Below are 72,089 nucleotides of genomic sequence, written 5' to 3'. Positions count from 1 at the left end.
TAAATCAGAATCTCTAGGAGGGGGTGCCAGGCACCCTTACTTTAAAGTTTCCCCAGGAGATTCTAATATGCAGCCAAGGTTGAGAACAGCTGTTTTAGAGCAGGAGACTTCGTTGAAAAGGAGGTGCCAATTCAGTATGCCCAGGGAGTGACCTGTAATGCTGCGTTTCTATCAAGATCTCCAGGTGATTCATATGCACATTAAACTTTGAGAAGCACTGTTCTTGAATAACTCCTTCATTTAGTGGATTTTAAAAGTGAAATCCAGAGAGAGAATATGACTTGCTTGAGAACACCTAGTACTAGAACTCAAGTCTTCCAAGTCTCAGGCTGGAGGCTGAGATGACCCTGATAGATGGCAATGCAGAGTCAGAAAAATAACACCAGCTAAAGCCTGGTATTCTACTAAGGACTTTCCACAGTATCTATACATGCAACCTCTGGATACATGAGACCCAAGGAAAAAGAAGCTTTCTGAGGCCTCAGAGTAGCAGGTGCAGAGAGTAGCTGCAGGAGAGCTTTCTTTTGGGAGCATTTGTGGAGGGCGGGAGACCAGACAAGATGGTGTCAGCTCTTCCAGAGACCATGTCCCTGAGTCCTGGAGTGAGAAGTTCTGCAACACTTGGGTCATTAAAAATGTGCTCACTCTTTTTTACATCATTGGAACCAATCTCTGGGCAGGTTTTTTCCTCCTAATTTACAAATTTCCACAGACTTTTGGTTTCCTGTTAAACATTTAGAACCTCTAAGCAGATATTTCCTATGGTAAATTGTTTGCAAGAATGGCCAGCATAATTCTCATACCTTTATTTATGCTCTTGGGTAATGAAGGGAAGAAAAAATATTTTTCTTTCTTCCTTTCTAGGTTCTCGGTTGGGGCTCTGTAACAAAAGACAGATTAACAACAACAACAAAACAAAACAGAAGTTTACTAACATGAATATGTCATATACACATGGGAGCAAGTCAGGGATGAATAACTCGCTAGAACATAGGCTTATAGAGCATGTTAACAAGAAAAAATTATTTTCAGGCCTGGCCCATGTGGCTCAGTTGGTAAGGCTTTGTTCCATGTAACAGGAGGTTGCTGATTTGATTCCTAGTCAAGTGCACATGCCCGAGCTGTGGGCTCCATCTTCCATAGAGGGCAAGCAGGGGGCAACTGATCAATGTTGTGCTCTCACATCAATGTTTCTCTCTCTCCTCCTCTTCCTCTCTCTAAAAATCAATAAAAACTATTCTTTGAAATAAATTTTTTTCTTCAGAGAAGTGACAGGATAAAGGAAAAGGGCTGTGAGCTGCAAATTATAGGAAGCTAAATCTATGGTGGATTAATTGAAATAAGGGCTAGTCCATAAAGTTCATTATGCAGAGTCCTCTGGGGCCCTCCCTGGGCTAAGGGTCTAGGGTTGTCAGTTATTAACTTCTGTACAAATTTATGTCCTGCTTTTAGGCAAATGGGGCGAGGGCAGAGAGTTTTTCTTGTATCTGCTTGTATTTGCCTTGAGCTCAAAGTAATTCTTATGCCAAAGCAGCAAATTCTGCTCCCCTTCAGTAGTCATTTCTTATACTGACTCTGGATTTAGCCACATGGCTTGCCTTGGCCAGCACGACAAAAGCAAACATAACACAAGCAGAGACATGGAAAGGGCCGGAACATTGGGCCTAGCCCTCTCTTGCTGCTCTTTGGAACCCTGAGAACACCATGTGAAAAAGCCAGGGCCAGTCTGCTGGAGAGGAGAGCCCATACAGAGCAGGGACAAGACAACCCAGCTGAGATGCTTTTGCCACCTGACCAACCAGCCTGCCAACCCCTGGACCTGTGAGTGAGGCCATCCAGCCATTAGCCAAACTGCCAGCTGACCAAAAACGCAGAGGGAGCCCAGTAGAACTCAGCTGAGCCAGCCCAGGGCAGAAGAACCACCTAACTGACCCTACTTGAAATCAAACAATTATTACTTGAAGCCACTAAGTTTTGGTATGGCTTATTACACAACAAAAGCTGACACTCCACATCCAAATACAACAGTTTAGTCTAAAATATTATAAACTCTTTGAGGACCAACAGTGTCTCTTGCAGCACTGTTCGTGGTGGGAAAATACTAGGAGCAGAGTGCATGCTCCTGTTGTATGATACCGTGGACTGTCATTCAGTCACTAAAGGAATTGTTAGTTATGTACCCATCATTAGATACTATATATATATAATAAAAATAAAAAACCCCACATTTTTGTCAGAGAATGACAAAATCCCATGCACATATATTTTGCATGATTATGCAAGCAGGGAGAAAAATATGAAAGGACACATAACCATAAGTGGTGGAGAAGCTGACAGGAGTAGGGTGAATGAAAGCGGGAGAGGGGGAAAGGTAACCAAAGAAAAAAATAAAGAAAATAGTGAATTTAAGTACCCCAAAATATATGTATGATTTCACTGATACAAATGTATACATATGTAATTATGCCTAAACATTGCCTGCAGTCATAGTTTATAAAATGCTAATAAGATAACCAAATATCTAAGGTGGTAGAATTTCAGCTGGATATTTTTCTTTACATTTATGAATTCTTTAAATTTATATTGAGTATGTAGTATTTGAATAATTAATAAAGCTTTTTCCTTGTGGCAGAAAAAAAAAGTACAGTAAACCTACAGCAGCCTTACATATGGGTCAATGTGAGATAGAATCACCCAGGTACTGCATAAAAATGCAAATTTATGTGTCCCACCCCAGACCTTCAGAAAGAGAACCTCTGGATATGGGACCCTGGAATCTGCATTACAAATACGTACTCCAAGCAATTCTAACTGAACTAAAGTATGAGAACCACTGCACCAGGTTCTCCAGAATAAATAACCAGCAGTGCTTATCAAAGAGTCACCCATACTAGCCGGCGTGGCTCAGTGGTTGACCGTCAACCTATGAATCAGGAAATCATGGTTCAATTCCCAGTGAGGGCACATGCCCATGTTGTGGGCTTGATTCCCAGTGAGTGGGCATGCAGGAGGCAGCCAATCATTGACTCTCTCTCATCATTAATGTTTCTATCTCTCCCTCTCCCTTTCTCTCTCTGAAATAAATAAAAACATATATTTTCTAAAAAGATGTTGTCTTTAGCCTGCCAGGGGTCTGGATGGTGTGATCATAGACATAAGGACCCTTGGTTTCATCTGTATTCAGTCATTAGCACTGTAGTATTGGTTTAAACATGTCACTTGGATGGTTTTGCTTGTATTTTATTTTTATTATTATTTATTTTTAATTTTTTAATTTTTAATTTATCTCTATTGTTGAAAGTATTACAGGTGTCCCATTCCCCCCCCCCCCCCATTGACCTCCTCCCCAGGCCTTCACCTCGTTATTGTCTGTGTCCATGGGTTATGCATATATGTATATAACTTCTTTGGTTAATCTCTTCCCACCCTCGGCCTCCCCTTCCCTCTGAAATATGATCACCTGTTTCATGCGTCAATGTCTCTGGATATATTTCGTTTGTCAGGTTCTTTTGTTCATTGGCTTCTTCTTAAGGAAGACCCTTCAACATTTCATGTAGTGCTGGTCTGGTGGTGATGAACTCCTTTAGCTTTTTCTTATCTGTGAAGCTCTTTATCTGACCTGCAACCTTAAATGATAGCTTTGCTAGGTAGAGTAATCTTGGTTGTAGGTTCTTGTTTTTCATCACATTGAATATTTTTTGCCACGCCCTTCCGGCCTACAAGATTTCTGTTGAGAAATCAGCTGACAGTCGTATGGGTGCTCCCTTGTAGGTAACTAACTGCTTTTCTCTTGGTCCTTTTAAGGTTCTCTCTTTGGCATTTTAATTATGATATGTCTTGGTGTGGGCCTCTCTGGGTTCCTCTTGTTTGGGACCCTCTGTGCTTCCTGGACTTGTAAGTCTATTTCTTTCCCCAGGTAGGGGAAGTTTTCTGTCATTATTTTTTCAAATAGGTTTTCAATTTCTCACTTTCTTTCTTCTCCTTCTGGCACCCCAGTAATACAAATGTTGGGCCACTTAAAGTTGTCTCAGAGGCTCCTTATGCTATCTTCATATGTCTGGATTCTTTTTTCTTTTTGCTCTTCTGGTTGGGTGCCTTTTGTTTCCTCATGTTCCAAATTGCTAATTTTATTCTCAGCATCCTCTACTCTACTGTTGATTTCCTGTATATTATTCTTCATTTCAGTTCGTGTAGACTTCATTTCTAATCGGTACTTTATTATGTCATCGATGGTCTGACTTGTTTTTGTAATAGTCTTACTAATATCCTTGAGCATCCTTATAACCATAATTCTGAACTCTGCATCTAGTAGCTTGTTTGGTTCTATGTCATTTAGTTCCTTTTCTGGAGATTTCTTCTATTTCTTTGCCTCCACATTTTGGCTGCTCCCAGGTGTTTGTTTCTATGTATTAGGTAGAGCTGCTATGTCTCCTGGAATTTGGAGAGTGGCTTTGTGTAGTAGGTGTCCTGTAGGGTCCAGTGGCTCAGCCTCAACAGTCACCTGAGCTGGGCCTTCTAGGTGCTCCCCTGTGTGGGCTGTGTGCACTGTCCTGTTGTAGTTGAGCCTTGGTTGCTGTTGGCGTCATTGGGAGGAATTGACCCCCAGGCCAATTGGCTGTGAGGACCAGCTGCAACTGCAGCCAAAGAGCTGCTGTGCTGGAGACACCCCTATCTATGGAGCAGGATTTACTTCAGTGGGGCTTTGGTGTTCACCAAGTGTGCCCCTTGAGTGTGTCACTCGTGGATGTGGTAGGGTTGTAATCCAGTGTGGTTGAGTCTGACCAACAGGTACACTGTCTCTGGGGCTCCCAGGAGGTGCAAAGTCAGCCTCTGCCAGTGCCTTGCCCAGGGCGACCCATCATGAGCTACACAGCAAACTGTTGTTGGCTGCTACTTGTGCTGGGCTTGGCATTTTCCAGGAGAGGCTAGGATATGAACCAATGCAGGCTGCTGCTAGTGCCAGGCCTGGGGCCATTTATCAAGCCATATGGGACACGGTGCTGCTTGTTTGAGAGATTTTAGGAAAGTCTTAAGCATGAGGTTTGAGAGGCCAATTGCATAGAAAAGCCACTGGAAATGGCTTGGATGAGTTTGCAAATCAGGAAGGGCAGGGCCAAAGGTGTGAGTCAGATGCTGGAGGTTCAAATATGGTGCCTGCCTGCCGGCTCTATGGGAGGAGGGCTCGCCAAAGGAACAATGGCTTCTGCCAGCTCTTCTGTGTGGGAGAAAGCTGCCCCTCCACCTCTCGCCCCAATTTCAGGCAAGTTAGTTCCTCCAGAAATGTCCCAGGTTCCCTTCAAGCTGCTACCCAGTGTTGAAGCTCAGAGAGAGCAGGCCCTTTAAGAGGAGCTGCCTGGGAATTGAGCACCTCCGCTTCCCTCAGTGACAGTCCCCGCTTGTTTTTATAGCCTGAAGTTGTGGGGACTTCTCTTCCCAGCCCTGAAGCCCTGGGCTGGGGACCCGATGTGGAGCTGGGGCCTTTTACTCCTCCAGGAAACCTCTACCACTGAAATATCCCTCCTGGGTTTAAACCACAGCACTGGGTTTGGGCCTGCGGCCGCGTCTCCAAGATTCAGCCCCAATCCTCTTGCGTCTCCACCCCTCCTAGCAGTCTCGGTGCTTCTTCAGTTCCCCAGTTGTAAGGCTTCTGTTCAGCTAGATTTCAGCAGGTTCTGAGTGATGATTGTTCTGTATTTTCATTGTAATTTTGATGTGGTTGTAGGAGGCGGTCAGTACAGCTGTTAACTACGCTGTCATCTTGTTTCTCCTCCTTATTTTTATTTTTAAAAGTTTATCTTTACTGTTGAAAGTAATGTCTCCCTTTTTCCCCCATTGATCCTCTCTCCCCCATACCCCTCCTTCCAGGCCTTCACCACACTATTGTCTGTGTCCACAAGTTATGCATATAAGTTCTTAGGTTAATCTCTCCCTACCCACCCACCCAGTCCCTCCTTCCCTCTGAGATTCGTCAGTCTGTGCCATGTTTTTATGTCTCTGGATCTATTTTGTTCATCAGTTTATTTTGTTCATTAGATTCCACATATGAGTAAGATCATGTGACACTTGTCTTTCTCTGACTGGCTTACTTCACTTAGCATAAGACTCTCCAGGTTCCACCATGTTGTCTCATAGGGTAAGGTATCCTTTGTTTTTACAGCTGCAGAGTATTCCATGGTGAAAACATCCAAGAAGATGCTTGATATGATTTCAATCTTCTTGAACTTGTAGAGACTTGTTTTGTGCCCTAACGTGGTCTATCTTTGAGAATGTTTCATGTGCACTTGAGGAGAATGCATATTCTGCAGCTTTGGAGTGGAATATTCTGTAAATGTCCATTAAATCCATCTGATTTAGTGTGTCATTTAGAGTCACTGTTTCCTTGTTTTTTTTTTTGTCTGGAAGATCTATCCAGTAAAGTCAGTGGGGTGTTAAAGTCCCCTACTATGACTGCATTGCTATCAATCTCTCCTTGAAAGTCCTCCAGAAGTTTGTTTTCAGCCTTTTGTTCTGAGGTGGGACTCTTGTAGACGACATAATTTGGTCATGTTTTCTAATCCATTCAGTTACCCTGAGTCTTTTATTTGGAGCATTTAATCCATTTATATTTAAGGTTATTATTGATAGGTACTTTCTATTACCATTTTATTTCTTTATGCCTGTGTTTTTCTCTCTACTTCAATGTCTTATTACAGCAATCCCTTTAACATTTCTTGCAATGCTGGTTTGGTAGTGATAAACTCCTTTAGCCTTTTGTTCTCTGGGAAGCTCTTTATTTCACCATCTGTGTTGAATGATAGCCTTTCTGGATAGAGTAGTCTTTGTTTCAGATTCTTGTTTTGCATTACCTTGTTTTGCATTTCCTTCTGGCCTATAGAGTTTCTGATGAGAAATCAGCTGATAGCATTATGGGAGCTTCTTTGTAAGTAACAGATTGCTTTTCTCTTGCTGCCTTTAAGATTCTCTCTTTGTCTGGAATTTTTGATATTTTAATTATGATGTGTCTGGGTGTGGGCCTCTTTGGGTTCTTCTTGCTTGGGACTCTATGCCTCCTGAACTTGTGTCACTTTTTCTTCACCAGGTTAGGAAAGTTTTCTGCCATTATTTTTTCAAACAGGTTCTTTACTTTCTACGTCTTATTGCTTACTTTCTACATCTTCTGGTATTCCTATAATGCAAATATTGTTATGTTTCTTGTTGTCCCACAGCACCCTTAAACTGTCCTCCTGTTTTTTAATTGTTTTTTCTTTTGGGATCTCTGATTGAGTGATTTTTTTTTCTACCTTGTCTTCTAATTCACTGGTTCAATTCTCTGCTTTCCCTAATCTGCTGTTTATTCCTTCCCAATGTGGTTTTTATTTCTACTTTGTCATTCTTAATTTTCTTCATAGTTTCCATTTCTTTTCTCATGCTGTTGAGCATCCTTATGATCAGTATTCTGAATTCTATATCTGCTAGATAGCTTTAATCCATTTCATTTAGCTCTTCTTCTGGAGAATTCTGTTGTTCTTTCATTTGGAGGCTTGTTGTTTTGTCTCCCCATTTTGGCTGCCTGTTTGGATTTGTTTCTATGTATTAGTTAGATCTGTTAGGACTCCCAGTCTTTTAGATGATCTCTGGTGCAGGTCAATGTCAGATGCTATTTGGGACTGGCCTTGAGTACTCCATTTGAAGCTTTTCACACTCCACAGCTTGTGATTTTCCCTGCTGGGGCTGGGTGTGTTTGGACAGAACCAAATTGTGCACCAAGGTCTGCTTTTCCAAGTACTGGGTCCAGAAGCAAATCTGGGAGACTCAAAACACCTAGATGCTGATTGTTATTCAGACTCTTAATGAACATCAGGCTACAGAAACTCCACAGGGCGGGGCAATTGCTTCCCTGCCAGGCAAAAGCTGCTTGGAAGGTAAATGTCTGCCTGAGAAAGATGTCCTCTGCAGTATGGGGGAATGACTCAGCACAGCATTCCAAGCTCTACCCCCAGAGTCCCCAACCCTGGACTCCCCCTACATAGCACAAGTCTACTCTGACCTCCCTCCACCAGAGGGTGCCTGCATTTCCAGCTGCCTCTCCCTAGCAAACAGAAACCCTGCTGCTTGTCACAGCCAGATGTTATGTGGGTATTTTCTCAGTTCTCTGGTGCTCTGGCTGGGAAGCCCAGCTTGAGGTTTAGGTCCCAGAGATCTCAGTGGGGACTCCCCCCCCCCCCACAGCTGACATGTGCCCCGGACCTTCAGCTGCTGCCTGTGGGAGCCCGGCCAGCCCTCTCATGCTTCTGCACTTCCTACTAGTCTCTATGCAGTCTCCGCTTTTCATCCTTGGTAATGAGGGTGCTCTCCAGCTAGTCTTCAGTTGATTATTCAGGATGGTTTTTCTATATTTTAGTTGTAATTCCAGTTTGTTCCTGGGAAAATGTCATTGTAACTTCTGCTCAGTCTGCCGCCATCTTAGTTTTTACTGTTTTGCTGGTATTTTAAATGTCATTTCCACTTATGGAATAAAATGCCTTAAGCTTTTATTGTCAGTAAAATGGATAAAAGAGATACATTTGTGGAGAGTAAGCAGAGTTCTGTCCTAGATTAGAGATAGCCTAGGTCATGGAGCAGAGGGAAACCTGCTGCTGTGAGTTGGGATGTATTCAGCAGCCATACCACTGTGCCTGGTGGGTGCACAAGATCCAGAGAGGAAAGCTGAAGGCAAATATAGGTTGAATAACATCTCCACAGAGGTCTCATATTTGAATTTCAACACATCCCTAAGCCCCAGGGCCTCTCCAAATGATGTAAGCAAATTGAACGTTACCTAGCCACACCACTGGGAACCTCCAACCCCAGGAGAGCAGCCAGACCTCTGAGGCCAGGAACTGATGAAGGAAATGACCCACTAAGAGGGGCAACTGGAGGTTCAGCGGTGTGGGGGGAGCATTCCCAGTTGGGTTCAAGAGGAGAGGGACAATGCTTAATCTTTGGTAAGATTCATCCTCTTTTGAAATATAGTAGGGAAGAATGGGATTGAGGAGGCAGGAGCTTTTTGAGGAGGAAGCAAGAAGTTTATTTTAGTTTGAGTTTCCCCCAAACAGACCCCGAGAAAAGGATTCAGGTGCAATTACTGTATTTGGGTGTGCAACTGAGTAGATTACTACTATGGACACTTAAGAGACTGTGGAATATGTCTGAGAACTCTCCCCCTAAGGATGAGGAGGTGAGGATTTGTCCACCAAGCCCCTCACCCTCACCGGTTGAGGGTCGCTCCTGGGGTTTAACTTTGAGGAAAAGTTCTCAGAAAAGCCCTGTTGTAAGGGAACTTGTCTATAAGTGAGCTCTGGGGTTAGTGGTGTGTGTGTGATATCGGTGGGGCACTGTCAAAAGAGGTTCTTTGGGTCAGAGAAAGGGAATTTGAGAGTCTGATCTTTTAGCACACTTCTGGGTGATGGAGAGCACACAGGCTTGGCACAGATCTGGCACCATGGGAACCTGCTGGACTAGTCTGTGGAGATGGTTCCTTCATGCAAAGTGAACAAATGTGAAAAATCACCAGCTGGTGAGGAGAAAGGAGAGAGGACCAGGGAAAACAACCAGATTATTAACTAAGATCAGATTTTATTTCTGGCTCCATTGAAGTAATGTGATTTGGGGGGAAATTGAATTTTTTTTTTTTTTTTTTTTACTTTATTCTTTTAGAGCAGTGTTAGAGCAGCAAAATTGAGATAGAAGTACAAAGACTTCCTATACCCCTGGCTCCACACATGCATATCAACATCAGTCACCAGAATGATACTCTTTTTTTTTTTTTTTTTAGCAAGAATGAACCTCCACTGACATATCATTATCACCCACAGTTCAGAGTGTACTTTAAGACTCACTCTTGGTGTTGTACATTCCATGGGTTTGAGCAAACATTTAATGAATGACACGTATCCACCATTATAGTATGATACAGAGTATTTTCACTGTCCTAAAAGTTCTCTGTGCTCTGCCTATTCATCTAATTACCCTCTCCCACCCTTTCAACCCCTGACAATCACTGAACTTTTTACTGTCTCTGTAGTTTTTTCTTTTCCAGGATTATTATATAGTTGGAACCACACAGGATATAGCCTTTTCAGATTGGCTTCTTTCACTTAGCACTTAGTAACGTGTTTAAGTTTCCTGGAGGCAGATTTTTGTTTTTTTCACTTTGAAGTTACAAAACGAGGATCTTGAGAAAAGTGAGGACGCACAATTATATAGTTTCTGGAAAATGAAAACCTAAAAGTGTATCATTCAGTATTTTACCTATGAGACCTGGAAAGCAGAAGACCACATGTTTGCTTGTAAACAGCATTCCCAGCTCAGCATTATATGTTTGACCTCTAAATGTCCCAGGGAAGCTCCCTGCTGATCAAGATATAGCCTCCACGGAGTGACTCACACCAGCCCACTGGGGACCTGCAGGACCATGAGCCCACACTGTTGCTAGGAGAAAAGCCCCTGGTGAGTGAAAAGATGCTAGCTGGAAACTTCATCTCCATAAAAACAGTGACTGCCCCAACAGCCCCTTCAGGGCTGCAGACAGGGACACAAAAGGAATGACTTCTCTGCATCTGTGAAGCCATGGACAGGGTGTTTATAGGGGTCCAGCCCAGGATTGAGATGGCCTCCTCGTCTCTGCCAATCCCTTACTAACTCATCACTAAAACAATTGGCCACCTGGTTGCATCCAAAGGGTTCTGAATACAAGCAATTCCTATCTAGTACCTAGATGAAGTACCTGGCTGAAATACAGATGAAAAGATGAGAATTGCATTTGTTTCTCTCTAGATCCACCATGTATAGAAATACAATATCTAATATAGTATTCTATGCAGTGCATTTGTAATCTTATCACAGAAATCGGTTAATTTAACATGATTTATTGTCTAAGAGGGAAAATACTGCCTCCTTCATGTTATGATGTTCCTATCAAGGAACATCATAACATATTTCTTCAACTCCCGATGTTAATCTAGTTGACTTTAATTTTCCTGGAGTCTTTCCTCCTCCTTTCCTTCATTTGCCCTTCTCAAACACCTATTTTTTTAAAAAACCTATGCACCAAAAATTTATTGAAATGAATTTATGATCCTGGCTCTCACTTTCCATTGTAGCTTTTACCCCAGGTCCATTATAATTTTCCCACTAAAGACTTCAAATCAATCAATAAGTAATCAAGATAGTGGTGTAATTTCTGTTTTTGATTTGCAAGAAGAAGGCTACAGTATAGTGAGTTTAGGGGAAATTTTCCCCAAAACTCTCTCCTGAAAAATAAATGCAATTCCCTCTGAAGAAAGACACCTTGTTTGAGCATGAACTGGAAATGTGAGTTGGTCAGGAAGTAAATGACTTTCAGCTAAAGAGTTATCAAGAGGAAACCCACACCTGCTTGCTTAGTCTTGGTGAAGGCAAGGAAAAGTTTCCAGAGCTTTTTGACTCATGAACTATTCACCATAATAAAAGAAAATTAGAGATTTTTTTTGCAGTATGTTAGATTAATAACAGAATGCTGTATGAGTACACAAGTTTGTCAGTCCTTTCGCTCCCTGTAATCCTCCCCATTCTTCATTCCTGATAATAATAATAGCTAGTTGGCATATTACTTACTATGCTCAGGCATTTTTCTAGTGCTTTATATTAACTTGCCTAATCCTCATAACCCCATGAAATAATCTATTATAATCTCATTTTATAATCTCATTTTACAAGCAAGGTAACTGAAGTATAGAAAAATTCAGTGACTGATTAAAGTCATACAGCTGGTAAGTAGGGACTCAAACCTAGCTAATCTGCCTAAATGTTCTCCTAACCACTGCAGTCTACTGCTGCTTATGTGGTAGGGAAGTGATGAACCATTGAAGTTGCGCTTTGAGAGATGGTTGATATTGTGGAAAGTAGGTGGCTGCTGGTGTGTGTGTGTGATAGAAGCTTTACTCTGAATAATTTAAGAATCCTCTGGTGCCCTAGCAGGACGGAGCCTGAACCAGGTCTCTCCAGCTTTAATGACCTTGACCACAAGGGGGCTGATGAGAGAAGTGAGGTGGAGGGCAGGGCACAGGGATAAACATCAGGGAAGAAAGGACTACTGGGCACCCATCCAGGCTTGAATGGAGTGGAAGGCCAACCAATAGGAGCAGGAGAGAGACCTTGGGTGCATCCTCTGGATTCCAATCTTGTTCTTGATTGACAGGAGGAGGGTTGGCTTTCCCTGAGGTTTGAGGACACCCACAGAGCCTTCTAGATAATAGGCAAAGAAAGAGATTGGAGGGAGCTGAAGAACAGGAAGGGTCTCCTTGCTCCACAGCAGTGCCTCTGGAGGTTCCTGTTCAGTATAGCTGAAGTGGTGCCTGGACTATTTATTTTAAAAATATTCTCCAGGGTGATTTTAATGTGAATCACCTGTGGAAAACACTGATCTAGTCCAGCCTTTTGCAGATAAGTTAATGGGGGCTCAAGTAGGTTCCAGGGCATGCTCAGTGTTGTGAGGTCAGCTGAAAGGAGAGAGGAATTTGAACCCAGGTCTCTGGGCCTCCTGTTTAGTTTTCTTTCTTGTACAATACATATTAGAGGGGCAGAGAGCAGCTATGTGCTTGGACAGGGGTGCTTAGGTGGGAAAGTGACTGGTGGACTTGTCTTGTGCAACAAGTATATTATTCTACTTAGAATCTTAAAAAATCTGTTCAAATCAAGTAAAGATAGAAAATTTTAAAATGCTTATGAGAACACTAGATATACACAATTACTTGCCAGAAACACAAACTGATTGCCAGGAAATAAAACAAAGAATAATTTGATTAATAAAAATGAATGTATTGTTCACATAAATGCAAGATAATTGGAGTTTATATAATTACCCTGATGATTTTCCTCCCTAAAATCCAGCTAGTTATTTTATTATAACTTTACTTAGTTTCTTCCTTTCTGAAACTCAGCTGTTCTATCATAAGCCCAGAGATTTTTAATATGCATTTTTGCTAACTTGTTTTTGTTTTTGTTTTGGTGTGGTTTTAGAGATGCTGCCACTGATACCTTATGGCACACGGGGGCATCTAAGTAGGGCTTTATGTCCTCTTTTTGGATTGAAAATGAATTTTTCAAGCTCCCCTAGGTGTGAGGGGAAGTGTGCTATTGGCAGGATAAAGTGGAGACCCTGCAGAAAAGGAAGATGACCACCCATGAGGGCTGTATGCCCACATGAGGCTTTCTCAGTGCTGAACTGCTGGTGGTTTGAAGAGAACTGAAGGAAATATGGGTACATCCTCTGTATTTACCTGCCTCTGAGATCAGTCATTAGGAAGGTTCTCTTTCTGGGGACAGTCTGAGGCTGCTTGCCTTTCCTGAAGGACTGTTGTCATGCTTACATAATGCCTTATCATTTCCAAAGTGCCTTCCATTTGTAATTTCTCTAGAATGAGGAAGATTTTTGACTTGGGCCTAAGTATATTTACTTCTCTTAATTGTGTTTGGAATTTCATATCAGTTTATGAGTCCAAATAAGAGTATTAGTATTTATATGGACAGTTGATGGAGACTTAATTTTTTCCCCCAAAATATATCCTTATTGATTTCAGAGAGAGGAAAGGAGAGGGAGAGAGAGAGAGAGAGAAACATCAATGATGAGAGAGTCCCCAATCAAGCCCGCAACTGGGCATGTGCCCTGACCGGGAATCGAACCCCTATCGCCTGGATCGTAGGTCAACGCTCAACCGCTGAGCCACGCCCGGCCGGGAGAAACTTAACTTTTTAAGGAAACATAATCGACCAGATCTGGGTCATAGTTATGTAGTCTCAGCTCCTGACATCCCAGAGCCACCCAGTTGGAGTTCCTGGTTCCCTTCTGTGGAAGCTGGTAAGTCCCACTATGTCCTCCCTGCTCACTCTCTGGAAATCATGTGTCTGTATACAGAGATCAGAAAAAGCTCTGCGGGGAAAGAGTGTGCTTGACTAGATGTAAGAAAATAAGCTTAAACACAGGCATCTAACACTACTTTGACAGGCCCTGAAATCAAGTCAGAAAAGTGGGAGTGAGAGTAATTGAGTTGCCTGAATAAGGCTTTTGGGTTTAAAAGAATTGTGGAGTATTGCTTCCTTCAGCCAGCAGTTCTTGTGAAAGTTTTCACCCTGAATCCCTGCTAGACCAGAAGCCATTTCCCAGAAAGCGCCTGGGGAATCTGCTGTTGATGGAGAAGGCGACTGTCCACTGCAATTAAGGAAGCCCTCAAGATCCCTCTTGCAGCCACCTAGTCCTGGCTCCCCACACAGCAGGATGCAGACCCAGACCTTCCTTGGAGTGTTGATCTTTCTCCTTCCCTCAGAGGAAGGGGAATGGTTAGTTTCTTTACCCTACTGTTTTCCCTTCCCTGCTTAAAGTGCATGTTTCCAGTTGAGTCACTTGGATTTTTTTCTGTTTGGTTTTTCCTCATTTTTAAATTCTGGTTGATGTTGGCTGACATAACTTTCAATTCATCTATATTTGTGCTTATCAAATAAATATGGCCACATCACTTTGGACTCCATTTATGAACTAAATATGGCAATATCAGTTTGGACTCCCCTGAAAGGCAGGAACAAAGGTCCCACTTTTACCTGTTAGTCTTTTAAAGGGAACCACTCTTCCCCATTTTCTACCAACCTGGGGTCAGCTCTGGAAAGAAGTATCTATATCTAATGTTCGGGATCTAGGAATGGAATCTCATATTCACTGAGCATAATTACTATTATGTGGTCATTTACTCATATATTCAATCAACAAATATTTGTTTGTTTTGCTAAGTCTTGGAGACATAAAATCAAGTCTTACACACACAGCCCCTAGTTTCAAGATGCTTATGGTCCATATAGATATGGGTAAGTCAACACACAGGTTCAGTACAAAATGATTATTATTGAGGGTGGGAGGGAACAAGAGAAGATCCTCAAGAAACTACTGTTTGTGCTTGTTTCCAAAAGACGAGTGGCAGAGAAATGTGGTGAGGACATGACTCCTTTCAAACAAAGGAGAGAGGGTGGGTGGAGGCCCAAGGGCAGGAAAATGCCCTGAGTGTTCAGGGAACTCCCAGTAGGTCCAGTTGACTGAAGATATGAAGTGTGGAGGGGAAGGACAAGGAATGAGGCAAAGGAGAGGCAGAGCTTGAGGGCTGCTCCTGAAGGACATGTATACTCAGTTTGGACCTTGAACACTGCTCTACAAGCTTCTAGAATATAATCATCAGGGACCCCTTTGGTGTTCATAATTTTCTTATGAAGAAAATGGCTTTTACTATATGAGGCCAGTTTTCCAGAAATTTGGATCTGTTCTGACAAATGTAACTCTACAGAAACAACAGCAAAATTCTTAGAACCATGGTGGATCTTGGTAAAGGGGGTCTGGGCCAAAAGTATACGTGCCTCTCCTCTTACCTGTTTCAATGAATCTCGGTACTTTCTGGGATTTAAATGGTCCTGTACTTAGACTTTTAATCTTAGTGACATGCACATTGTTTATTACCATGATAGTTTGGGTTACTTATGGGCTGACAGAGGTATTTCTAAAATTGCAATGAGCAGAATTTCCTTTTTATTCACCTAACGAATATTTACTTATCACTTACAGTGCCAGACACTGTTCTAGATGTCAGAGATATAGCAGTGAACTAAATTAACTTTATGCTCATTGGAGCTAACATTCTGGCGGAATAAAACAAGCTAAATAAAATAAATATGTACATCTTATATTCTATTGGAAGGTAACCAGTGCGTTGAAACAAATAAAGCAGGGGAGAGATAATGGAAGTGTCAGGGGTTAGAAACTGAATTTTAAATTGAGTTCCTAACTCAGTAAGACCTGGGAAGGTCTTATTGAATGTCACATTTAAGCAAAGACATGAAGAATATCTGAGGAGAGAGAACAGCAAGTACCAAGGCCCTGAGGCGGGAGTGTACCAGCAGGTTTGAAGTTTGAGGAATGACAAGCAGGCCAGAGTGGCTGAGCTGAGTGAGCCAGAGTGAGTACAGCATATTAGGTCAGCAAGGTGGTGATTTTGATCTGGGCTGCCCTGGCTCATTATATAGTGATGGGCAACTCAGCTGGGGCTGGACAGTTTCGGATAGCTTCCTGCCCCATATCTAGGGGCTGCCAGGCTGCCTCAGCTGGAACATCTGGTCCCTGCTCCTGGTCTCTCACCTTCCAAAAGACTTCTTCACATGATGTAGGTGATTTTGCATGAGCAAGAACACAGCCTAATGTGTAAGTGTTTTGCAAGCCTCTGTTGACAACTCGTTTGCTCATGTCCAATTGTCCAAATCACACTGAGAAGCCGGGAGTCAACGTGAATGAGGACTTCATGAGGATGTGGATACAGGACCAGGGAGTACTCAGGGACATTCCTGGAACAATCAGTTATACCTCTCATGCATTTAACAGAGCCCTGGGCCATACTGAATTCTCACTAAATATTTTGCTTCTACTGCTATAATCACTGACTCTCCTTCCTCTACCACTTCAGGAACTGCCTTCTATCAAGAGTCCAAGTGTCCCAGTGCCTTGTATTTTTAATAGACTTTATTTTTTAGAGTAGTTTTAGGATCATAGCAAAACTGAGTGGAAAGTACAGAGAGTTCCCATCTACCCTCTGCCCCCACCCTCACACAGTTTGCCCCACCATCAACATCCCCCACCAGAGCGATGCATTTGTTACATACTCCCATCATAAGCACCCAAAGTTCATACTTTATATTAGGTTTCACTCTTAGTGTTGTACATTTTATGAGTTTGGACAAATGTATTCACCATTATAAAGTCATAGAGAATATTGTCACTGCCCCTTTTCCATGCTGACTTCTCTCAAGATGCTGTTCCTTCTCACAGTCATCCTTAAAGTCCCAGACTGGACTCCTTCCCTTCCAGGAAGTCTTCCTGGGCACTCCCAGTGGAGCTAGTTGCCTGTGAACTGTGGGACTCACAGCACACTATACTAACATTATTTTTGCTAAATTATATTAAAAGTGTATGTTTTTATATTTGGCCTCAAATAGACTGTAATTTCCTCCAGAGTTAGGGTCTGCTGCTTCTATAAATCAAAAGTGTCCACCACAATTTCTTGCATGGAAAAGGTAGGTGGAAAATATTTGAGATGACTAATTTGCCTTCTGCTTTGACTGCTCATTTCTCCTCTCTGAGAAGAGAATCAATCCAAAATCACTAATCACCAGATGGAATAGGTTGTCACATGAAGTCCTGCCTTGGATGGAGGACTTCATATGGAGGGATTGAGCTGCTCTGGGCAGACAGATTTTCTTCATGAATAAAGGCAAAAGAGTGCCATAAGAAGGTGAGTTTTCTACCCACCCTGGGGCTTTTCCTGCCTGGAAAGCATTGTGTGAGAATGTGACACCTGGAGTGCAGCAGCCATTTTCTGAATTTGAAGAAATATATTTTCACCCAGGGCACCAGAATCATTGAGTCACCTATTTCCAGACACTTTATCAAGGACATATTAAGTGTTCCAATTAGCCAGATTTTCTATTATGTGTAGTTGAATACATCTTACCTGATACACCAACAATATTCTTATCTCATTTAAAACTCACCTTCCAAATGCCAGGATTGGGTAGAATACTCTTTTATAAGATGCTCATATATAGTTCTTTTCTAGAACTCCCACGCAGAAATGCCATGTCATCCTTCATCTCAAATGCTACAGTTAAACTTTCAAACACTAGGAGAAGAGGGTGTCCTGATTAACGATCCCTGCCCCAATTTACTACGCCTGCTCTTGGAGGGTAGGTTCATCAATCAACCTGCACATATACATTGAGTGTGTACTTTTGCAAGGGACTGTAGAGGATGCAGTCATATATAATATGATCTGTACTTAAGAAGCTTATGATGTAATCATCATAATTATAGCTACCCTTTATGGAGTTCTTATGTCCCAGGCAGTGTATATATCTGTTGATTCATTTAATAAGGTACATGATCATGAAAAAAAGTATTTATGTATGTGAGTCTTTGAACTCCCTAACTCTGTATCTCTCCTGCCTTTTTTCCTATTCTACCTGCGTGTAACTTTAGGAGATATTTCTCTTGTTTTCCATCCACTGCTTCTGAGGAGGAGTTACAACAATGCCATATTTATAACAAAGAAGACTGGATAGAACTGAAATATGTAAAAAAATAAAGTACTTATTGCAATGCTTGGCACACAGTAGGTCCTTAATAAATATCACTTTCCCTTTTTTTCCGTACAAGCTGTTTGACTATGTCTGCGCTAATCACTCATGCCACAAGATGGCAGACTTTGGTCTGAAAACTACTCAGTATGGACTTGTCTGAGTAGTGGTTGCTCAGTGGTTAGAGGGTAGGCCCCCACACCAAAGGTTCCTGGGTTCAGTTTCTGGTCAAGGGAGTGTGCCTGGGTTACAGATTCCATCCCTGGGCTCAGTCAGGGCTCTGTCAGAAGGCAAGTGGTTGACTGGTCAATGGTCGATGCACACTGGTGTTTCTCTCTCTCTCTCTCCCTTCCATTCACTCTCTCTCTCCACCCTCCCTTCCTCTTTCTCCCTACCCCTTCCTGTCCCTTCCACTCTATCTAAAATGGAAAAATATCCTAGGGTGATGATTAACAGGGGGAAAAAGTAACTTTTATATAATTTTATAATATATGCACAGAAAAGTTTTTGACAAATCCAATAGTCAAAGTACAAACTGCCAGATGCAGATGATTAGTGAGCTGACGGTGACAAGGGGTGTATGGCAGAGTGTATCTTTCCAAAGATAGCCACAACAGTTGCTCCATCCCAAATGTTCCTCTGCAGTGTGATCTTGCCACATCCCCTCCTTAAGAGACAAAACATATGTCCCTTCCACTTGAACCTGGGTGAACTGTGACTCCTTATAATGATACAGTATGTAGAAGTGATGCTCTGTGACTTCCAAAGTTGGGCCAGAAAAGGCGATGCAACTCTTATGGTTGGATCCCAAGCCACCAAGTAATAAGTCTGACTACTCTGATGCTCCACACTGTAAGGAAGCCCAAGCCATATGCAGAGGCCATGTGTAGGCACTCCAGCCAGCAGTCTTAATCTTCCAGTTGTCCCAGCACAGGCACCAAAGATGTGAGTGGAAGAGCCTTTGGATAGTTCCAGCTCCAAGCTGAGGCCCCAGATATTGCGGAACAGAGGCAAAACCATCCTGCTATGCCCCATTTGAATTCCTGACCCATAAAATGCATGAGCATAATCAAACCTGCTTGGTTTGGGGCTAATTTGTTTTTTAGGTTTTTTTAAATTTATCTTTATTGTTGAAAGAATTACAAATGTCCCCCCCACCCCACCCCTCCCCCCAGGCCTTCACCATACTATTGTCTGTGTCCATGGGTTGTGCACATATGCATATAAGTTTTTAGGTTAATCTCTCCCCAACCACGCACCCCTGCCTTCCCTCTGGGATTCTTTAGTCTTTTCCATCCTTCTGTGTCTCTGGATCTATTTTGTTCATCAGCTTCCACATATGAGTAAGATCATGTGACACTTGTTTTTCTCTGACTGGCTTATTTTGCTTAGCATAATACTCTCCAAGTCCCACTATGCTGTCTCAAAGGGTAAGGATTCCTTCTTTTTTACAGCTGTATAGTATTCCATGGTGAAAATGTCCAAGAAGATGCTTGATATGATTTCAGTCTTCTTGAACTTGTAGAGACTTGTTTTGTGTCCTAACATGAAATCTATCTTTGAGAATGTCCCATGTGCACTTGAGGAGAATGTATATTCTGCAACTTTGGGGTGAAATGTTCTGTAAATGTCAAATAAATCTGATCTAGTGTGTTATTTAGAATCACTGTTTTTTTATTGATTTTTTTGTCTGGAAGATCTATCCAGTAAAGTCAGTGCGGTGTTAAAGTCCCCTACTATGACTGTATTGCTGTTAATCTCTCCTTTAAAGTCCTCCAGAAGTTTTTAATTTTTTGTTTGTTTTGGTTTTCAGTCTTTTGTTCTGAGGTGGGACTCTTGCAGACAGCATATATATTAAGGTCAAGTTTTGTTTTCTTATCTATTCAGCTACTCTATGTTTTGACTGGAGCATTCAATCTACTTATATTTAACGTTATTATTGATAGGTACTTATCTTTTGCCATTTTATTTCTTTATGCCTATGTTTCTCATTCACTCCATGTCAACTTCTTATTACAGCAGTCCCTTTAACATTTTTTGCAATGCTTGTTTGGTGGTGATAAACTCTTTAAGCCTTGTTTTGTGTGGGAATCTCTTTATTTCACCATCTATGTTGAATGATAGCCTTGCTGTATAGGGTATTCTGTTTCAGATCCTTGTTTTGTATTACCTTGAATACTTCATGCCATTGCCTTCTGGCCTGTAGAGTTTCTGATGAGAAATTTTCTGACAGCCTTATGGGAGCTCCTTTGTAGGTAACAGATTGCTTTTCTCTTGCTGCCTTTAAGATTCTCTCTTTGTCTGGAATTTTTGGCATTTTAATTGTGATGTATCTGGGCCTCTTTAATTGTGTGTGGGCCTTTTTGGGTTCTTCTTGCTTGAGACTCTCTGTGCCTCTTGAACTTGTGTGACTTTTCCTTCACCAGGTTAGGAAATTTTTCTGCCATAATTTCTTCAAATAGGTTCTCTAACCCTTGCTTACTTTCTACATCTTCTGGTATTCCTATAATGCAAATATTGTTATGTTTCTTGTTGTCCCACAGCACCCTTAAACTGTCCTGTTTTTTAATTATTTTTTCTTTTTGGTTCTCTGGTTGAGTGATTTTTTTTCTACCCTGCCTTCTAATTCACTGGTTCAATTCTCAGCTTCCTCTAATCTGCTGTTTATTCCTTCCAATGTAGTTTTTATTTCTACTTTGTCATTCTTAATTTCCTTCACAGTTTCCATTTCTTTTCTCATGCTGTTGAGCATCCTTATGATCAGTATTCTGAATTCTATATCTGCTAGATAGCTTTAATCCATTTCATTTAGCTCTTCCTCTGGAGAATTCTGTTGTTCTTTCATTTGGGGCTTGTTGTTTTGTCTCTCCATTTTGGCTGTCTGTTTGGATTTGTTTCTATGTATTAGTTAGATCTGCTAGGACTCCCAGTCTTTTAGATGATCTCTGGTGCAGGTCAATGTCAGATGCTATTTGGGACTGGTCTTGAGTACTCCATTTGAAGCTTTTCACACTCCACAGCTTGTGATTCCCTCTGCTGGGGCTGGGTATGTTTGGACAGAACCAAGTTGTGCACCAAGGTCTGCTTTTCCAAGTACTGGGTCCAGAAGCAAATCAGGCAAAGACCCAAAGCATCCAGAGGATGATTGTTATTCAGTCTCTTAATGAGCCTCAGGCTATAGAAATTCCACAGGGTGGGGCAATTGCCTCCCTGCCAGGCAACAGCTGCTTGGAAGGTAAATGTCTGCCTGAGAAAGATGTCCTCTGCCATATGGGGGAATGACTCAGCACAGTAATCCTGATGGCTGCCCTCTGAGCTCTATCCCCCAAGCCAGCATCCCTCCATTCTCCTCATATAGCTCTAGTCTACTCTGCCTTCCCTCTTCCAGGGCCCAAGGTGAGTGGCTGCACACAAAACTTGTGCTTTGGCTTTTTAAGAAGGTTCCTGCATTTCCAGCTGTCTGGCCCTGACAGACAGAAACCCTGCTGCTTTTTGCAGCCAGATGTTATGTGGGCACCTCAGTTTTGGTGCTCTGGGCTGGGAAGCCCAGCTTGTGGTTTAGACCCCAGAGTTCTCAGTGAGAACCCCCCACAACTGAGTAAACTTCCAGCTGCCTGTGGGAGCCCGGCTAGCCCTCTTGTGCCTCTGCAATTCCTACTAGTCTCTATGCAGTCTTCCCTTTTGCCCTTGGTTATGAGGGTGCTCTCCAGCTAGTCTTTAGTTGCAGTTGATTATTCAGGATGGTTTTTCTATATTTTAGTTGTAATTCCAGTTTGGTCCTGGGAGAGTGTCAGTGTAGCTTCCATTCAATCTGCCACCATCTTGGAATCTCTGGGGTAATTTGTTGAGCAGCTGGAACAAGTGGGAAAGAGGGAGTGGAAAATCAGAAGCAAGTATGAGATAGACCTCGGCTGGCTTGAGGGAGACCAGAAAGCCAAATTTAGCAATGTGCTTGAAGAAAAAGAGAACAAATTTTAATTTATACACAAACACACACACACGCACACACACGTAAATTGTTGTTGATTTGATCAGTCTTTGTCTCTCCCCTGCAGTACCTGTCAGAAGCAAGCAAGCTCCTGAGGACAGAGTCCATCTGTGGTACTGTGCACACCAAGAGATCCACACAAATAAGACAGAATGAATGATGGATTGATGACATGCTTCCCTTCTCAAAGTCCAACCCTTAGAAAGCTCAACATCCAAGGAGGCAGGTTAGGTGACAACACTTTCTTTCTCTGGTACTCTTCTACATTGTTTCTCTGGACTGTCTTGGCAAGTGAGATCAGAAGGGCCAAGGGTGCACTTCCACATTGTAACTGCCAATACCTTGAGAGAGCCTTGAGTGATGCAAACATTCTCTTTCTTGCTTTTTCATTTTCTACTGCTCTTTGGCTCAACATTTTATCACCCTCATGGTAGGAAAATCAAAGATGTAAGCAAAGGATAGATGACACTCTTTAACTTTCTTTAGTAGAACTACTTGATTTAAGTAGACTTGATTTAATCTAGACACAAGGCATTCTTTACATGGTCCATTTTCTTCCACTATGTTTGCCTAGGAGTCAAATCTCAATCACGATAAGTGCCAATTTACCTATCAATTTCCTCTGGACATGTGTTTTCCTTATGGGACTTTTTAGAGAGGGGTGGCTTTATCAAGGACATGATTAGGTAGATGTTCAAGTTCATGGGGTTCCCATACAAGTACCATCATAATATCATACCACCCCCACACTATTGTGCTAGCTAGAATTTCTCAAGCTCAGGTTCTGCCAAACACTAGTCCATGAACGAAGCATTCCATAGCCCCAAAATTTAGGAAATTTTAGAAAAATTGTAAATGGCTGCATTCTGTACTGAAAATTTTCAAACAACATTGGCTTATTAAAGACTCTGAAAAGTTCTGAGTAAGGAGATCTGGTTAACATGATTTAACCCAGTTAATAAAAAGCATTTTCACCTATCTTTGAGTTCAAAGATTCTTCTTCTGATTGATCAAGTCTGCTGTTGATGTCCTCTCTATAGCATTTTTTTCATTTGTGGATGAAAGCCACATATTAAACCTGACAAGTGCAGGGGAGGCCTGCAGGACAGGCCTTACATATCCAGAGAAATGAAAGTAACCACATAAGATGGTCTGGACATAAAAATTCCTAACTAAAAATGGGTCATGGTGGGTCATCCTAGGCCCATAGCTTCCTTGACAAAGATCAATCTTCACCTTAAGTGAGCATGTCTATTGTATTTGGGCATCTAAGATAACATTCCTTTGAAATGTCAGAGTAATTTTCTTTTCCAGACTCCTCAAAGGCACAACAGAGAGACTACATTGTTATCTTGTTGCCCACATATTGTGTTAACTATCCTGTATTTACCAATGTAAAAGTATGAGTCTTCATTTTGCTTTTTATCCAGCCTCAAAGATTTCCCTGCTTTGCTTTCTCCTGTCTCCCTAATCTACCACCAATGAACTTCATGTAACCCTCTTTACATCTCCTCCATTGATTCTAATGTATAAAATAAGCTGCAAAACTGCCATTCTCTGGAGCATTTTCTCCACCTGTTAAGATTTTGCTTCCCAAAAATTGTTGTCATTTTGGCTCAAACTCTTAGAAGACTTTTTCTTAGGTTGGATGTTCCTTCGTCGACATATTTCATTCATTTTATTTTTCAGCTCCAGAATTTCTCTGATGCTTTTTTCTAATTTATTTTTCTTTGTTGAACTTCTTACTTTTTTCACACATTGTTTTTCTGATTTCATTGAGTTGTCTATCTATAGCTTGTTCTCTTATAGCCTGATGAACTTCCTTAAAACAATTATTTTGAATTATTTGTCAGGCAATTCATAAATATCTATTTCTTTGGGGTTGGTTACTGGAAAATTATAGCTTTCCTTTGGTGGTGTCTTACTTCCTTGATTTTTCATGTTCCTTGGCATCTTGCATTGCTGTCTTTTCATGCAAAGGAGCAGTCACCATCTCCAGTCTTTACTACTTGGCTTCAGGAGAGAAAGACCTTCACCACTCAGCCTAGCTAGTGATTCTGGGGCTCTCTGAAACCTTGTCTATGGAGTGTCTGCTCCATACTTGTTCCCTCCTGAGATGGAAAATTCTTAAGACTGTATGCCTTCTCTCAATCTCACAAAATCAGGCCAGTGTTGAGAGCCTTCTGTTTGCTTTACCTGAGGCAGTGTCACAAAATGCTCAACTTTTTGTGCCTTTCCCATCCTTTGGGTTTGGGCTGGCTTTCTGCATGTGCTTATGAGCAGTCTACAAAGCCTCATTATTGCAGTCTATGACGACACATAGGGATGGTTGTAGGAGGGTGAGGCATGAAAAACATTGGGGGTACCCATGGGCCAATGAGAGGGACCCATATTAGGCATCCCAAGCAGTTGGCTTCTTAATGGAGCCTGTGAAGTTTCCATGGCTCTTTGGTGAATTCTGAGCTCTTATTGTTGTGCTTCTAGTCTATGCTGATCACCTCAGTTTTCTTGTGGATGAGAAGATGTGAGCCTTTTGGGCAGTGTCCTGCACAGTTGGGGAAGCTGGGCACTCACTATGCTCTCCCTCTCCCCTGTGAGAGAAATCATAGGTCAAGGGGGTTCCCTCTTAGCACTTGCTGCCTTAGGGAAGAGTTGATGCAGGTAAAGTGAAATTGTTCTTCTTACCTTCTTCAATGCACCCATTCTTGGATTTTTTGCTACAGTTATATGCTAGAACTTCTCTGCTGAACTCCTGGACTCCCACAAAGGTACTCTTGTCTGTGGGTCAATATCAGTGTTCTTGGGGAGATGATAGCAGAAATTCCTATTCCTCCATCCTGCTGATATCACTCCCATTTTTAATTCCTCAGAGTGGTGGAGGTACAGGGCTGCTGGTGAGCAGGTCCATCTCCTAGTCAAGATTTCTATGTTTTGAGTTCACCTGTCTTCTCTTTCTTACAACCAAATTATAAAATACTTCAGTGTTCTAATTATAACTTTTGTGACTGAAAATGTTTATCCCCCTTGAGATTATTTGCATTGTAACAGAACACAACACCTTACCTTACAAAAATTAATTGCAAATCCTGATGTAAAGAGGTAAGAAGAAACTGATGAATTGGTGAGGAAAGGAAGGAGGACTATCAGGAGTTCTTGGAGTCACACTGTGCTATTGGTTATGGGTAACCTGAGACATTACATTCTTCAAGCTGAAGCTAAGATGCCCTTGGTAACCTTAGAAACATTACTGATGCCCTTGCATCACTGGAATTTTCCCAGCCTTCTTCATGGCAGCCCAGTAGACCTGCCCTGTGGTTTATGGAGGTAAAAGCAAGAGAGTGGTTATTTAGCAGGAAGACTGTTTGCCTGGGAAACAAGACTGAAATCCAGAGAGTAAACCTGCCCCTTGGTGAGGTTGGGCTAAGTCAAGTCATATTTTAATCTGTACTTGTTCAACAGAGTTTAAAATGGACTTTTAAATGAGGAACAAAATCTAAAACAGCTGACTAATGACTACAGAAATTCCCAAGCCTGCTACAACAATTTTAAATACTTTGCAGGAATGTATAGCAGTGCATTAAGATGCTTTAGAACATCTTAGTGGTGTTCAAAGTATGGTCTCCAATTAGCAGCATCAGTATTACCTGAGAATGCAGTAGATATGCAAATTCTCATGTCCCACCTCACACCTGCTGAATCAGATACTTTGTAGGTGAAGCCCAGCATTCTGTTTTAAGAAGCCTCCCCAGGGGATTCTGATGCCCTGCAAAGGTTGAGAACTGTTGTAGAACATAGTTAAACTGCATTTGAGGATATGGATCAAGTCTCTAGTTGTTGTGCTGGGATTTTGTGCTGTTTCCACCCCTGGAAGACATCCTCTCTGCAATCCTGTCTCGCTGGTTTAGTCTTTGAGATCAGTAAGATACTGGGAAATTTGGATGTGGGTGAGTAGGGTTCCATTAGCATAAAAGGCACAAATGGAGTCAAGATTTAACTTATTGCTCCAAACTTGCCCACATAGAGAGGAACAATTGCAAAGATGCACTGATCAAGTCTCACATGAGACTCTTGTCCACCAAGGTGCAGTCTGGCCCTGCCCATAGACAGACCAACTTCCTTTCTTCCCCTTCCTCCCGTGCTGCAAGAGTGTGGGGAAAGGATGTTTATGCTGGTTTTTCAGAAAGACTGATTTCAAGACTTTAAAATGTGACCTCACTTATATGTGGAATATAATAAGCAAAATAAACTGATGAACAAAGTGGATCCAGAGACATAGAGCCTTGGAACAAACTGAGGGATCTCAGAGGGAAGGCAGAGAGGAGCGTGTGGATGGGGAGAGATTAATCAGGGAACTTGTATGTTTATGGGCACGGCCCATGGAGGTGGACATCGGTGTGGGGAGGGCCTGGGGGTGGGATGGATGTGGGGTGGAGGGGATCAGTGAGGTTAAAAGGGGGACATCTGTAATGGTCTCAACAATAAAGATAAAGAAACATTTAAAAATAATAATTAAAAAAATAATTTTTAAATGTTCTCTATTTAAATCTCTAGCAAACATCAATAGCCATAATCCACATAAACAGAAGCTAGTGAGCATTCTCAATACTTATTAATCATGTTAAGGAGTCCTGACACTAAAAAGCGTGAGAATCGTTGGTCCAAGCCTTCAACTTTATTTATTTTTCTTTTTGTTCCTGTGAACAGAGTCCATTTTTGCTCCTTGAACTAAACCTTTTCCTGCTGATATATTAAGTACTATTTATTTATTTGGTTATTTAGTTTTTGTTTGTTTATTTCTTCAGGGTCTAGTCATTTTATTAAGCTCTCTATTAACTCTACCAGTTTTTCAATCAATTCTTCTGCATTTTAATATACAATGGATCACTAGGAAGTAATAAAAATGGAATCTACTTTCTAAAAAAATAAAATAAAATGTGACCTCAGTGGCATACACTCTTCAAAAAGCAGCTGTTTTCTGTTTCTGTTTGGGTAAATCAGAAACAGAATTTATCTTCTTATTCCACAGAAATGCGAGAGGGTTGAAATAGCTGCTCTGTGTTGGCTTTAAAGAGTGCTAGCACTAGAAATGAGCTAAGCTGTGAAGTTAGCTGGGTAGGTTACGAAGCCTACTCCTGTCCTGCCTTCCATGTATATACTCTGCTAGTTTTGAGATAAAAGTGAAAATGGACAACAGACACAGGAAAATGGGGAGCAACAGGGTGGAAATGATAAAGACAACAAATGAGTGACTGAGGCTTGGCACTTGACAATGCCAAACCATCATCAATAAAAAGGTAGAGATCTGTGTGCCCCAGGTAGTGCTTCTCAAACTTCAATGTGCCTACCAGTCACTAGGGAGTTTGTTAAAATACAGATTCTGATTCTGTGGGTCTTGGGGAGCCCAAGAGCATGCATTTGTAATAAGCACCCTTAGGGGCTGATGTTGCTGATCAAGGGTTACCCTTCCAGTAGTCAGGCTCTAAAGACATCAAGTGGATATGATTAGGTTTCCCTCTAGTGATAATCCCTTGAAAATTCAAAGTGTTTCTACTTTAACATAGAACCTGGTCAATTAAGGTTTTTTTTAAAATTAAGATTATTAATACCAAATTAACTAGAAATATATACAACATTACAGGAAAAATTAATATAAGCTCTTTATTATTTGTATCACTTCAAAATTCTCCTTTACCATAAATAAATGGAGACTGTTTCACTCATCTTCTGCCAGCTTTAAAATCTGGGGATACTGGATCCGTCTCTATCCCACATTAACCTCATCCAAATAGTCACAACTACTTCCAATAAATACTGTTTTCACATGTTGATTCTTTTTTCTTTTTTTTAATATGTCTTTATTGTTGAGAGTATTACAGATGTCCCATTTTTCCCCCCAATTGACCCCCTCCACTTAGCTCCCACCCCGTCCCCAGGCCTTCACCCCATTATTAACTGTGCCCATGAGTTATGCATATATGCATATAACTTCTTTGGTTAATCTCTTCTCACCCTCAACACCCCTTCCCTCTTCCCTCTGAAATATGATCACCTGTTGCATGCGTCGATGTCTCTGGATATATTTAGTTCGTCAGATTCTTTTGTTCATTGGCTTCTTCTTAAAGAAGACCCTTCAACATTTCATGTAGTACTGGTCTGGTGGTGATGAACTCCTTTAGCTTTTTCTTATCTGTGAAGCTCTTTATCTGACCTTCAACCTTAAATGATAGCTTTGCTAGGTAGAGTAATCTTGGTTGTAGGTTCTTGTTTTTCATCACTTTGAATATTTTTTGCCACCCCCTTCTGGCCTGCAAGGTTTCTGTTGAGAAATCAGCTGACAGTTGTATGGGTGCTCTCTTGTAGGTAACTAACTGCTTTTCTCTTGCTGCTTTTAAGGTTCTCTCTTTGGCATTTTTTTTTTTTTAATATATCTTTATTGATTTCAGAGATAGGAAAGGAGAGGGGGAGAGAGAGACAGAAACATCAATGATGAGAGAGTCATTGATCGAGCCCACAACCCGGGCATGTGCCCTGACCGTGATTCAAACCCCGATCGCCTGGATCCTAGGTCGACATTCAACTGCTGAGCCACACCCGGCCGGGCTCTCTTTGGCATTTTAATTATGATGTGTCTTGGTGTGGGCCTCTTTGGGTTCCTCTTGTTTGGGACCCTCTGTGCTTCCTGGACTTGTAAGTCTATTTCTTTCCCCAGGTAGGGGAAGTTTTCTGTCATTATTTTTTCAAATAGGTTTTCAATTTCTCGCTCTCTTTCTTCTCCTTCTGGCACCCCAGTAATACAAATGTTGGGCCACTTAAAGTTGTCTCAGAGGCTCCTTATGCTATCTTCATATGTCTGGGTTCTTTTTTCTTTTTGCTCTTCTGGTTGGGTGCCTTTTGTTTCCTCATGTTCCAAATTGCTAATTTTATTCTCAGCATTCTCTACTCTACTGTTGATTCCTTGTAAATTATTCTTCATTTCAGTTTGTGTAGACTTCATTTCTAATTGGTACTTTATTATGTCATTGATGGTCTGACTTGTTTTTGTAATAGTCTTACTAATATCCTTGAGCATCCTTATAACCATAATTCTGAACTCTGCATCTAGTAGCTTGTTTGGTTCTATGTCATTTAGTTCCTTTTCTGGAGATTTCTTCTGTTCTTTCCTTTGTGATATTTCTTTGCCTCCACATTTTGGCTGCTCCCAGGTGTTTGTTTCTATGTATTAGGTAGAGCTGCTATGACTCCTGGAATTTGGAGAGTGGCTTTGTGTAGTAGGTGTCCTGTAGGGTCCAGTGGCTCAGCCTCAACAGTCACCTGAGCTGGGCCTTCTAGGTGCTCCCCTGTGTGGGCTGTGTGCACTGTCCTGTTGTAGTTGAGCCTTGGTTGCTGTTGGCGTCACTGGGAGGAATTGACCCCCCAGGCCAATTGGCTGTGAGGACCAGCTGCAACTGCAGCCAAAGAGCTGCTGTGCTGGAGACACCCCTATCTATGGAGCAGGATTTACTTCAGTGGGGCTTTGGTGTTCACCAAGTGTGCCCCTTGAGTGTCACTCGTGAATGTGGTAGGATTGTCATCCAAGGTGGTCAAGTCTGAGTACCAGGTACACTGTCTCTGGGGCCTCCTGGGAGGTGGAGAGTCAGCCTCTGCCAGTGCCTTGCCCAGGGCCACCCGTCATGAGCTACACAGCAAACTGTAGTTGGCTGCTACTTGTGCTGGGCTTGGTGTTTTCCAGGAGAGGCCAAGCTATGAGCCAGTGCAGGCTGCCACTAGTGCCAGGCCTGGGACCACTTATCAAGCCATATGGGGCATGGTGTGCTTGTTTGAGAGGTTTTAGGAAAGTCCTAAGCATAAGGCTCAAGAGACCATTTGCATAGAAAAGCCCTGGAAATGACCTGGATGAGCCTCTAGATAGGGAGGGGCGGGGCCTCTGGGAATCTTGGGGTGGGGCCAAAGGTGTGAGTCAGATGCTGGTGATTCAAATATGGCCCCTGCCTGCTGGCTGTGTGAGGAGAGGACTCATCAAAAGAGCAATGGCCTCTGCCAGCTCTTCTGCCTGGGAGAAAGCCGCCCCTCCACCTCTTGCCCAATTTCAGGCAGGTTAGTTCCTCCTCACATGTCCCAGGTTCCTTTCCAGCTGCTGCCCGGTGCTGGGGCTTAGCGGGAGTGCGTCTGAGTGAGTCTGTGCGAGGGCCCTTTAAGAGGAGATGTCTGGGGCTCCCGCAGCCTCCATGACCCTCAGAGACAGTCCCCGATGGTTTTGTTTTTTTTTAAACATATCTTTATTGGTTTTAGAGAGAGGAAAGGAGGGGGAGAGAGATAGAAACATCAATGATGAGAGAGTCATTGATCGGCTGCGTAGCCCACAACTAGGGCATGTGCCCTGACCGGGAATCGAGCACCAGATCTCCTGGACCCTCGGTCGATGCTCAACTGCTGAGCCATGCCTGGCCAGGCCCCTATGGTTTCACAGCCCGGAGTTGTGGGAACGTCTCTTCCCCCGCCTGTGGGTCTGGGACTCCTCCCTCCTCCAGGAAACCCCCACTGCTGAGATGTCCCTCCGGGTTTAACCAGCAGCACCCCCGATCTGCCTGCGTCTCCGCCCCTCCTACCAGTCTTGGTGCTTCTTCAGCTCCCTGGTTGTAGGGCTCCTGTTCAGCCAGATTTCAGGAGGCTCTGAGTGATGGCTGTTCTGTATTTTCTAATTTTGATGTGGTCGTGGGAGGCTGTAGGTGCAGCGGTTACCTATGCCACCACCTTGTTTCTCTCTCTCATGTGTTGATTCTTGAAAAATATTTTGCGATGCTCCTTGGCCAGTGTAAAGTTCAAACTCCACAGTCTGGCACCCAAGAGCCTCCACATGTCCCTAGTCCTTTCCAGCCTTGTTGAAACTGGATTGTTATATATACACTGCGGTTTCACAATCCTCTTCAAATGTGTATATCCTACACAAATTAATTCTGTAATTATACTTTTAGTGAGCACCATACCCACTATGTGCAAGTTGCTACAGGGCTGGATCCATAATCCTGCCATCAGTTTATGTTTTTACTGGTTTTCTGTTTTTTAAATCCTCACCTGAGAATTTTTTTATTGATTCTAGAAAGAGAGGGGAAGAGAAAGAAACATTGATTGGTTGCCTCCTGTACCCACTCCAACCAGGGATTGAACCCACAACCTAGGTATGTGCCCTGACAGGAAATCAAATCCACAACCTTTTGGTGCATGGGACAATGTCCCAACTAACTGAGCCACCCAGCCAGGGCTTTTTTTTTTCTTTTTTAAAATGAACTATTAGTTTATAGAAACACTCCAAAGTATTGACATAGTCCTTTGTGCAACTATGTATAGTGTTTGAGATTTTTTGATGTTATTAACATGCTGTTATATACACATAATCTATTTTTGGAGGACAAAGGGGAAGCATCTATTTTCCTGGGCTATGTACCCCAAAAATAGAATCACTGAATTAAATTACAGTGAGTTTCATAGCTTGTTATATTTGGCAGATTTTCTTTCAAAGACTGAAAATATTTCCGGATTGCCCACAAAATATTCATACTAGTTTTCATGCAGTATCTATTTCACTGGGTTTTATATTTTTAAAATATTTTTGATATTTTGACACATTTAGGGCTACTGCTAGCCTATCAGTGCCTTTGTGCAAGTTAGAAGACAGCAGCCATGCAGGCATATCTTTGTATACAGGCCATCTTTGCACAAAGAAAAAGGTGCCCTTCCTCTGGATGGACACAGGCCCATGACAGGGCAGATGGCTCTGTAGATGGAGTACAGGCTATATTTCAGCCCCCTGTTCCCATCTGGATCTTCATTTGTGGGGCTCTGTATTTATTTAACAAACATTTTGAACCTCTGCTAAAATAGGTAAAATCATAACTTTAACATAAATATATAATAAACACATTTCAAAAACTTTATCCAACTCATTAATAAGGGATCCAGGAAGATATTAATATTGGCTCAAAGAGCATTTGCAGAGCTGGGTATCTACTGGCAATTTAATAAAGAATTGTTAGGATAAGATGGCTGGGTTAGATAAAAACTATTTAATACCTATGGAGCAATAAACTATAACTCTTGTGATTATCTTTCTCACCAGACAGACTATTTGCATCTCTACCAGACATCTTCAGGGTAACCTGTAAAGAGTTGTAAAATAGTTCAACTGATAGAAAGTAAATCAAAGTACAAGCCTAGCACTGCACAGAAACAATACCCAGAAATCTCTTTTGCTTATTTCCAAGTTTTGCATATACTCTGACAGTTTCCTTCATCTGCAATCAGAAATAATCTCCAAAGATTACTCTTGATACAAAAAGACTGGTCTCATAAAATTTTATTAGCTTCATTATTTACATAAGTGTAGCAAGGAAATTAACTATTAGGCCAAACTGAGTTTGCTCTGCAAAGCTTAAGAGCCATACAATATTGAGCAACTACCAAGCACAAAACACTGTATTTACCAGATTTCACCTGCAGTACATACTTAGACCTTACAAATAAGAATCATTCTCAAATATGTTCTTCACTGCACAGTTGATTTTCCCATTATTTTCAGGTAAAAATAAGGGCAAATTATTAACCTGCACAAATAACTATGGTTATGAACAGTAAGGATATTCAGTAAAAGTGTTTTCTGAATTCTGAGGGGTCAGTGAGAATCAGATGCCATTAAAAATGTACCAAAGTTTAGAAGTTTTCACATTTAAAAATGTACAGAAGTTTCAGTTTATAAGAGCATACGCTACTAAATTGAGAGTTAGCTATAGTTTTAAAAGATTGGGTATTTTTTCCAACCCTGTTTTCCAGATCACTGATTGGACCACCCCTTCATCTATCCTACGTTTATTCCTGCCAGTGTTATTTATGTATTATTTATTTATTTATTTATTTATTTAATTTATTTTTATCCTCATCTGAGGATATTTTTTCCATCACTTTTCAGAGAGAGTGGAAGGGAGGGAGGGAGAGGGAGGGAGGGAGGGAGGGAGGGAGGGAGGGAGGGAGGGAGGGAGAGAACAAGAGAGAAAGACATCGATTTGAGAGAGACACATTGATTGGTTGCCTCCCGCACTGCACGAGCCCTGACCAGGGTCAGAATCGAGCCTGCAACCGATTATGTGCCCTTGGCTGGAATTGAACCTGGGCCCGTTCAGTCCACTGACTGATGCTCTAACCACTAAGCAAACTGGCTAGGGCTCTTACAATTATTTGGTAAATAAGTCCATCAAAATTTTGTCAAAATTTAACATATATCATGGTTTCTTTTCAGACTCAGCTAGAATAAACTAAAGCAAATAAAATCTGCTTCATTCATACTCTCAACAACTTGTTACTCAAATTTTATCTTTCATTATACTGTTGCATATTCTGAAACAAATTTGTGCTTTATTTTAGGACAAAATTACTCTTTTTTTCCTTGAAAAAAAAACCTCATCCAATTATTTTGCATGCATAGTTGTAATTTTATGTCACTATTTCTGCTAGTATAGTTTTAATTGTGCATATTAATTATAAGTTTTACCCAAAGTAACTAACTTATATTTCAAATAGAAAACTGGGAGGCAGATCATTAAGAACTGTTTGTTACATATGAGCATTTCAGCAGTTTAGCAAAGCTCACAGATACATATACCACATCTCATAATAGCTACACACATACACCTTTTTTTAAAAAAAATTGTATTGATTGATTTTAGAGAGAGAGAAAAAAAAATTGATTCTTGGTTGATTCTTGTATGTGCCCTGACAGGGAATCACACCCACTGGTGTATCGGGACGCTCTACCCTACTGAGCTACCTGGCCAGTGCCTCTTTGCACACCTTCTTAAAGTGGCAAAATGAATACATTCCTTACCATGACCCAAAGATATAATCACTCATTACATATTAAAAAACAACACAAAAAACCCCAAAGAAAAAACCAAAAACTTAAGATCATGCTTAGTAATCAGTGTTCAGTATTCAGTCATACTTAGAAATCATTCATGTATCAAAAGATTATTATAAATTAAATTGATTTACTATTAGTCCAAGTTTTTAAGTTACCTAAGGATTTTGGAAATTTTGTTTAAGCTGGCATACTATAAACCATACTGTCACGAAAACTTAGTTGAAATTATGATTCCATTTATTTGAACACAAATATACATTTTATTAATCTTAAACATTTTATAGGAGTAATGCTAGCTTATTTCAGAAATAACCAATATAAGAAATTTATGAAAATAAACGTTGCCACTAAAGAGAGCTGTCAGTCATTAGTTAGATAGCAAAGTGGGGCTAGAGTTGACCAAGAGGCCTGTATAGGCGTTTCTCAGGCGATTCAGAGATCCTTAGAGACATGGTTCTGTGATGAGCCCCAAGGTGTGCTGGTCAGACCAGCAACAGTGTCATTCACCTTAGATGTCTATTTGATTATCAATGTTGATGGTTTGGGCTTGTCATTTCAACAGTCTATTATGGTTCAGGATGGTGTAAGGAGCTCTGCATTAGAGTTATTCTTAATCATTTGTGTGGAATTTCCAAAGTAGTACATGCTTATTTTAAGAAAATTAAAGAAATATATGACAGAATGAGGAGAAAAAAATAAATTTATGAAGTTCAAGTTAACTGATTTCTTTATGAGAAAATAAACCTGAATCTTATGAAAAAGTAAAATGTATGCTTACAGTGTAGTTAGTACTGATAGAGAAAAAATATAAAACTGTTTATTTTCTTTCTTAAATCAAAATTGTCAAATCAGTCTGATCTGGATTTTTAAAATGTTTCTGAGCTAGCAGTTTCTATAAGAGTAATTTTCCCCTAAAAGTTCAGCACAGTTAAAGTATTAAAGGTACAGTTTGTTTATTTTCTGTAAATTTTTTGAATATTTTATTTGTTTAGGCACCTATTATCTCTATAAACTATCACATAGTGATAAATAGGTGTCTAAACTTAAGAGATGTAGAGAAATATTTCACACTTGCACAATTAGAGGCAAAGGTTATGCTAAATTATAGACATAAATACAAAGAGAGCTTATAGCTTCAGTTGTATGACTTCAGCCATGGATCAAAAATAAACAGAAACACAAAAGCTCACCTATCCTGATCTCAAAGAATTCCTTCATAGTGGGCATCAAATACCTGGTTGATTGAATTGAGCTCACAAACAGACAAACAAAAAGACAAATCAGATTCTCTGTCATCTGTCATCCAATAATAGAGAATACGTCTTTCTCATCCATCCAACAGAGATTCTAAATCATCAGACCATATCAGCAAATTTTCTAATCATTGCTGCCATCAGTAGAGAATAATTGCTTGGCCTTGAATGAACCAGAAACAAAAACAAAACCACAAAATTGGGGGGGAAAACAAAAACCCACCAGAATCAGTACAGTTAGTTTTACCACTGCTTGAGAATCACTCTGGAAGCCAAGAAATGACATGTCTGTGCTTAAGCAACTCATAGGTACACTTCCAAAGCAAGGCAGTTTAATTGGCTCTGTCAGATAAGTCCATTTAAACATCTCAATGGGATGACTTCTGAAAGGGCTGAAGTAAATTTTCAGAAAGGTAAAATCTTGACTATCTTGGAAACATAAAATAAGCTCATACCAAAAATGTTATTAAACCCATTAGCTGATCATGGAACCAATGAGATGTTAAAATTGGCTCAAGGAGCCCTGACTGGTGTTGCTCAGTGGTTAGAGTATCAGCCCATGCACTGAAGGGTCCCGGGTTCAATTCCCAGTCAACAGCACGTACCTGGGTTGCAGGTTTGATCCCCTGCCCCAGTCAGGGTGCATGCAGGAGGTAACCAATCAATGTGTCTCTCTCACATCCATATTTCTCTCTCTCCCCCTCTCCCTTCCACTCTAAAAATCAATGGGAAAAAAATATCCTCAGTGAGGATTAACAAATAAATAAACCCGTTAATTAATTAAAAATGGGATCAAGGAGCATTTAAGGAGTCAGGGATTTATAAACAGCTTAGTATCCTGCAAGGCCGTCAACTGTAACCTTTGGCATTCTCTTTTCTACTGAACAGAAGTTATGTGCATCTCTACCAGACAAAAAAAAATCTACAACTTAATCTGCCCCTAAGGAGTTGTAAAATAGTGCAGTCAAAATCTCTTTCTATTTGTGTTTCCATGTTTTGCCTATCACTTTTTTCCTTATGGTAGGACTAGGGTGACAAAGCTAATTAAGAAGTTCTCACTTATTTATGGTAATAGTAACTTCAGTAATTATATTTTTGTTTGTTTGCTTTTTAAAGATTTTTAGAGAGAGAAGAAGGAAGAGGGAGAGAAAAAAACATCAATCACGGGTTTGAACCCAAAGCTGGGACATGTGCCCTAACAGGGAATCAAACTGGCAACCATTTGGTGCGTGGGAGGACACCCAAACAACTAAGCCACACTGGCCAAGGCATAACTTCAATAATTTTAAATGCTTTTCCTTTAATTGCTATTGAAGCTGAGTACTTTTGTAGATAGAGTCTTTCTGTTTCTCCTCATATAAACTCTTAATTCATCTACTCTGAATCACTCTGGGAATGAAATTTGGGCTTCTTTTTTTTCTTCTTCATTTTAAAAATGAGTATTTAATTCAACACTGCAGTAAGAACAGAACAATATTAAAAACAGAAGCACATTAGCAGCTTAAAAATGTTTATTAATCTTTAGTTTCCTCTGGAGATTTTTTATTGCTAGTTCTCTACAGCAAAATGATGCTAGGAAAATGTTTTAGAAGACAAAATTCTCTACGAATGCAAATCTAACATGCTTAAATAGGAGCACAGTTTTTAAAGACCCAAATAAAAAATATTCATTATTAGCACTATCTCATTTGTATCCTAAAAGTTTGACATAATGTACATTACATATTTTTTAGAAAGATGGCCAACAAATTAACAACTCAGCATTTTCTAGAGACTGGCATCCTAGATCAGCTTGACTATTACATGAGCACCTGGCTGTGGTTCACCCACTACCACCTTCATTGTTCTTCTATATCCTTTTTAGCTTCCATCTGAGCAACTCCAAAGGCACTGTGAAAAAAACAGATGCAGATACAGATGGCCATTTCTCCTGCAGTCTCTCTCATAATAGCAATTAGGAAAATAATAGAGAAAAAGGTATATAATCCATATCTTATAGTCCCCACAAGGTCTCATTCAATTTGAAAAATTGCCAGTTCTGTCAAATATGCCAACACTCCGATAAGGTATTTATGACACAGAATCTTTACTTTTCCATCAGCATGTGCCAAAGCTATAGATATTGAAACACTAACCAATCTCGTGGCTGATAACTGACTTTTGAAATGCCTATGGAAATGTGAATAGAGACGGTCCATGAATAAACCAGCTTCCTCCTTGGTAACTTTCCCAGGTGTTTTGTGGACACTGTGCCACACAACTTTTGCATCCTCTGGATGTATGACATAAGAAATGTCCAGACCTCGAGAGCTACAAGGTACAGACCAAAGAAATTCAGTAGTAGCCGCATAACGGCCCGTTTTACATGCAGTCCACATAGCAGGCATCCAGGAGAGATTAAACGCGTTGATTGCTAGGGACTGAAATAACAGTCAAAAGTTTTATGAAACCAGGTTCCAATTATGGCTGTAAGAGTCTCTGCTCTGTTTGCAAGGAATAAGGGTAGACAGGTGAAATCTGAAACACTCTCCAAAAGACTGTCTCCATATAGACAGCAGAAACAAACCAGTCCACAGCACTTTACCTTCTCTGTTCTCAGATGGCAATTGAGATTCTGACAGAATCTGGACAAGAAATGCTCCAGGGTCTCTGTGTTCCTTTCATTCCTCGGAGAGTAGAGAAAATCACTTCGATGTTGAAGTCTTCTCCCACTTCCACAGCAAGTCCTTTTTGCTTCTGAGCAGCAATAAATGCGCTCAGAAGTTTAGAACACTTTGAGATTTGCATGTATGGGAGAATTCATATAGGGGAGTTAAACTATATGAAGTCCCCTGTTTATGCAGAAGGAATGCGACCTTCTGAGGAGCACCATCTTCCGGCAACTGTGAACCCTGGGGGATTTTCCTCCGAGGTGGAGTCAGGAGAAATGACCTCGGCTTCCTGAGGAATTTTAATTGTTGGTGCAGAGGGCTGGCACCTATCATCTTTAAGCCTTGAGGATGCACTTTGCACGGGAGTCGATTCTGGTGCGTCACAAGAATTCATGGTCAATAAAACGCTGTAATGACGCTGTGTCACCCAATCCGGCTTCACGAACCATTCTTCAAGTCTGGATCCAAAACCACGCGGAGACTGAAATCCCCTTTAAAAAAAAAAAAGCCACCCAAATGACTCTTAAGACAGAGACCGGAGGAACACGTGGCCCGCACAAATTACTTGGTGATCCACAAGACGCGACTCACAGGGTCACCAAAACGCCAGTAAGGAGAGCGCCGCTCGCGCAGGCGCCGGGCGAGCCGCCTCCGCCCTGGGCCGAGCAGCCCCGCCCGCCCTCCACCGGCCCGCGCCGCGCCTGCCCGGGCTCCTCTGCCCTCCGCCACAGCCCGCCTGTGCCAAGGCCAGCTGCGAAACCCTGCGGTGAGCGGCGGCAATTAGCCCTCGGCCGCGGAACTTAAACTCGTTTGCCAGGTCGCTCTGCGGCTCCACCAAGAAGCCAAGGCGGCTTCCTTGTCGCCCATTCCAAGTCAGCGAAGCAACTGCGGTGGCCATTGTAACTACGGTCACAACGGAGGGACCTAACCATTGTCAATTTTGCTAACCGCTTGGCGGTGGTTCTCAGCTCTTTTCAACTTTTTTTAATATCTTTATTGATTTCAGAGAGGAAGGGAGAGAGAGAGAAACATCAATGATGAGAGTCATCACCTACCGGCTGCCTCCTGCGCAATCCCCACCCGGGACGGAGCCGCAACTGGGGCACGTGCCCTGACCGGCGGACCCGGAATCCCACGGAAATCTGGATCCTAGGTCCACGCTCGGCCGCTGAGCCCCGCCCCGCCCACCGGGCGCCGCTCCTTTCTATTGGTGCAAAGTTTCCCTTCCTGTTTCCCTTCCCGGCAGGCTCCGGGAGCGCCTCCGCTCCGATTGGTTGAGCGCCTTCGCCGTGATCTTAGCGCTTGGTCCGCCCCCGTGACGTGCTGCAGGGTTCGGGCTGTCCTGCCGCTGCGCGGTTGCCCTCCTTCCTCTTCCTCAAGACCCCTCGGTGCCTGGGAGAATCGGAACCGAGGATGAATTCCCGGGTTTCCCGCTCTGGTTCCGCCTGCAGGAATCTGGGGATCACGCTGAAGGAAGGGAAGAGCATGGGTGTGTTGACCAGCCCCTTGCCTCTCTCAGGGCATCTATTTTTTTATTCACATTTTTTTAAATCCCCACCAGAGGATATTCTTTCCATTGCTTTTTCAGAGAGAGTGGAGAGAGAGACACCAATTGGTTGCCCAGACCCAGGTGGGGATGGAGCCTGCTAGCGAGGTACCTGCCATTAGGCGGAAAGAACTGGGACCCTTCAGCCTGGGGGCCAGGGCCCCAGCCATGGGGACAGACCAGCTAGGGCTACCTTTGTACGGTTTAATGATGGTGGGCTCCGCTTAAGAAGTCTTCTCTTTGATGTTGCAGCTTTCATTATTAGCTCTCTTGGCTCCTAAATTAAATTAATGCCCAAGTATTTTGAGCCTTTTTTTGGTGGTGGTGGGGTCATCATTGTAAATGAAATCTTGCTTTTAAATTATATTTTCTAGCTATATTTTACTGATAAAAGGAATGTAGTAGGTTTTCTTGTTTCTCATGCAGGAGACTATGCTTAAGGTATAAATCCAAGGCATATCAGGCCTGTGGTCACCAAGCGTCTCCTCCCAATTAGAGGCAGTACAGAAACGCAGTTAAGAGTACTGAGGTCTGAATCCCGACTCTGCCACTCCCTCCCTAGCCTGATGAATTTCGGCAAATTAGTAAACTTCTCTGTGTCTCAGTTTCCTTAGCCAAAAAGTGTGAGTAGTAATAGTACGTACTTGCCTCATAGTGTAGCGGAAAAGACTCAGGCCGCACACCGGAGGAGGCGAAAGGAGACCTTTATTAACGCATGTGGTCCCAGTCTCCAAATTCTGGGCCCCGAACAAAGGGCTTGGGTCAGCTTTATAGGGTCGGAGGTCGGGCCTGCTTGTGGCCCGAAAATAGTGGGCGGGGTTACAGAGGTCAGATAAGGTTACATGTACATTTAGGCGGGTAACCTGATACCTGAAATGGGGAATCTTCCTAAAATGGCGGCAGTTCCTGCCTCAATAGGATTGTCAAAAGGATTAATTGAAGTAATATATGCAAAGACCACATCTAGCTCATAGTAAACACACAATGTATGTTAGTTGTTGTCATTACTCAGGATTACCTAAGCCTTAAGTTGAGCGAGGGCAAAGAAGTGGAAAAGCATTGCAGAGGATGGAAAAATTTACTTCTTTGGTGATTGGCCCCAGCAGTGAGGTTTCTCCTCAGTATTTGATGTGGAAGATCTGTACACACTTGCAAGACACGCAGTTTCAAAACCACCTTTCCGAAATCAGAGACAACCTTAACTAGGATCTTTGTGTGATCCCGTTATTGCCGTTTCTATAATCAGTGAATTTTTACTTTACAACAAAATTTAGTAAATATCCTTTATTTTGTTTTGTGGATTACACTTAAAATAGAAGAATTGGCCAGGTGTTCCAAAAAGAAAATCTGATTTTGTACTCCATATGCAAAGCTGCTATCATAGTCACTGTTTTTGCCCATGTTTATTATGTATTTTGTTTTGCTTCAATTCGCGTAATTTTATGCTACATTAGCCATTTAAGGAGGATTTATGGCAGATGATATCTAACAGTTTCATTTAGCAAAGATGCCAGGTATATAGTGTTAGAAAATTGTAATGGGAAGATTCTAACCTTGTTTACAGAGCACCCTACTTACCCCAAACATTTTAGCATCTGTTCAAGACACATTCATCAGCAGGCACTTGCAGTAATATGAATGGAATACTGATTTCCAAAGACAAGGCAATCAACAGTTGCTTGATTTGGAAACTAAATGGTTCTTGTTATTTTGCTTGAGAGTGTCAGAGTGTGGCTGCAAGGATGCTGTTCTGGTTTGACTAAGAGAAAGTCTAACTGACTGCAGGATTATCTAGAAATCTGGTAGGTTTCAGGGGAGGCCTGGAGAGAGTTTGCCCCTCCCCTCCACATCCCATCCATCACCAAGTCTGACTGACTCTTTGTCAGCCAATTGCTCTTATCTGCCCCTCCTCTCCATTGACCCTGCTCTGGGTTAGTCTGCATCAGCTGTCACACTGCAAAGCTACCTGCCATTCTACTGCCTCTAGCCTTGTCCTCTCTAATGGCTTCTCTGCATTGCTCTTGCTTGAGTGATTTTTCTAACTTACAAATCTTGTTATTTTACTTCCCAGATCAAAGTTACTCAGTGGTCTTATGATAAAATCAAAACTTTTGCAAGTCCTCAGGGTTGCCCCCATCTTTCTGTTAAGACTCTTCTTCTGCTCTCGGCTCCCCAGCCCCAGGCCAGGAGGCCCAGATGGGGGAACCCCGGGCTGGGGGCCCCTGGACGATGGCAGCGCCTGGACAGGAAGTGAGGAAGGAAGTGAGGAGGGCACCGGTGGCAGTGAGGGGGCTGGAGGAGATGGGGGCCCAGATGCAGAGGGTGTCTGGAGTCCAGACATCGAGCAGAGCTTCCAGGAGGCCCTGGCCATCTACCCGCCTTGTGGCCGGCGGAAAATCATCCTGTCTGAGGAGAGCAAGATGTACGGTCGGAATGAACTGGTTGCCCGCTACATCAAGCTGAGAACGGGGAGACCCGGACTCGTAAACAGGTCTCTAGTCACATCCAGGTCTTGGCCCGAAGGAAATCGAGGGAAATCCAGTCCAAGCTCAAGGCCCTGAATGTGGGCCAGGTTTCCAAGGATAAGGCTTTCCAGACCATGGCCACCATGGCCTCGGCCCAGCTCATCTCGGCACCTTCTCTGCAGGCCAAACTGGGTCCCGCTGGTCCTCAGGCCTCTGAGCTTTTCCAGTTTTGGTCAGGGGGCTCTGGGACCCCCTGGAATGTTCCAGATGTGAAGCCATTCTCGCAGACACCGTTCTCCTTGTCACTGACCCCCCATCTACTGACCTCCCAGGGTAGGAGCCCCCCCAAGCCCTCTCACCCCCTGCCCTGCCCCCCCCTGCTCGGTGCCCGCAGCCTGGCAGGCTCGCGCCCTGGGCGCTGCCAGCTGGTGGAACTCGCGGCCCTGCGGAACCCCGGATGCAGGAGACTCTGACCAGAGGCCACTGTTTGTACACATCAGCCAGCACTGCCCCGGCCCTGGGGCGCCCCCCCTCGAGAGTGTGGATGTCCGACAGATCTATGACAAATTCCCTGAGAAAAAGGGTGGTCTGCGGGAGCTGCGTGATCTGGCCCCCCACGCTTTCTTCCTGGTCAAGGTCTGGGCGGACCTGAACTGGGGCCCGAGTGGCGAGGAGGCGGCAGCAGCGGCGGCTTCTATGGCCCGAGCAGCCGGTATGAGAGCCTGGAGCACAGCACCCTCACCTGTCCCTCCAAGGCCCGCTCCTTCGGCAAGCAGGTGGTGGAGAAAGCGGAGCCGGAGCGCGCCCGGCTGGAGGACGGCAGGTTCGCGTCCCGCCTGCTGCGCCACCCACGGTGAGTACCTGGTGCATTTCTTATACAGGCTGCGGCAGCCGCCTGAGCGCTGCGTGATGAAGTGCCCTGGGGGACTTCGCCATCCTCCAGGTGGCGACAAATCGAGACACCCAGGAGCTGCTGCTCTGCACTGCCTACGTCTTTGAAGTCTCCACCAGTGAGAGGGGGGCCCAGCACCACATTTATCGCCTGGTCAGGGACTGAAGGGGGACCCAAAAAGTGGCTCACCCCCAGAACACCCTCCTCCCAGGAAGGACCTCCAGCTTTCCTCAGGCTTATTTGGAGAGGGGGCTGCTCCCTGTTAAGAGGGGACCTTGAAAGCTGGGTGGTGAGTTGAATGGGCTGTGACTGAGAGGAGAAGATGGATGGATTCTGATATTGGGACCTCACAGGGGTCTGTGAAAGGACAGATCACTCCATTGGGGCTGGGGACCTGAGGATACAGCATGGTCTCTGTCTCTAACAGGTGCCCTCCCCACTCTGTTCTGGGTGTTTGGGAGGGCCCTAGTTACATATTGGCTTGCCCTTCTCTTTGTTTTTCAACTCCCCTTTTCCCAATCTGCCTCTCCTTACCACCTCCACCCTGTGATCCTGATATCAAATATTGAAGGTTAACCCTTTCTGTGCAGGGCCAGGTGGGCCCTGGAAATATTTTTTTTAATATAACAAGAGATATTTATAAGTGGGTGTTAGGGTCGTGACTTTTTTCTCAGCTGAGCAAGCAGCGGGGCGAGGCTTTTTAATGTTATGCCCTCTTCTACATGAGCCACGGGCTAGACTGTATTGTTTGCCACCCCCACCCCTCCACCCCCCCGCCCCAAAATTGTGTTGGTTTGTGTTTTGACAGAGGATAAAGCTATTTTACAAAAAAAAAAAAGACTGTTCTTCTGTTCCCTTCCATAAGCTTCATCCCCTGGAGTATGGAACAACTTGTGGGTCCCTTCACTCATCCTTCACATTTATGCTCAATTGCTTTTCTGTAAAGAATTACCTGAGCCTTCCCAGCAGACCTAGAAAGTCTTCTGTGTTCCTACAATACTTTGTAAATAGTTCTGTTAATGGCAGAGTTAGTCCTCATATGCTGAATTTGGCTAACAAAGAATTCAGAACCAAGAACTCTGGTGAAAGGGAAAGTTTACTTAGAAAGTCACAGAGGTAGGAGAAGTGAGCCACCTCTGCTGCTTGGACTCAGGAAACAAGTTACAGAGGCAAATAAAAGGGCCCTTGGATACATGCCTTAGGAAAGAAGTGGGCAGAGGGGTGGCACAAGTGAGAGAGAGGGAGAGAAGGAGGAGGAGAGGTAGAGGGAGAGAAAGAGAGAGAGAGAGAGAGCAAGAGAGAGTGCCCTGTGTCTATTGCCTTAGAGATTTTTATATATTTTCTAAAGGCAGAAATTTTAGGGGAGGTCTCAGGGGAAGATCTCAATAGAATATTCATCAGCTTTCCAGATGTGTCCTTTCAGGGTCATGGTCTCTAGTGATTGCTTGGCACTAGGGTAGAGGGTCATTAGTCATTGCATCTGGTCCTGATGTGAGCCATGACATTACTTCTTCTGGTTTTGCTACTTTCCTGGGCCCGAGCTGAAACACAACTGAGGCCTAGATGTTATCTAGTTCCACCAAAACTGTATCTCTGGTCAACAGACCTGAGACTGTTCCTAAGACTATTTGATGCTGATAAGAACCTCATTGTCCTGAGGGCTTAATGTTTAAGGGAGTGGTCCAGCAAGGACTTTTATGGGAGTTGCATGAGGCTATCCTCCAGCCTCCTTGTTCCTCCTCTAAGGGAGAGTCTAAACCACATGACTAACAGCATGCTAGGGAGGAAAGGTCACCCTGGGAGCAAGGTCGTAGCCTATAATAGTTGTTTCCTATAGTTTTTCCCATTGCTAGTCACCCGGGACTTTCCATCCTGGTGACATTCTGTACCTGGCCTATCGTTCCTGCTCTGCTCATGCCTGTATAACTGCCTACTTGTTCAGCTCCATAACAAGAAATAAAACATTATGTTAAGGGGGGTGGAGGGATTGAAATAAAAGGGAAAAAAGAGAGAACTCATGGATATGGACAACAGTATAGTGATTGCCATGGGGTGGGGTGGGTGGAGGTGGAAGAGGGCATAGAGGGGATAAACGGTGATGGAAAAATGTTTTTAAAATAGTAGCTACCTTTCATCATGCATTTACTATTTGCCTGGAATTTAGGCAAGTACAGTACTTTTAATTTTTTAAAATACATTTTTATTGATTTTAGAGAGACTGGGAGAGGGAGAGAGAGAAACATCAAGAAACATCAATCGGTTGCCTCCCTCACACACCTCAAATGGGGATTGAACCCATAAACTGGGTATGTGCCCTGACCAGGAATTGAACCAGCAACCTTTCTGTGCTTAGGATGACACTCAACCAACTGAGCCACACTGACCAGGGCAATACTTTTAATTTTGTTATGTCAGTGTTTCTCAAATTTCAGTGTACACTATTTTCTTTAATTTGACTCATTTTTACTAACATAAATGTATTTTTTTAAATACTTTTTTATTGATTTTTAGAGAGAGAGGAAGGGAGAGAGATAGAGAGATAGAAACATCTATGTGAAAACAATACATCAGTGGGCTGCCTCCTGCATGCCCCTTAATGTGAATCGAGTCCCAAATCCGGGTATGTACCCTGACTGGGAATCAAACTGTTGACCTCTTGGTTCAATGGTGGATGCTCAACCACTGGGCTAATATGAATGTATTTTAGAAAAACATTTATACCACTATGTGGAAAACTAGTATCACTTTCCATAAATGGAAATAAAGTAAGTTAGGCAGTATAAACAGTGGTATATTTAATCAGTTCACTAAATTGTGTTCCAATGAGAAGAAGAAGCATGTTTAAGATCAGTCAGAAAATAAAGATATTCAGCTCAATCTCACATAGCTTAAAAAAAAAATGAGGACCTACATTAATAGAAATGTTTTAGTTTTGATGTAAATTTACACCAAGAATTCTAATTCATGTCCATTCATAGTTCAAGAGGTGATTACATATAACTTACTCTTTTGATAGTTCCTAGCAAAAGTGATATGTGATTTTTGTTTAAAAAATTTTAGTTAAAAGAAGCCAGGTGAAGAAATTGCCAGACATTGTACTTGTGTTGAATTATTTGGTAATGACACCCAAAATGGTAGAAAAATAAAACACCATTCCTTTTTCATGCGATGCTGCCAATGGGATTGGAAACAATGCTTATGAGAATCTTCTTTATTATGTTGTTTGAGTCTCTTTTTAGTTTAAAATTCTCTCAGCAAGATCTTTGAGTTCAAAACCAACTTGTTCAACTAACAAAAGGGATCAAACACACCATAATCAAACAGTGCCCTTCTCCAGATCTAGTTTTATTGTCATTGCGTACAATTTGCCTTGCCAGCAGAATACTATTTTATAGTAATAATTCAAGTTGTTCAGATGGGCAAATATATCAGCAGGTTATTATGCTAGTTGAAAATTCATCCAACTAAGCATATTAACTCAGAGAATAATGCTTTCTTTCAAAGTGACTTTCTCCTCATGATTTGGATGGACACTGGGAAAACCAAAAAGCTTCAGTGTGAAGTAGTAGCTGCTTGGAGTCACTGACCATCTCTACACAGAGCTGAAAAAAAGTTGTGAATTGAGTTTAATTCGATAAATTTAACAATGTAAGCAGCTTTATAAAATACCTAAGCCAGGCTGGGCGTGGCTCAGGGGTTGAGCGTCGACCTGGGATCCAGGCGATCAGGGTTCGATTCCTGGTCAGGGCACATGCCCAGTTGTGGGCTTGATCGATGACTCTCTCATCATTGATGTTTCTGTCTCTCTCTCTCCCTCTCCTTTCCTCAATAAAGATATATTTTAAAAAAATAATTTAAAATAAAATAAAGTACCTAAGTACTTCTCTTTATCTTCAGGCATTTGAAGGCCCTTCTCTGTGTTTCTTTTCTTTTTTAAGTTATTAAATTTATTGGGGTGACATTGGTTAATAGGATCATGTAGGTTTCAGGTGTAGATTTCTATGTTACAAGATCTGTATATTGCACTGTGTGCCCACCACCCAAAGTCAAATCTATCTTCTGTCACCATATAGCAGGCCCTTTTCACCACCACCTCCCCCCCGCACACACCTGTGTTTCTAACAGTGCATAGATTTTAGATTTTACTTTTGTAATGATAGTTTGAATAGATGGAACAAGTCCTCTTGGCTTTAACCCTATAAGCCAATAATAATTATCACTCTCTATTCCTCTGACTTAGTTTAAGAGGAAATAAACCAGTTAAAGTCAATGCTTCAGAAAAGTCTAATTGAAATTGGGTGTGGGGGGCATTTTTAAAGAAATGTTGCCATGATATTCATCTCCTTAAGGTGCTGAGGAGCTCAGAACAGTCAAGATATAGACAAGAAGGAGCCATTAAAATTCTCAACTGTCACCAGCCATACCCACCCTGAGTTGAAGAATACCCAGATTATGTCAGTGTTGGGCTTTGGGATGAGGGGAGGGAGAATAGGGATAGAAGAGAGCAGGGAAGATAGGGATAGTCATTGAATCTGTGTCAATTTTTTGTTCTCAGTTCTCAACAAATTGCCCTCTTTCCTTTTATAAGGACTTGATGCAGAACCTGATACATTTGATGCATGTAGCCGAGTTAGGGAAGATTAAAGTAGGCTGTGTATAATTCTGGCTAATTTAATAGTTGTTCTGCAGTAAAAAATGTAATTTTTTAGTAGTTGGAAATAGCAATAAGCATTTCCAAACAAAAAACAGAGTAAGTGGGGTTGAAGATATAGAAAAGATAGATATGAAGGAAAAATTTATTATACTCCACCCCCCTTTGGATTTATGAAATGTGAACGTTTATTTAGGAGAAGCCAGTGAAAAGAGAGAGGCTGAAGACAGAAAAAAGAGGATATGTATTAAAAGCTACATGTCTGAGGAGAGAGGGAAATGGAGCCCAAGCACATGAGGTGGAATTAACCCTAGATAAAGGAGGGCCACCTCTTCCTTTAGGGAGGAGCAGGAGCAAGGAAGGTATGCATGTGTGCAGATTGAACCCATTCTGTAGGTCAGGGATGGGAACTAGTATGTTTGAGAGACTATTTTCTCTGTGAATGAGAACAACATTCTAGATGAGAGGGCAGATGGGAAGAGTGGTCAGGAGACTTGTGGAGAGTCATGTGGGTAGAAGTGGAAGGAGCTGAGTAGAAACAGCAAGTAGGATTGCTGAATTAGGCTCAGCATTCAAACCAGATGGGATTGGAAAGCATGGCTTTGAGATGTGTGTACATCAGGCATGACAAGAAATTGAGCTCCTCAAACAACCTCACACTTCTGAGGCGTGTGACAACTTGTCCACACAGGGCACACTGACAGGTCCACTGAACCCCTCCATGTGGAATTTTTGGCCTTCTGAAGATTTTAGTGCCTCACTTGCAACCAGGACTTGGCCTGGGTGGCTTTTGGTCCTGCCTGCCATGATGTAGCCTACAGTCATGGGTCTCTTGAAGTTGGTTGCCTGTCTGGCCTGCTGTCAGAAATTGAGGTCCAGTTGCCCTCTGCTCTGGGATGCAGTCCCAATGCTCTCATTTCATCAGCCTAGGGAAATACCATTCTTGGCTCAGGATTTCTTTTTCCCTTCAAGTCTCCAATCATGAAATCTGTCATGATCTCTAACACTCTCCCAACCTTAAGCTTTTGAAAACAAAACCAGAAGGATTTCGGTAAGTTAGTTTTCTAGGCCTGGAATTTTCTTTGTGGAAAGTTTTTAAGTCATACACATTCAATTTCTGAATAGACATAGAGCTATTCGGGCTATCTATTTCTGTTGAATAAGCTTTGCTAATTTGTGACTTTCAAGGAAGCTCTTCATTTTATTTAAGTTGTTATTTAAGTTAAATTTATATACCTATGCCCTTATTATTTTTGTAATTCTGTAAAATCTTTAGAGATGTCTTCTCTTTCATTCCTGATAGTAGTAATTTTTGGTCTTCTCCTTTTGACTTGATCATTCTGCCAAGATGTTTATCAATTTTATTGATCATAAAAAGTCAGCTTTTTATTATTTTCCTGTTCTTTTTCAATTTTATGTGTGCTGTTTCCACTGTTATCTTTATTAGTTTCTTCATTTTGCTTACTTTGAGTTTAATTTGTTCTACTCTTTCTAGTTTCTTAATGTGGGAGCTTAGGTTACTGATTTTAGATCTTTCTTCTTTTCCAATGTAAGCATTTAATGTTATAAAGTTCCCTGTAAGTACTACTTTATCCATATACCACAAACTTTGAAATGTTGTATTTTTATTTCTGATATCATTTGTAATTTTTTTCTTTCATTTATGGGTTATTTAGAAGCCTGTTGTTTAAGTCCCAAATATTTGAGGGATTTTCAGATATCTTTCTGTTATTAATTTCTAATATAATTCCACTGTAATCAGAAAAGATAGATTTCTTTCTTTCTTGTAAATTTATTGAAACTTATAGCATGGCCCAGAGTATAGTCTTTTTTTTTTTTTTTAATATATCTTTATTGATTTCAGAGAGAGGAAAGGAGAGGGGGAAAGAGAGAGAGAGAGAGAGAGAGAGAGAGACATTAATGATGAGAGAGTCATTGATCAGCTGCCTCCTGCATGCCCCCACTGGGGATCGAGCCCACAACCCAGGCACATGCCCTGACCAGGAATCAAACCATGATCTCCTGGATCATAGGTAGATGCTCAACCACTGAGCAACACCAGCTGGGCCAGAGTATAGTCTTGATGCAGTTTTAATGTCCACTTGAATATGTATTCTGTTGTTTTGTGGTGGAGTGTTATGATATATCAATTAGGGTAAGTTGGTTGACATTATAGCTCAAGTCTTCAATATCCTTATTGATTTTTTATTTGTTTTTTTACAATTTATAGAGAGAAATATTGAAAACTCCAATTATTAAAGAGAATTTGCCCATTTATCCTTTAGTTCTATCAGTTTTTGCTTCACAAATTTTGAAACTATTATTAGATGCCTACAATTTAAGACTGTTGTGTTTTATTGATGAATTATGCCTTGTATCATTAAGAAATGTGCCACCTTATCCATGGTAACAGTCCTTGTTCTCTCTTCTACTTTGTGTGATATTAATGTAACTACTCCAGATTTTTTTCAATTGTTTTTTGCTTGGTATATCTTTATCTATCCTTTTATGTTTAATTGTCTGTGCCTTTATATGTAACATCAGTTTCTTATGCTCACAATATCGTTGAGTCTTGATTTTTTTTTTAATCCAATGTGATAACCTCTGCCTTTGTAACAAGCTAGGGTCCATCACGGGCACATCTGGGGGGTGAAGGGCCATTCAGTGAGCAGCACAGAGGAAGGACTAAAGATGCTAAACACACTTCAGAAAGAGAATGATAAAATTCTCCCTTTATGATTCTGCCAGGATCAGCCCTGGGTTGAGGGCATGTGATGGGGCCTTGGAATCAGATATTAATATGTGCCCATGGCTCAAGAGACTAAGGGACATCTGGTAGTTTATCAAAAGATTAAACATAGAATTACCATTTGATCCAGATACCAGCATACCAATGTTCACAGCAGTGTTATTCGCAATAGCCAAAGGTGAAAAAAAAATGCCCATCAGTGGATGAATAAATAAAATGTGGTATATTCGTACAATGGAATGTTATTTGGGCTTAAAAAGGAATGAAATTCTGATATTTGCTGTAATAGGAACGATCCTTGAGGGATTATACTAAGAGAAATAAACCAGACACTGAAGGATAAATATAGGATTCCTCTTAGATGATGTTGTGGACTGAATTGTCTCCCCAAGTTTACATGTGGAAACCCCAACCCCAAATGTGACTGTATTTAGAGGTAGGACCTTTACAAAGGTAATTAAGGTTAAATGAGGTCATAAGGGTGAGGCTCTAATCCCATAGGATTAGTGTCCTCATAAGAAGAGATACCGGGGAGTGCTCTCTCCACACCCTCTCCCTCCCGTCTCCCTCTTTCTCTCTCTCTGCCCTCCTTCCATGTGAGGACACAGTGAAAAGGTAGCCAACTGCAAGCCAGGAAGAGTGCTCTCACCAGGACCATGCTGGCCCTGATCTCAGACTTCCAGCCTCAAGAACTGTGAGGCCCGGCCGAGCGTGGCTCAGCGGTTGAGCGTCCACCTGGGATCCAGGCGATCAGGGTCCGATTCCCGGTCAGGGCACATGCCCAGGTCGTGGGCTCCATCAATGACTCTCTCATCATTGATGTTTCTATCTCTCTCTCTCCCTCTCCTTTCCTCTCTCTGAAATCAATAAAGATACATTTTTTAAAAAAAACAAAAACTGTGAGAAAGTAAACATCTGTTGTGTAAGCCACCCAGCCTATGGCACTTTGTGATAGCAGCCTGAGCTAAGATGTGAGGTACCCAGAGTGGTCAAATTCATAGAGATAGAAAGTAGAACTGATTACCAGAGGCTGCGGGGAAGGGGGATGAGGAGTGGTTGATGAGTGCAGAGTGTCAGTTCATGATTGATGAAGTTCTGGAGCTGGATAGTGGCGATGGTTGCACAATAATGTGAATGTACTTAATGCCGCTAAACTACACAATAAAAATGTTTAAAATGGTAAATTTTTTGTTATTATTTACCACAATTAAAAAAAATAAAATTTTTTGCCCTGGCTTTGTGGTTTGGTCAGTTGGAGCGTCTTCCCCTGCACCAAAAGCTGGCGTGTTCAGTTCCCAGTTAGGGCACATGCCGGGGTTGCAGGGTTATCCCCAGTCGGGTGTGTGCAGGAGGCAACTGACCAGTGTTTCTCTCTCACATCAATATCTCTCTCTCCCTCCCTTCCTCTCTCTAAAATCAACTAATAAAATAAAATATTTTTTAAAAAGGTGGAAAAATTCCAAAAAAACCCACAACAAAATCTAAGGGACGTCTATGGCCTTTCTGAACCCTGATTCTGCATGATCGGCCTCGGCCAAATGGCCACACCTCCCATCACCTCCGCTTAGGCACACTGACGACGTCCTTCCACCACAGCCTTCGGAACACACAATTCAACAGATAGCAAACTGGAGAACACTTTAACTTTCCTCTAAATGAGTCTGGAGCTCTGCTGCCGCTAAATTTAAGTCTTTTTCCCAAGAGGGAAAGAAAAATTGAGAAGAAAAAAGTGTCTGCAGCTGGACCCTGAATTAGCAGTTTTGTCTCTAAAGACCGGAAAACACCTGGTCCCAGCAGACTTCCTAGTGCATTTTATATGGTTCTCAAAACTAGACTAATTCTTATCTAACTGGCCAGATTTAGTTATGTTTGGTTGTGTAACACAATTTAATCTAAGCTCAAGCAATCACACAATATTTTATTTATTTTTTAGCAGGGATAAGAATATACAAAATTACTGTCATACGTTTCCTAGGTTGAGTTGTAGTTTTGTTAACTCAGGAAGCTTAAAACAGAGCAAAGCACATATTATTAGAGAGCACCGGAATCAGGGTATACTGGAAAAAGACTTCATACCATAGAGCCCTGCTGCTCTGAGCTGGTTCTCTGATTAGCAACATTAGCATATTCTCCGAACTTGTTAGAAATGTGGGATATTCGACCCCCATGCCAGACCTACTGACTCAGAAACAGCATTTTGACAAAATCCCTAGGAATGCTGATGAAAGTTTGAGAAGCACTGTTACAGGGTCGGTTTCTCAGAAGGTGTCTTTAGACCACTCCCAGCCAACTTGCCTGAGAATATTATTACAAATGCATATTCCTGGGTCCTGTCCAAGACCCACCAAAGTCACCCCATATGACTTTTAGGCAAACTAGCTTTGAGAACTACTGCTCAAAAAAAGTACATAATTTAAAAAGCTGCTTTAATGATTCAGATACTCTCCTGCACCTTCAACAAGCCTTTCCTTTGGGAAACGTGGTTCTAAGAACATGAGATTTCCCAATAACCATGCAATGGAGGAAAGAGAGAGAGAAGTGAGACTCTGCTAGTAGGATTTGAGGTAGCTTTGACTCTTCACACCTGGTTGGAATGGATTTCTGTTGTTAATCCTCACCCAAGGATATTTTCCCATTGATTTTTAGAGAGAGTAGAAGGGAAGGAAAGAGGGGGGGAGAGAGGGGGAGACAGAAACATCTATGTGAGAGAGATACATGGATCCATTGCCTCCTGCAAGCATGCTGACCCGGACTGGGGAATGGGCCCTGCAATGTAGGTACCTGCTCTTGACTAGAAATCAAACCCCTGACCCTTGGCACACGGGCTGATGCTCTAACCACTGAGCCACACTGGCCAGGACTGGAATGGATTTTTAAGGATGATGCTATCTTTCTCATTTCATTTTCTCAATCTTGTTTTCTCTCTCTCTGTCTCTCCCTCTCCCTCTCCCTCTCTCTCTCACATACACACACACACACTAGGGTTGAAATAATAAAGGGAGTCAGAGGAAGATGTTTGCTCATAAATCTGAGTGATAAACTAAGCTGACATGAGACTAAGTAGTAGCTGCTGTGGCACCCTCAGGATTAGGTGTGGCTGTAATGGCTCTCCTCCTCCTGCTTTATGTAATAGTGTGAATAACCTGGCAGCTTCCTCCTCAAAGGGTTGGCTTTGAGTAAAGAGACATGTATGTGATGAGACTTAAATGGCCTGGGAAAGTCCACTGACCAGCTTGAAGTCCTGTCTGTCACCATTTGAGTGCCACTTGACACTGGGTACACACAGATGTTCTGGGAGCACCACTCTACAAGCTGATTCAGCCAACACTGCTGAACAAAGTGGATTTGTTCATTCAGGTCTTTCTGAGCCAGGCACCCAGCTGAGACATAATCGTATTGGCTGGAGATAAAGGCCAGGAGCCTGGGAAGGGAGAAGTGTGCTCATTTAGGTATGTGGAGAGCCTGTGGATAAGAGCACAAGGACACCCATGAGAGATGTCACTTACTTCATGGGTTCTGAAGACCGGCTGGGGGGCTTGGCTGAAAGCACATAACTCAGGCCTACTTCTCATCCCAGCAAACCAACAAGCTGGGGGGCCTGGTTAAAGGTGACCAGAAGTTAATGGAACTGGATGCTGGAGCTGGAAGAGACTGCAGGGTGTGTGTCCTGCCTATTCATTTGTTGACATAAGAAACATCCAAGCCTGTAGAGAAATTTTATAAAAGCTTATTTGAGCCAAAATGACTACATATGCTCCAACCACTGAGCCACACTGAGCGAGATCTCAATTGCTCTGGAGAATCATAATTTGCAGTTTCTGTTTGCATTTGAAATTGAGGAGGAAGCATAAGGAAGATTACATGAAGGTGGGAGAAAGCAAGGCGGTGCTCAGATTACAGGATAGCTAAGATTATGTGCCCTCTTGCATGCTTTAGACCAGGTCTGAAAGGGAGGTATTGGAAGTAAGGGTTTGAAAGGGGGTGTTTCAAAGCTGCATTAACCTAGATGCACAGAAACAATGGACAGGGCTTGCTTAAGGCAAAGATAAGAGTTTTAGTAAAGAAGTTATATGCCTGGGCGTGACTACCCACCATGACCTGCCTGGTTAGGAATTTATGATCTGATCACTCTGTGAGGTCACTTTTCATAGAACCCCTTTTTTTCATCCACATGCTCTACAAATGAGAATCCTGACTTCCCAAGACAACCGGACAACCTCAGTGAACATTAGAGTGCTACAGGAGTGAGTTGTAGGTCATCAAGAGGATGTAACTGCCAATTGACCCATTAGCTAGATCCAGGCAATCAAAGAGGCTCTTTACCCACTTCCTGTCCTTGGAATGTATATTCTGCCTACTTTCCCCTTACAAGGACACAGCCTTGAGAGAGTAAGATGTTGAGACCAGCTGGATGGTATAAATGACTGATCCCAGTTAGGGACTCTATATAAACTTTAAGATTCTGCCTGGTAGGTGTGGAGATCTACTTGTCTTGCTGTTGCCCAATTAAGCCTTGTATGTAAATTGGTTTGCTGATTAAACCTGTCACCTACCCATCTGGGGTGGTCTACCTCTATCTTTGGTCTCTCCTTGCACTCATTGTACAAGGAGCTTGTTTCAGATTTCACCCAGGGAACTCCCAAGGTTGCAAGCTAACAAAGAGGCAAGGTGTGACTGGCACTGTGACTCTAGACTCAGTGCGGTGGGTGCTCAAATGCGTCTTTCTGCGTTCACACTAGAAGCCAGAAAATAGGGTCTATAAGAGCTGAGTCTTAGTCTTGCATATAATTGTAAATTTTATTTTATTTTATTTATTTTAAATCCTCACTTGAGGATATTTTTTCCATTGCTTTTTAGAGTGGAAGAGAGAGACAGAGGGAGAGAGAGAGAGAAAAATTGATTGGTTGCCTCCCCCACTTGGAGGGCATTGAGCTTGCAAGTGAGGTATGTGCCCTTAGCCATGATCGAACCCAGGACCCTTCAGTCTGAGGGCCAGTGCTCTAACCACTGAGCAAAACTGGCTAGGGCAATAATTGTAAATTTTATATCTGCAACCAGATGGTAGGCAGCATTTTAGGAGAATGGGCTTTAACATCACAGAGACATGGGTTCAAACCTGGCATTTCTACCTATTTACTCATGCAAAGGCAAGGAGTAATTCCATGAGTTTCAGTAAAATGGGGATAATGTTATCTGGATTATAATGTTGGAAGATGTAATGAGGTAATATGAGTAAAGTTTGCTGTTCCTCAAACTTGAAAGGAGTATGAATTAATGGAATTTTGTTAAACTGCAGATTCTGCTCAGTGTTTCTTGGGGTTTGCTAAGGCTCTTCTTTTCTAACAAGTTTCCAGGTACAGCTGATGAAGCTGGTCCATGGACTGCATTTCAAGTAGCATGAATGTAAAGTATTTACCAAATGAGAGAATAAATTTTTAAAAAATTAGTAACCTAAAATTTGGAAATGATTTTGTACTTGCAAAAAATTTGCAAAAAATAAAAAGTATGAAGAATTTCCAGCCCCTGGTTGGGTAGCTCAGTTGGTTAGAATGTCCTACCCATATGCCAAGGATGCTGATTCAATTCCTGGTCAGGGCACAAACAAGTAGAAATCAATGAATACATAAATAGGTGAAACAAATAGGAGATTAACAAATTAATCTCCCTCTCCCTCTCTCAAAATCAATCAATCAATAAAATATTTTTACTTAAAAAAATACTTTTTCTTTTTCCCCCCCACATTGGTTTCCTCTCCCCAGGCTTTCATCACACTATTGTCTGTGTCCATGGGTTATGCATATATGCATATAAGTTTTTAGGTTAATCTCTCCCCAACCACCCATCCCTGCCTTCCCTCTGAGATTCATCAGTCTTTCTCATGCTTCTGTGTCTCTGGATCTATTTTGTTCATCAGTTTATTTTGTTCATTAGCTTCCACATAGGAGTAAGATCATGTGATACTTGTGTTTCTCTGACTGGCTTATTTTGCTTAGCATAATACTCTCCAGGTTTCACCAGGCTGTCTCATAGGATAAGGAATCCTTCTTTTTTACAGCTGCATAGTATTCCATGGTATAAATGTCCAAGATGCTCAATATGATTTCAGTCTTCTTGAACTTGTAGAGACTTGATTTGTGTTCTAACATGTGGTCTATCTTCGATAATGTCCCATGTGCACTTGAGGAGAATGCATATTCTGAAGCTTTGGGGTGAAATGTTCTGTAAATGTCAGTTAAATCCATTTGTTCTTTGGGAAGCTCTTTATTTCACCATCTGTTTTGCATGATAGCCTTTCTGGATAGAATAGTCTTTGTTTCAGATCCTTGTTTTGCATTACCTTGAATACTTCATGCCATTCCTTTCTGGCCTGTAGAGTTTCTGATGAGAAATCAGCTGGCAGCCTTATGGGAACTCTTTTGTAGGTAACAGACTGCTTTTCTCTTACTGCTTTTAAGATTATTTTTGTCTTGAATTTTTGATATTTTAATTATGATGTGTCTGGGTGTGGGCCTTTTTGGGTTCTTGCTTGGGACTCTCTGTGCCTCCTGAACTTGTGTGACTTTTTCCTTCACCAGGTTAGAAAAGTTTTCTGCCATTATTTTTTCAAACAGGTTCTCTAACCATTGCCTACTTTCTAGATCTTCTGGTACTCTTATGATGCAAATATTGGTATATTTCATGTTGTCCCACAGTTCCCTTAAACTGTCCTCCTGTTTTGTAATTTTTTTTGGTTTTTTGGTTCTCTGATTAATTTTTTTTTTCTACCTTGTCTTCTAATTTAGTGATCCAATCTTCAGCTTCCCCTAATCTGCTGTTTATTCCTTCCAGTGGTTTTTTTTGTTTGTTTCTACTATGTCATTCTTAATTTCCTTCATAGTTTCCCTTTCTTTTCTCATGTTGTTGAGCATCCTTATGATCAGTATTCTGAATTCTATATCTGCTAGATAGCTTTAGTCCATCTCATTTAGTTTTTCTTCTGCAGAATTCTTTTGTTATTTCATTTGGGGCTTGTTTTTTGGTCTCCCCATTTTGGCTGCCTGTTTGGATTTGTTTCTATGTATTAGTTAGATCTGGTAGGACTCCCATTCTTTTGGGTGGTCTCTGGTGCAGCCATTGTCAGATGCTGTTTGTGACTGGCCTTGAGTACCCTGTTTGAAGCTCTCTGCCATACTCCACAGCCTGTGATTCCCTCTGCTAGGGCTGGGGGCTGGGTGTGTTTGGACAAGACCAAGATGTGCACCATGGTCTGCTTTTCCAAGCCCTGGGTCCAGAAGCAAATCAGGCAAAGACTCAAACCCCTCAGAGGCTGATTGTTATTTAGCCTCTTAAGGAGCTTCAGGCTGTATAAATTCCACAGGGTAGTGTGAGAGGTATTCCAAAACTGTGGGGCAATTGCCCCCCCCCACACCCCAGGCTGCAGTATGGGGGAAAGAGTCGGCACAGGAATCCAAAGAGGTGCCCTCTGAGCTCTATCCCCCAAGCTAGTACCTCTTGATTCTCCTCACACAGCTCTAGTACACTCTCCCCTTCCTCCACCAGACCCCAGAGTGAATGGCTGCATGCAAAACTTTGTGTGTTGGCCCTTTAAAAGGGTGCCTGCATTTCCAGCCATCTCTCCCTGGCAGACAGAAACCCTGCTTCTTTTCACAGCCAGATGTTATGTGGGTACCTTTCTCAGTTTTGGTGCTCTGGGCTGGGAAGCCCAGCTTGAGGTTTAGACCCTAGAGTTCTCAGTGGGAACCCCCCACAGCTGAGGTATCCCTTCAGGCCTTCAGCTGCTGCCTGTGAAAGCCCAGCCAGACCTCTCTTGCCTCCACACTTCCTACTAGTCTCTAAGCAGTCTCCACTTTTCGTCCTTGGTTATGAGGGTGCTCTCCAGCTAGTCTTTAGTTGCAGTTGATTATTCAGGATGTTTTTTTTTTTATACTTTAGTTGTAATTCCAGTTTGGTCCTGGGAGAGTGTCAGTATTTAAAATATTTTTAACAAAATAATAGTAATTCCCAAAGATTTCCTTTCCAGCTTCCCCAAATGTTAACACCTTATAATCATAGTACAATGATCAAAACAATGAAATTGACATGGAAACAAACCTATTAACTAATCCTGAGACATTTTACAGATTTCATCAATTGCCTCACCAATGGCCTTTTTCTGGAGCAGGATCCATCCAGGATCACCTATCACATTTAATCATCCTGTCTTGTCAGTCTCCTTTGAGTTGGAACAGATTATAGGAGAAACTTTCAGTGAGAGCCAGCTATAACCTCAATGATAATCCAATTGAATTTCTTACTCGTCTTTGAATTCAAGTGGTTCTCAGACCAAGTTCATCAAAAACACCTGGGAAACTTATTTTACACGTTCATACCCAGAGAAACCATATCTGTAGGATTTAGGTGATGTTAGGGAACATGCATTTTTATCAGCATGCCAGGTGTCTCTGATGCAGGTGGTAAGAGGACCAGATTTTGAAAAACAATGCTCAAGTGAGGCTAGCGCAGTTTCAGTAAACACTTGCTGTATGATCTCTTTTTATACAAGGACAAGCTTAAAAACCTTTTTTAAAGCATTTCATTGACAGCCCTGGCCAGAGTGGCTCAGTTGGTTAAGCTTTGTCTCATGCACTGAAAGGTCATCAGTTCCATTCCTGGTCAGGGCACATACCCAGATTACAGGTTCAATCCCTGGTCAGGGTGTGTATGGGAGGCAGTTGATCGACGGTTTTTTCTCACATTGATGTTTCTCTCTCTCTCTCTCTCTCTCTGTAAAATCAACAAAAACATATTTAAAGCATTATATTGACATAGTAACATTTATAGAGATAGTGCAGACCTGTTTCCCCATCTCTACCCCCTTTCATAACACAAGTGGAAGCAACAGTTTCCCTTGTCACCTAATATGCCTTTTATATATATACAATGTCTTTACTGATTTCAGAGAGAGGAAGAGAGAGAGAGAGAGATAAAAACATCACTGATGAGAGAGTCATTGATCAGTGCCTCCTGCATGCCCTCTACTGGGGATTGAGCCTGAAACCCAAGCATGTGCCCTGACCAGAATCGAACCTTGGTCTCCTGGATCATAGATCAATGCTCAACCTCTGAGCCATGCCAGCCACGCTAATGTGCCTTTATTTTCCATGTTTTCTGGGCAGTTCTGGGTTTGAACCTCTTCAAAATTTGCCACAAGGAGGCAACAGTGATTTTATCCTAGTACTCATAGTGCTGTGAGTTGTCAAGTTGCCAAATTAGTAAGCAATTAGCAAGTATTTGAAGAGTCAAATAACATTTTATCAGCCAGACTTCACCACATATGGCCTCAAAGATCTGGATCTTTATACCTCTAATTACATCATGATAAATCCCAGAACCACTGTCTTGGGGCCATTGATAATAATCAGAGATTTATTTGCATAGAGATGTTGGGTGTGCAGGCTTGGGCCAGACCTGAGGACTTCTGTCTGGGCTTGGTCTGGGCTTTCCTGGGCAGAAAGGGCAGCTGTGAAAAATGCAGCAGTTTTGTAGAGGCTCAAAAACAGAACTGCACTTTCCCCATCATGTCCTAGTTTCACATCCCTTTCCTCTGGGGCCAATGAAAAGAAATAACACTCTTCATGTGATCTCAACATCCACTTTCATCCTCCCCTAGCACTGTCAAAGGGACTCAGAAAAGAAGGGCTGACCTGTGTTGGTTGATTGGTTCACTATTCAGTGGCAGAGAGAGCCCAAATCCACACCTATTCTAGACCTAGGGGTGTTCTGGTATACATTAACAACCGGCACTGCAAACAAACAAACAAACTACTGGTGTTCACCAATTTCTGTGGGGGTAAATACTCCCATTATGGCTGATTTCAAGCTATCAACATGGGAAGAGATGTATAGAAGCCCACCTGTCTGTCATATAAATACAATAAATACAGTCTCAAAAGCGTAGATTAAATATAGTTATAACTAGGAAGTGATGAGGTTTGATATTTATCTTTGTTTAAAAATTATTTTAATTGTCGGAAAACACACATGACATAAAATTTACCACCTTAACCATTTTTAAGTGTACATTTTAGTAGTGTTAATTATATTCACATTGTTGTGCAATCTCCATCCAAAACTTCTCATCTTGTAAAACTCAAACTCTATACCTATTAAACAACTCCCTATCACCCTTCTCCCAGTCCCTGACAACCACCATTCTACTTTATGCTTCTATGAGTTTGATACTTTAGATTCTTTGTATAAGTGGAATCATACAGTATTCATCTTTTTTGTGACTGGTTTGTTTCACTCACCATAATATCCCCAAGATTCATCCATATTGCAGTATGTGACAGGATTCCTGTCTTTTTTTAAGGAGCAATAATATTCCATTGTCCTTATATAACATATTTTTCTTCATCTAGTCATCTATGAATACTTGGGTTGCTTCCACCTCTTGATTATTTTTATTTTATTATTATTTTTTTAATGTTTCTTTATCTTTATTGTTGAGACCATTACAGATGTCCCCCTTTTAACCTCACTGATCCCCTCCACCCCATATCCATTCCACCCCCAGGCCCTCCCCACACCAATGTCCACGTCCATGGGCCGTGCCCATAAACATACAAATTCTCTGATTAATCTCTCCCCACCCACACACCCCTCCCTGCCTTCCCTCTGATATCCCTCAGTTTGTTCCAAGCTTCTATGTTATTGGATCCACTTTGTTCATCAGTTTATTTTGTTTATTATATTCCACATATAAGTGAGATTATTTGGTACTTGTCCTTCTCTGACTGGCTTATTTCACTTAGCATAATACTCTCTAGTTCCCTCCATGCTGTGCCAAAGGCCAAAAGGTCCTATTTCTTTACAGCCCCATAGTACTCCATGGTGTAAATGTGCCACAGCTTTTTATCCACTCATCTACTGATGGGCATTTGGGCTGTTTCCAAATCTTAGATATTGTGAATTGCATGGCTATGAACATAGGGGTGTATAAGTTCTTTGTGATTGGTGTTTGGGGTTCCTTGGGATATATTCCTAGAAGTGGGATCACTGGGTCAAATGGCAGATCAATTTTTAATCTTTTGAGGAAACTCCATACTGCTTTCCATAGTGGCTGCACCAGTCTGCATTCCCACCAGCAGTGTACTAGGGTGCCCTTTACTCCACACCCTTCTCCCCAGCACTTGTAGTTCATTGACTTGTTGACGGTAGCCATTCTGACAGGTGTGAAGTGGTATCTCATTGTGGTTTTAATTTGCATCTCTCTGATGATTAGCGACGTTGAGCATTTTTCACATGTCTCTTAGCCATTTGTATGGCCTCTTTGGAGAAGTGTCTATTTAGATCCATTGCCCATTTTTTAATTGGATTGTCTTCCTTTTGTTAAATTGTATAAGTTCCTTATATATTTTGGATATTAACCCTTTATCTGATGTGTCACTGACAAATATGTTCTCCCATACAGTGGGCTCCCTTTTTGTTTTGTTGATGGTTTCCTTTACTGTGCAGAAGCTTTTCATTTCGATGCAGTCCCATTTGTTTATTTTCTCCTTAGTTTCTCTTACCCTAGATGTATCAGCAAACATATTGCTATAAGAGATGTCTGAGATTTTACTGCCTATGTTTTCCTCTAGGATTTTTATGTTTTCATGCCTTACATTTAAGTCTTTTGTCCATTTGAATTTACTTTTGTGTATGGTGTAAGTTGGTGGTCCAGTTTCATTTTTTTGCATGTACCTGTCCAATTTTTCCAATACCATTTATTCTAAAGACTGTCTTTACTCCATTGTATCTTCTTGCCTCCTTTGTCAAATATTAATTGACCATAAAGGCATGGGTCAATTTCTGGGTTCTCTGCTCTGTTCCACTCATCAATATGTCTGTTCTTGTGCCAATACCAGGCTGTTTTGATTACAGTGGCTTTGTAGTATAACTTGATATCTGGTCCTGTGATCCCTCTAGCTTTGTTCTTCTTTCTCAAGATTGCCGTGACTATTCGGGGTGTCTTTTGGTTCCAGATAAATTTTTGAAGTGTTTTTTCTAGATCTGTGAAATATGCTGTTGGTATTTTAATAGGGATTGCATTGAATTTATAGATTGCTTTGGGAATATGGACATTTTAATGATGTTAATTCTTTCAATCCATGAACATGGTATATTTTTCCATTTGTTTATGTCTTCCTCTATTTCTTTTTTCAATGTCCTGTAGTTTTCTGAGTAAAGGTCTTTTATATCTTTGGTTAAGTTTATTCCTAGGTATCTTATTTTTTTAGTTGCAATGGTAAATGGGATTTTTTTTTTTTTTAGTTTCTCTTTCTGAGAGTTCATTATTGGTGTATAAAAATGCCATCAATTTCTGGGTGTTAATTTTATATCCTGCTATCTTGCTGAATTCATTTATTAAATCTAGTAGTTTTCTGGTGGAGTCTTTAGGATTCTCTATGTACAATATCATGTCATCTGCAAATAATGACAGTTTTGTTTCCTCCTTTCCAACTTGGATGCCTTTTATGTTTTCTTCTTGTCTAATCACTGTGGCTAGGACTTCCAGTACTATGTTGAATAAGAGTGGTAAAAATGGACACCCTTCTCTTGTTCCTGTTCTTAGGGGAAATGGTTTTAGTTTTTGCTCATTACGTATGATGTTGGGTGTAGGTCTGTCATATATGGCCTTTATTATATTGAGGTATGATCCCTCTATTCCCACTTTGCTGAGAGTTTTTATCAAAAATGGGTGTTGTATTTTGTCGAATGCTTTTTTTCTGCATTTATTGATATGATCATGTGATTTTTATCTTTCAATTTGTTTATGTTATGTATCATGTTTATTGATTTACAGATATTGTACCAGCCTTGCATCCCTGGAATAAATCCCACCTGGTTATGGTGTATGATCTTTTTAATATATTGCTGGATCCGATTTGCTAATATTTTGTTGAGGATTTTAACGTCTATGTTCATCAGGGATATTGGCCTGTAATTCTCTTTCTTTGTAGTGTTTTTATCTGGTTTTGGAATTAGGCTAATGCTGGTCTTGCAAAAAGAGTTTGGAAGTGTTCCTGCCTCTTGGATTTTTTGAAATAGTTTGAGGAGGATAGGTGTTAATTCTTCTTTGAATGGGTGGTAAAATTCCCCTCTGAAGCCATCCAGACCAGGGCTTTTGTGTGCTAGGAGCCCTTTGATTACTGCTTCAACTTCATCAGCAGTTATTGGCCTATTTAGACTTTCTGACTCTTCCTGATGGAGTTTTAAAAGGTTGTATTTTTTCTAGGAATTCATCCATTTCATCCAGGTTGTCCATCTTGGTGGCATATAGTTGTTTATAGTATTTTCTTACAATTCTTTGTATTTTTGTTGGGTCAGTTGTTATTTCACCTCTTTTATCTCTGATTTTGTTTATTTGGGTCCTCTCTCTTTGATTCTTGATGAGTTTGGCTAAAGGTTCATCAATCTTTTTTATCTTTTCAGAGAACCAGCTCCTGGTTTCATTGATCTTTTATATTGTTTTTTTAGTCTCTATGTCATTTATTTCTGCTCTAAGCTTTATTATTTCTTTCCTTCCACTTACTTCAGGCTTTTCTTCTTGTTCTCTTTCTAAGTTTTTAAGTTGTAGGGTTAAAGAGTCTATTAGAAGTTTTTCTTGTTTTTTGAGGTAGGCTTGTAGTGGTATAAACTTTCCTCTCAGGACTGCTTTCATTGTGTCCCATAGATTTGGAGTTGTTGTGTGTTCATTTTCATTTGTTTCCAGGAAGTTTTTTATTTCTTTCTTAATCTCTTTGGTAACCCATTCATTGTTTAAAAACATACTTTTCAGTCTCCATGTGTTTAAATGTCTTTTAGTGTTTTTATTATAGTTAATTTCTAGTTTCATGCCATTGTGATCTGAGAAGATGCTTGATATGATTTCAATCTTCTTGAACTTATAGACTTGTTTTGTGTCCTAACGTGTGGTCTGTCTTTGAGAATGTCCCGTGTGCACTTGAGAAGAATGTATATTCTGCAGCTTTGGGGTAGAATGTTCTGTAAATGTCGATTAAATCCATATGACCTAGTGTGTTATTTAGGGTCACTGTTTCCTTGTTGATTTTTTGTCCAGAAGACCTATCCAGTGAAATCAATGGTGGTATTAAAGTCCCCAAGTATGACTGTATTGCTGTCGACCTCTCCCTTAAAGTCCTCTAGAAGTTCTTTTATAAATTTATGTCCTTCTATATTGGGTCCATATATGTTTGTCAGGGTTAAATCTTCTTGCTGAATTGATCCCTTTAGTATTATCTAATGACCTTTCTTGTCTCTCGTTATGGTCTTCATTTTGAAGTCTATTTTGTCTGATATGAGTATTACTACCCCAGCTTTTTTTTCATTTCCATTTCCATGGCAATTTTTTTTTCCCATCCCTTCACTCTAATCCTGTATGAGTCTTTTGTTCTGAGGTGGGTCTCTTGTAGACAGCATATATTTGGGTCATGTTTTCTTATCCATTCAGCCACCCTATATCTCTTTATTGGTGCATTTAATCCGTTTACATTTAAGGTTATTGTCGAAAAATACGCATCTACTGACATTTTGTTTCTCTATAGCTGTTTCTCATTCTCTATATTTTTACGTCTAATTATAGCAGTCCCTTTAACATTTCCTGTAATGCTGGTTTTGTAGTGATAAAGTCTTTTAACCTTTTTTTTTGTCTCAGAAACTCTTTATTTCACCATCCAGCTTGATTGATAATCTTGCTGGATAGAGTAGTCTTGGTTTCAGATCCTTCTTTTGCATTACCTTGAATACTTCATGCCATTTCCTTCTGGCCTGTAGAGTTTCTAATAAGAAGTCAGCTGACAGCCTTTTGGGAGCTTCTTTGTAGGTAACAGTTTGCTTTTCTCTAGCTTCCTTTAAGATTATCTATTTGTCTTGGATTTTTGACATTTTAATTATGATGTGTCTGGGCGTGGGCCTCTTTGGATTCTTCTTGCTTGGGCCTCTCTGTGCCTCTAGAACCTGTGTGCCTTTTTCCTTGACCAGGTTAGGGAAGTTTTCTGCCATTATTTCATCAGACAGGTTCTCTAACCCCTGCTTACTTTCAACCTCCTCTGGCACTCGTATAATACAAATATTGTTACGTTTTATGCTGTCCCACAGCTCCCTTAGACTGTCCTCCTGTTTTTTAATTGTTTTTTGTTTTTGGGTCTCTGACTGAGTGATTTTTTTCTGCCCTGTCTTCTAATTCACTGATCCAATACTCAGCTTCTTCTAATCTGTTGTTTATTCCTTCTAATGTATTCTTTATTTCTGCTATGTCATTCCTCATTTCTGACTGGTCATATTTCATAGTTTCCAAATCTTTTTTCATGCTGTTGAGCATCCTTACAATCAGTTTCTAAACTCTATATCTCAGAGATGCTTATCTCTGTTTCATTTGGCTCTTTTTCTGGAGACTTCTCTTGTTCTTTCATTTGGGGCTTGTTTTTTGGTCTCCCCATTTTGGCTAAATATTAGGTAGATCTACTAGGATTCTCAGTCTTTTTTGGAGGGTCTCTGGTACAGGCCAATGTCAGATGCAGTTTATGACTGGCCCTGAGTACCTTGTTTGGGGCTGTCAATAACCCCAGGCTTGAGGTCTCCACTGCTGGGGCTGGATGCATTTGGACAGGACTGAGATGCACACCAAAGTCTGCTTTTCTAAGGCTCCAGTCCCAAAACAGATCATGCAAAAACTCAAAGCACCCTGAAGTCTGCCTTAGTCTGCAGACTTGTTAATCTGATTCTCTTAATGAGCCTCAGGCTGTAGAAGCACCACAGGGTGGGGCAGCTGGTTGTTATCAGTCTCTTAATAAGCCTCAGGCTGTAAAAACTCCTCTAGGCTGGGCAAGAGTCTCTCCGGCAGGGTGAGGCAATTGCTTCCCCACTCAAGCAAAAGCCGAAAGCTCACCTCCCAAGAAAGATGTCTCCCACAGTTTGGGGGAATGAATCTCCCCAGACTCTCCCCCCACAACTCCAGTCCATTCCACTCCCCCTCCACTGGAGCCCAGGGTGAGTGGCTGCAAACAAAATGTTGTGCAATGGCTCTTTAAGAGGGTGCTTGCAGTTCCAGCTGCCTCTCCCTGGCAGACAGAACCCAGCTGCTTTTCACAGCCACATGTTATGTGGACACCTTTCTCAGTTCTAGTGCTCTTGGCTAGGAAGCCCAGCCTGGGGTTTATGCCCCAGAGTCCTCAGTGGGAAACCCCATAGCTGAGCAATCCCTCTGGACCTTCAGCTGCTGCCTGTGGGAGCCCAGCCAGCCCTATCGCTTCTGCACTTCCTCCACTTTTCCTCTTTGGTTATGAGGGTGCTCTCCAGCTCATCTTCAGTTGGTTTTCAGGATGGTTTTTCTATGTTTTAGTTGTAAATCCAGATTAGTCCCTGGAGAGTGTCAGTGTACCTTCCACTCAGTCTGCTGCTATCTTGGATCTTCAAGATGCTTCCACCTCTTGACTTCCACCTCTTGACTGTTACGTTGCTATGAATATGGTGTACAAATATCATTTCCAGATCCTACTTTATATATATATATATCCAGAAGTGGAATTGCTATATCATATAGTAATTCTATTTTTTATTTTTTGAGGAATCTCCATACTGTATTCCATAGCACCTGCACCATTTTACATTCCACCAACAGTGCACAAGGATTCTAATTTCTCCACATTCTCACCAACATTTATTATGTTTTCTTTTTATATAATCACTATCCTAATGGGTATGAGGTGATATCACATTGTGGCTTTGAATTGTATTTCACTAATGATTAGTGATGTTGAGCATCTTTTCATAGGCTGTGGCTATTTGTATATCTTCTTTGGAGAAATATCTATTCTTGTCATTTGCCCAGTTTTGATTGGATTATTCATTTCTTGTTGCTGAGTCATAGGAGTTCTTTATATATTCTTAATATTAATCCCTTTTCAGATATATGTTTTGCAATATTTCTCCCCATTCTATAGGTTGCCTTTCACGCGGTTGATTGTGTCTTTTGATGCATAGCAGTTTTTCATTTTGATGTAGTTCAATGTATCTACCTTTTACTTTTGTTGCCTGTGCTTTTGGTGTCATATCCAAGAAATCATTGCTAAATCCAAATCATGAAACTTCTCTCTTATGTTTTCTTCTATGAGTTTTATAGTTTCAGGTCTTACATTTAGAACTTTGATCCATTTTGAGTTAGTTTTTATATATGGTGTAAGGTCCCAACAGCAGTTTTTGAAGAGATTATTCTCTCTCTCAAATGGTTTTAGCACTCCTGTCAAATATCATTTGGCCATATAAATCAGTGTTTATTTCTGGGCACTCTATTCTATTCCATTAGTCATTATATCTGTTTTTATGTCAATACCATACTTTTGGTTACTGTAGCTTTGTAGTAAGTTTTTATTTATTTATATTTATTTATTTATTTATTATTTTTTTAGAAATATGCTTTTCTTGATTTCAGAGAGAGGGAGAGGGAGAGATAGAAACATCAATGATGAGTCATTGATCAGCTGCCTCCTGCACACTCCCCACTGGGGATGGAGCCTGAAACCCCGGCATGTGCCCTGACTGGAAATCAAACTATGATCTCCTGGTTCATGGGTCAATGCTCAACCACTGAGCCATGCCAGCCAGGCTATTTTATTTATTTTTTTCTAGGTTAATAGGAAAAAAGTGCCCATGTAATAGGAAAGATTCTAAGAATGCCTTTTCTCTGTTTTAAATTATATGGCATAAAACTAGTCACATTAATGTTGTGGCAACACACACTTCTCAGCATTTGTATTGTCTTGTTTATTCCTCTTTCATTGAGCATTTAAGATTGGAAGTCTGCAAAAGGGGTCATTTACTTGTTTTAGGTTGCTTTGGGCACCAGAATTTTGCATATAAAGCTCAGTACAAACACCTATATATAATATATACATGTGCTTTTTAAAACTTAAATTTATTGGGGTGGCATTGGTTAAGAAAGTTATACAGATTTCAAGTGCAGATTTCTAGGATACCTGATCTGTATATTGCATTGTAGCCCAGCACCCAGTCAAATCATCTTCCATGTGCTTTTCAGTAGGTGCTTTATGACATTGACCGAAGAACTTATTCAAGACTAAATTCATATTCTATAGTAACATTTATGTTTATATTTTGCATTTGTATGTAAACTATGTAATATTTAGCATTCTGATTTTTGTCTCTGGTTTCCTCTCATTAAGGAACTGGTGATAATCTCTATCCAGTATAGATCTAGAAATAGTCCTTGTTCCCTCCACATCATCTTTTGCATGCTCTGGGTTGTTATGGGCTCTCTATTCTATTCCATTAGTCTTTATGTCTGTTTTTATGTCAGCACCACATTTCTGGTTACTGTAGCTTTGTAATAATAAGTTTTTAAATCAGGAAGTATTTTCTTTTTCTATATTTTTATTAAAATATAGTTAATATACAATATTACATCAATTTCAGGTATACAACAGTTATTCAACATTGATATATCTAATGAAGTGATCACCATGCTAAGTCTAGTAACCATCTGTCATTGTACAGGTTATTATGATATTATTAAGCATATTCCCTATGCTGTACAGTGGTGTCTTCTTTAATTTCAGAAATTAAAACTACAACTATGTAGTTTTCAATGTATGTCTTTCATCTCCTTAGTTAAGTTTATTCTTAAGTATTTTATTATTTTTCATGCTATTATAAATGGAATTATTTTTTTAAATTTCCTTTTCAGATTGTTCATTGTTAAAACATTACTTTTGTGTGATTTTACATCTTGCAACTTTGCTAAATTTATCAGTTCTAACAGTTCTTTTGAAGAATTTTAGGGTTTTGTACATATAAATTCGTGTCATCTGTGAACAGAGATAATTTTACTATTTCCTTTCCAATTTGCATGCCTTTTATTATATTTTTTCTTGCCTGATTGTTCTATGACTTCCAGGACAAAATTGCATAGAATTAGTAAAAGTGGGAATCCTTATTTTGTTTCTCATCTTAGAGCAAAAGCTTTCAGTCTTTCACATTATGATATTAGTTGTGAGGTTGTCATATAGGCCTTTATTATATTGAGATAGTTTCCTTCTATTTCTAGTTTGTTGAGTGTTTGTAATCACAAAAAGGTGTTACATTTTATCAAATGCTCCTTCTACATCCATTGAGAAGAATGTGGTTCCCCCCCCCCCGCCCATCATTCTGTTAATGTGATATAATGATTTTTGTGTGTGTTGAACTATCATTGCACTCTAGAAATAAATCCCACTTGGTCATGGTGTGTAATTCTTTTAATATGCTGTTGAATTCTGCTTGCTAATATTTTGTTGACGATTTTGCGTTAATATTCATTAGGCATATCGTTCTGAAGTTTTTTTTATATTACTTTGTTGTTATATAATTTAATTACCTGTATGTTTTTGTTACTTTTTTTTAAAAAATATATCTTTATTGATTTCAGAGAAAGGGAAGGAGAGGGAGAGAGAGAGATAGAAACATCAATGATGAGAGAGTCATTGAGCCCACAATCCGGGCATGTGCCCTGACGGGAATCGAACCCTGATCGCTTGGATACTAGGTTGATGCTCAACCGCTGAGCCACGCCCGGCCGGGCTTTAATTTGCTTCTTAATAGTGGCTGTTTAACAATCAGTTCATACAATTCCTGAAAATTTAACAACTGATTCTCATGATTCAATGTGAGCTGGTTCCAGCATATTACTGGCTAGATTTTTCATGTCTCTTTTCCTTTTGCAATTTGGGCGACAGTGAATAGAGAGACTTGCTTAATTTCTGTCTTTTCTTTCTCTCTTCTTTCTTTCTTTCTTTCTTTCTTTCTTTCTTTCTTTCTTTCTTTCTTTCTTTCTTTCTTTCTTTCTTTCTTTCTTTCTTTCTTTCTTTCTTTCTTTCTTTCTCTCTCTCCCTCCCTCCCTCCCTCCCTCCCTCCCTCCCTCCCTCCCTCCCTCCCTTCCTTCCTTCCTTCCTTCCTTTTTTTCTTCTTCCTTTCTTTCTCTCTCTCTCCCCCCCTTCGTCCCTCCCTCCCTCCCTCCCTCCCTCCCTCCCTCCCTCCCTCCCTCCCCCCCTCTTTCTTTCTTTTTTATATATCTTTATTGATTCCAGAGAGAGGAAAGGAGAGAGAGAAACATCAATGATGAGAGGGTCATTGATCAAGCCCGCAACCGGGCATGTGCCCTGACTGGGAATCGAACCCCATTCGCCTGGATCCTAGGTCGATGCTCAACTGCTGAGCCACGTCCGGCTGGGCTTAATTTCTCATAATAATAGGAAGAGCAAGAAATGAGTATGTCGGCTTATTTGGCAAACAAACAAAAAACCAGAACAAGTATTAAGCTGTGAATTATTTTCCTTGTCCTTACCTGATTACATCATCTTGACAGTATGAAATTCAGTCCTTTTTCAGGAAGGCAATATAGTCTTTCTCTTTTTATTTTTTAACATTGGCCTGAGTAAATATTGTACTTGCATGATCTCGTTTAATTCTCCAAAGAGAATTTTCCTCATTTTAGAGATAAAGATGCTGAAGTTTAGAGAAGTTAAGTAACTCATTCAAAAGTCACACAGCTAGTTAGTGGTATAACCAACATTTGAACCAGATCTTCCTGGGCTTCAATTGTCATCTAATCACATATTGGCACATGCTAGGGTATATACTGCCCCATCTGATCTTTGGTGTTGATACATAACTGTTCCTCATCTAATACAGTCTCTACAGCTCTGGCTCAATCTGAGCTCTGTTCACACCCTCCTAGAAGTAGAGGGTAAATTTCAGCTGCCCTACAGTGTTCCTCCTGGACCATGAGATACTGTGTAAATATCTCAGGCATTAGTTACCTAGATATACCACACAGTTATTTGGGGGGCAATTCCTGCTTGGTCATATGTAAGACTCTTTGTATATTTAGTTGCAATTGACTTGCTAAAATTTTTTAGTTTGTTTTTTTTTTTAAATATGTTTTTATTGATTTTAGAGAGAGAAAGGGAGAGGGATAAAAACATCCATGAGATACATGTATCGGCTGCCTCCTGCACGCCCCCTACTGGGAATCGAGCCGGCAACTCGGGCATGTGCCCTCCCTGGGAATCAAACCAGGGACATCTTGGATCATAGGTCGACGCTCAACCACTGTGCCAGGCCTGCTGGGCTAAAAAGATATTTTTAAAAATATTTCTTCTAGAGGGACCTTGGGTAATTTGTGTCCTTTAAGGAATTTTTCCATTTCAACTAAGTTGTCAAATTTATTAGCATATAGTATTTAGCTATTTCATTACCATTTTCATTTCAGTAGAATCTATAATGATATTTCCTCTCATAGTCCTGCTATTGCTGAATTGTATCTTCTCTCTTTCTGTTCTAACTAGTCTTGCTAGAAGTTTATCAATCTTACTGATTTACTCAGAGAACCAGCTTTTGGCTTCATTGATTTTCTTTATAAAATTTTCTTGATTTCCATTCTGATCCTCATTCTTTTTTTTTTCTGTCTGCTTTAGATTTAACATGCACTCTTCATTCTACTTTTTTAAGGAAGTAGTTTAGGTCATCGATTTAATTCCTTTTTGCTATAAATTTCCCTCTAAGCTCTGTTTAAGCTATATCTCACAACTTTTGATATGTGTACTTCTGTTTTCATTTAGTTCACAGTATGTTCTTATTCCCCTTTGACGTCTGCTTTGACCATTTGATATTTAGAAGTTTGTCATTTAGTTTTTGTTAACAATCCTAATTTAATTTCATTGTGGTCAGAGGAAATACTTTGTGTGATTTAAATCCTTTTAAATTGATTGAGACTCATTTTATGGTCCACACTATGGAATATCTTGTGCAATTGA

General features: G+C 41.2%; 2 pseudogenes across 2 annotated transcripts; one reads left to right on the top strand and one right to left on the bottom strand.

Annotated features, from left to right (window-relative positions):
- Positions 1–34,842: 34,842 nt before the first annotated feature.
- LOC308556988 (centromere protein L pseudogene) lies at positions 34,843–39,074 on the bottom strand (annotated as a pseudogene). Its single transcript, XR_014000603.1, has 2 exons — positions 39,012–39,074; positions 34,843–38,447 (listed from the first exon to the last, which is right to left on the bottom strand). The product of XR_014000603.1 is annotated as a centromere protein L pseudogene (transcript).
- Positions 39,075–41,698: 2,624 nt separating this feature from the next.
- Positions 41,699–43,169, top strand: LOC308562472 (transcriptional enhancer factor TEF-4 pseudogene; annotated as a pseudogene). The gene has a single exon. The product of its transcript is annotated as a transcriptional enhancer factor TEF-4 pseudogene (transcript).
- The last annotated feature ends 28,920 nt before the right edge of the window (positions 43,170–72,089 follow it).

Source organism: Miniopterus schreibersii, assembly GCF_964146895.1.
Source record: "Miniopterus schreibersii genome assembly, chromosome: 1".
Classification (NCBI taxonomy): Eukaryota; Metazoa; Chordata; class Mammalia; order Chiroptera; family Miniopteridae; genus Miniopterus; species Miniopterus schreibersii.
This window is presented reverse-complemented; position numbering and strand designations above follow the sequence as displayed.